General features: G+C 44.7%; 4 protein-coding genes across 10 annotated transcripts in view; 2 read left to right on the forward strand and 2 right to left on the reverse strand.

The window, feature by feature from the left end:
- Noxred1 (NADP dependent oxidoreductase domain containing 1) overlaps positions 1-11,813 on the forward strand; it is a 16,122-nt gene extending 4,309 nt beyond the window's left edge. Inside the window, exons 2-6 of the mRNA XM_050152474.1 lie at positions 2,732-2,931; positions 5,729-5,909; positions 6,413-6,564; positions 7,688-7,910; positions 11,624-11,813. Coding sequence (XP_050008431.1) covers positions 2,732-2,931; positions 5,729-5,909; positions 6,413-6,564; positions 7,688-7,910; positions 11,624-11,813 — 946 coding nt within the window. The remainder of the gene's footprint in view (positions 1-2,731; positions 2,932-5,728; positions 5,910-6,412; positions 6,565-7,687; positions 7,911-11,623) is intronic.
- A 7,355-nt stretch (positions 11,814-19,168) lies between these two features.
- Samd15 (sterile alpha motif domain containing 15) lies at positions 19,169-27,920 on the reverse strand. The gene is made up of 3 exons (XM_050152494.1): positions 26,055-27,920; positions 24,807-24,905; positions 19,169-19,829 (listed from the first exon to the last, which is right to left on the reverse strand). The coding sequence occupies exons 1-3, from the start codon at positions 27,915-27,917 to the stop codon at positions 19,494-19,496; spliced, it is 2,298 nt and encodes a 765-aa protein (XP_050008451.1). The 5' UTR covers positions 27,918-27,920; the 3' UTR covers positions 19,169-19,493.
- Positions 27,921-28,176: 256 nt separating this feature from the next.
- Tmed8 (transmembrane p24 trafficking protein family member 8) lies at positions 28,177-59,991 on the forward strand. 5 transcript variants are annotated; one of them, XR_007593632.1, is made up of 8 exons: positions 28,177-28,421; positions 38,057-38,188; positions 46,764-46,845; positions 50,601-50,730; positions 52,136-52,262; positions 52,417-52,722; positions 54,038-57,558; positions 59,703-59,991. XR_007593632.1 is itself a non-coding variant. In XM_050152495.1 (7 exons), the coding sequence occupies exons 1-7, from the start codon at positions 28,304-28,306 to the stop codon at positions 54,253-54,255; spliced, it is 1,113 nt and encodes a 370-aa protein (XP_050008452.1). In that variant the 5' UTR covers positions 28,177-28,303; the 3' UTR covers positions 54,256-59,991. The 5 variants fall into 5 exon arrangements, 4 of the variants coding, with proteins under 4 accessions (XP_050008452.1, XP_050008454.1, XP_050008455.1 ...); XM_050152495.1 differs by having other exon boundaries at positions 54,038-59,991; XM_050152497.1 differs by having other exon boundaries at positions 50,601-50,718; positions 54,038-59,991.
- A 3,688-nt stretch (positions 59,992-63,679) lies between these two features.
- Positions 63,680-69,876, reverse strand: part of Gstz1 (glutathione S-transferase zeta 1) — a 10,601-nt gene continuing 4,404 nt past the window's right edge. For all 3 annotated transcript variants that reach the window (XM_050152500.1, XM_050152501.1, XM_050152502.1), the window contains exons 3-9: positions 69,752-69,819; positions 69,063-69,143; positions 68,629-68,754; positions 66,521-66,599; positions 66,009-66,061; positions 65,061-65,110; positions 63,680-64,400 (exon numbers count right to left, since the gene is read on the reverse strand). In XM_050152500.1, the coding sequence (XP_050008457.1) occupies positions 64,274-64,400; positions 65,061-65,110; positions 66,009-66,061; positions 66,521-66,599; positions 68,629-68,754; positions 69,063-69,143; positions 69,752-69,819 (584 nt within the window). In that variant the 3' untranslated portion in view covers positions 63,680-64,273. The remainder of the gene's footprint in view (positions 64,401-65,060; positions 65,111-66,008; positions 66,062-66,520; positions 66,600-68,628; positions 68,755-69,062; positions 69,144-69,751; positions 69,820-69,876) is intronic.

The raw sequence follows: 69,876 nt of genomic DNA on the forward strand, positions 1-69,876 counted from the left end.
TACAGAGTGAGTTCCAGGACGGCCAAGGCTACACAGAGAAACCCTGTCTCGAAAAGATGAAAATAAATAAAAGTCCAGTATATATTGTGAGTGTTACAGCTCTGGAGGGAAAGGTATCCTGACTCATCGGGAGGTCAGACTATAGCTGAAGTTGGGGTACAGTGGGGGTCTGCAGAAATGTAGCAATCTCCTTCAGCTTCAGCAAACAGCTACTCTTTTCTGCTCGACCCCCAAGGAAGTTTCCTAGCAGATATAACTGTTTTATCTGTTCTTTTGTTTGTTTTTTTTCTGCTCAGCCCCCTTAAGAAAACATCTCAGCAAAGGTTCCACTCCGCACAGGTGAAAGAACTTCCCTCAAAACTTTTTTTTTTTTTTTTTTTTTTTTTTTTTTTTTTTTGAGACAGGGTTTCTCTGTGGCTTTGGAGCCTGTCTTGGCACTAGCTCTGTAGACCAGGCTGGTCTCGAACTCACAGACCGTCTGTCTCTGCCTCGAGTGCTGGGATTAAAGGCATGCGCCACCACCACCGGGCTCTTCCTTGTTTTTTTCAAGACAGGGTTTCTTTGTGTAGCTTTGGAGCCTGGCCTCCAACTCACAGAGATTCACCTGTCTCTGCCTCCCTCTTGAGTGTTAGGATTAAAGGTATGTGTTACCACCACCTGGCAAGGGAGAATATTTTTTGCTCAGGGATTGGTTGGTTTTGTGTTCAGTTGGTCAGGGGCTGGGCACTGGTTTCAGGACCAAACTTTCTTTCACTGACCCTTTTTTGTTTTTTGGCTCTAGTTTTAGAACCAGGGCGTATTTCTTTCACTGGCTCTGGTTCCAGGGTGAAAGTGTGTTTCTATGACTCTGCTTTCAGAGTCAGGGTCAGGGTATGTTTCTTTGATTCTGGGTTTAGGGCTAAAGTGTTTCTTTCACTAGCTCTGGTTCCAGGGCTAGAGTGGGTTTCTTTTACCACCTTTGGTTTCAGGACCAGGGTGGGTTTCTTTGGCTAGCCCTTTTACCCTACATTTATAAAGACCTCCTACAACTCAGCAATAAATTCAACAACCTGATTTTTAACCCAAGATTTCTTCAAAGAATGTATAGAAATAACCAACAGTTACAGGAAAGGTTGTTCAACATTGATAGTCATCAGGAAAATGCAAATCACAACTGCAATAAGATACTCTTTTTTTTTTTTTTTTTTTTTTTTTGTTTTTTGAGACAGGGTCTCTCTGTAGCTTTTGGAGCCTGTCCTGGAACTCCCTTTGTAGACCAGGCTGGCCTTGAACTCACAGAGATCTGCCTGCCTCTGCCTCCCGAGTGCTGGGATTACAGGTGTGCACCACCACCGCCCGGCTAAGATACTCCTTTATACCTGTTAGAACAACCACTATTGGAGCACCAGAAATGAACAAGTTTTGGTGTGAATGTAGAGAAATTGGAACATTTGTTTAATGTTGTTAAGAATGTAAGAATTAAGCAGGATTGCATAAGATCAAGCAACCCCATTTCTGGGTATTTATACCCTAAGAATTCCCAGAGATGTTTGTATGCCCATGTTCATTGCAGCCTCATTTAAGGTATCCAAGACATGCAAGCAATTTTAATGTCCATTGATGCTGAATGGGTGTAACAGTTAATGCTCCTCGCCATGATGGTCATGGATTCTAACTCTCTGGAACAGGGAGCCCCAAGTTATTGCCTTGGTCATGACATTTTACCTCGGCAATAGAAAAAGTAGCTAAAACAACCCTTAAGATACTTTTGTTAGGTATAACAGTAACAAGATGGATATATAATGGTTACTAAGATGGCTAAATGAGCTAGCTGTGTTACATATGTCGAGAGTGGTGGCTCACACCTGTAATCTCAACACTCAGCAAGCAGAGGCAGGGAAGTCGAAGTCGGGAAAACCGCCTGGACTACATGAGATTCTTTCCAAAACAAAACAAGAAACAGATCACATTATATACATATGATGAAATATTACTGTTTGACCTCAAGAAGGAAAATTTGTAAGCTGTGAATTGCATGAAGCTTGAGGATCTGATCCTAAGTTCAAAATGCTAATGCTGCACGATTCTGCCTACATGGTGTCCTTAAAGGTTTTTAAGTTTTAAAGTTTTTCTGATGGGAAAGCAAGCCGCAAGTAAAATGGTAATTTCCAGATGTGGGGATGGGAAGTGAGCCATACAGGAATATAAAGTTCCTGTTTTGCAGGGATGCAAAGAGTCTAGATATCAGTTGCATAGCAACGTGCATAGATGCAAACATATTGTGTACTTAAGATGGTGATGATACATTCTAATCGACAGCTGTGTGTGTGCCCAGCAAGTAGACCATAATGCTCAAAGAATTGGTCCATGTGTGCTATGCATCACCATATAACGTATAACAGTCATAGTGATGTTCCAAGCTAATAAAATACGAGATATACAAACTTGGTGTTTAAAGGTCCAGGAAAATTCAAGATAGAAAAACAAAAAAATATTTTCATCGATAAATTTTTCCACACAGTTTTGGGCCCTTAGAAAAGTGAGGTGCTTTTTCAGGATGAAGGTTTTATTCCCTACTAAGACTGTAGAAATGGCCTTCAGCTGAAATGCCTTGTTTCTGAAGTATTATTTTGTCATTAGACTTCCACATGGGAAAAAAGAAAAAACAAACAAACAAACAAACCAAGCTTAGGGACTCCTGGGGAAAACTACAGCACGTACATGCGTTTGTGTGTGTTTGTTCATTTTCTAGAGAACTATTACAGCAGGGCTGGCGCACAATACAGTCTCGGGCTGTGTCATTTGATGCTGCCTCCATGGAGGATGAGACGTTAAAAGTGGGCATCATCGGTTGTGGCCACCTCGGGAGGCAGCTGGCTACCGTCCTGCTGAGACTTGTCCCCATCCCTGCTGAGAACCTGCACATCTCCACTCGGAGGCCCGAGTCCCTGGGTGAGGAGCACTGTGTAGACAGTGGGGGTGGGGCTGGTAGCTAGCGTTAACAAAGCTGTTTGGAGAGGTCCCTTTAAAGCAAGGCTTCTCTGCTTGCTGGCCCTAAATTTTAAACTTGTCAAGATAACTTTTCTCCACTCATTTATATCTGTTTCTCCTTCCTGTGCCCTTGGTGCGAATTATCTTTCTGGGTATGAGATATGGGGGGATTTTGCATACAGTATTCAAATCTAAGTGGAATATTAGAGTCTGAAAAAAATGTCAACGAATATTTCTATTTGTCCTTATATTCAAAAAATGACATCTGGGTATAAAAATACAATGATTCCAGTTATGGATTAGCGTGATAGAAATAAGAACTCTGGCCGGGTGATGGTGGCCCACGCCTTTAATCCCAGCACTCGGGAGGCAGAGGCAGGCGGATCTCTGTGAGTTTGAGACCAGCCTGGTCTACAGAGCTAGTTCCAGGACAGGCTCCAAAGCCACAGAGAAACCCTGTCTCGAAAAACCAAAAAGAAAAAAAAAGAAATAAGAACTCTGATTGTTTCTGAGGAAACAGACTGAAAAAGGACCTGGACTAATTCCCGGGGAGAAGGAAATGCTTTCTGTCTAGAGCAACCGTTCTCAACCCTTAGGGGGTCAAATGGCCCATTCACAGCGGTCACCTAAGATCACTGGAAAATATGGATATTTACATTATGATTTATAACAGTAACAAAATTATAGATATGGAGTAGCAATGAAAATAATTTTATGGTTGGGGGTCACCACTGTAGCACAAGTAATAAAAACCCAGAGACAGATATTGGGGTTCAACCTGAAGATCAGCAAAGCAAAGCAACCAAATCACTAAAGAGCTCTTAACTCTGTGAAATCGTCAAACTGAAAAAGAGCGAGTTCTCGTCTCATCCCGCCTTATAGTCCTCTCTAGTGCTGGGATTAAAGGCATGCGCCACCACTGCCTGGCCTGTATGGCTGTCTAGTGTGGCTGTTTTGCATTCTGATTTTCAGGCAAGCTTTATTTATTAAAATACAAATGAAATAAGGGGGGGAGAGGCAGGGAGGGGAGCAGAGAAAAATGTAGAGCTTAATAAATGTCAAAAATGTATAAAAAATACAGATGAAATATCATGACACACCACAACACGAGGAACTGTATTAAATGGTTGCAGAATTAGGAAGGGTGAGAACCACTGTTTAGATGGAAATATGAGCTACATATGTGCTCTTACCAAAACTGCTCAAAATGTATGCCTCAGAACTCCGTGTGCTATCGCATGTAAAGTACATGGCAATGAAATACACATTGGCAGCAGAACGGTACGCATAGTGTAGAAATTTTTTTCTTTCTTTTTTCTATCTTTGTTGAGACAGGGTTTCTCTGTGTAACAGTCTTGGCTATCTTGGATCTCACTTTGACAACCAGGCTGGCCTCGAACTCACAGAGATTTGCCTGCCTCTGCCTCCCGAGTGCTGGCTGAGATTAAAGGTGTGTGTCACCTTGCTTGGCATCGCCTTCTCCTTTCTAAGTAGTATAGCATGGCGTGAGTGTTAAAGTTTTTTTCTTTCCTTTCCTTTCCTTTCCTTTCCTTTCCTTTCCTTTCCTTTCTTTTGTTTTTCCCCAAAACAGGGTTTCTCTGTATAGTTTTGGAGCCTGTCCTGGAACTCACTTTGTAACCAGGCTGGCCTTGAACTCACCGAGATCCACCTGCCTCTGGAGTGCTGGGATTAAAGACGTGTACCACTTCCACCTGGCTACAGTTTTTTTTTTTCTATTTGTTAATGAAATTTCCCCCTTATTTTTGGTCACTGCAAATACAGCCTCTATTAATGCTTGTATACCAGTGTGGACTTTTACTTTCATGTTTTTCTGACTTGTTAAAGAAACATCTGATGCTTTGTTAGCATCTAATGCTTTTCTTTCCAATTTAACCTAAGGAAAGATCACATGTGAATTTTTACCAACGCTGCATATGAACACATTTCATTATGCTATTTTCCTTTTTAAAATTTTTATTTACTGGGCTGGAGAGATGGCTCAGAGGTTAAGAGCACTGGCTGTTCTCCCAGAGGTCCTGAGTTCAATTCCCAGCAACCACATGGTGGCTCATAGCCATCTGTAATGAGATCTAGTGCCCTCTTCTGGCCTTCAGGCATAAATGCAGATAGGATGCTGTAAACTAAATAAATAAATCTTTAAAAAAAAAAAAAGATCCACTGCCTGGATCTTTAAAAAAAATTTTTTTTAATTTACTTGTATTTTATGTCTGTGTGTGCTGCATGTACATCTGCATGCCAGAAGAGGATGAGCATTAACCTCTCCCAACATCTTTTGCATTCTGTTTTTCGGTAACATTTAATATGGGAACCATCCTCTTGGTCTAGAGGGCCCGTGTGAGAGCTGCCTTAAAGAATACACAGAAAACACTTCATTCATTCATTCTCTGGCAAGTGCTATCTACAAGAAATAGAAGCAGAATGCTTCTTAGAGATTTCTTCTCCCTAACCTAAATTAAAATAATAATAATAAAAACACTTTACGTTTGTTCTAAAAGCAAGACAAAAAGAACCAGGCAAGAGCTGTAAGCTTTGCCACCCTGGCCGGCTTCGCCCAGGGGAGGGGCCTTTTTTGCGTAACTCACAGAAGCATCCAGGAACAGCTTCTGGTTTCTGTGGCAACGAGGCCCTGGCTGCTTACTGAGACATTTCCCTCCATCCTCTCCCCGCGGCTGGCGGCTGATGCTCAGGATGAATTTCTCTGTGTTGTGCGCTCTCTCCTGTCCTTTCTCCCTCCCAGTTGAGTTCCAGAAGTTAGGGGTCCGGTGCCTGTACGACAACGCTTCTGTGGCGAGCTGGGCCCAAGTCTTGTTCCTCTGCTGTCTGCCGTCTCAGCTGCCTAATATCTGCTTGGAAATCCAAAACAAACTCGAGAAGACCTGCTTCGTGTACAGCTTTGTGTCGGCGATCCCGCTACCCAGGTCAGCATGAGAACCGAACAGCCTAGTCACTGAAGTCGCCTGCCCGCCTCTTGGAGTTAGGTCATCCTCAGGAAAAAGGAGCCACGTGACCCGCAGAAAGACCCAGCCAGCCTTTCTATCTCCACCTGCCCCCGAACCCCGGTTTTTACATAAACAACACTTAGAATTGGGATATTTCCCCCTGTTTAAAATGTGAATGGCATATTGTTTCCCAGGTACTCACATCAATGAGAAAACAGCAGATAGCATGAAAAGCTATGAAAAATAGGTGTCAAGCGTCCTTTTTGTACTCCTGCCTCTAGTCGAAAGCTAGGCACACGATAGGAGGATGGCTGGGAGAATCCATCCATCAGGGCCCTTCGTGGACACCAGGCCCAGTCATGTCACTGAGCCGTGCTGTGCAGGGGAGGGGGGGCGGCTGTTCGGCTTAGCTCCCAGCGCAGTAGACTGGATAGCCATTCCTTCCCAACTGATGCTGTACTCCCCGACTCTGTGGCTTTCAGGCTGAAATTTCTACTGAACCATAACAATATCCTGCGGCCTCAGTATCACTTTACTGAGCATTTTGACAACATCTGGGGAGAGACTAAGGAAATCACAGCTGTTCTTCAAGATCCAGAGGTCATTCGGGGTACCTACCCCTACAGTGATGTTGGTAAATGCTCAACTGTGTAACTGCTTCTGACATTCTCTTGACAGTTACCTTCTATGGTGTGTGTGTGTGTGTGTTGGGAAAAGCACAAAGTAGATACATTTAGTTATTCGAGTTTGGTATGTGTCTTAGGGTTTTGATTACTGTGAAGAGACACCATGACCATGGCAGCAACTCTTATAAAAGAAAAACATTTAATTGAGGTAGCTTATATTTTCAGAGGCTCAATACATTGTCGTCATGGTGTGACATGGTGCTGGCAGACATGGTGCTGGAGAAGGAGCTGAGAGTTCTATACTTTGACCCACAGGCAACAGGAAGCCTAGGAGACTTCAAAGCCCGACCCCACAGTGACACAGTTTCTCCAACAAGGCCACACCTATTCTAAGAAGGCCACACCCCCTGATAGTGCCACTCCCTCTGAGCTTAGTGACCAGTTACATTCAAACTACCATAGTATGAAAAAAAGGGCTGGATAGGTAAGAGGAGCCTTTCTTAGGCAGAACTGAAAACCCTAACTTTTGGATCCTTAAGTCTGAACTGGAAACAACCAGGGAAAATAACTTATGTGAATAAGGGAATGAGCTGGGCTTGGTGGTACATGCTGATAACTCCAGTCTTAGAGAGGTGGAGATGAAAGAAGCTGGGTGTCAGGGCTCCTTAGCTATAACCAAATTTGCGGATAACTAAAGCTACATGTGAGTCCGTCTCAAAAAAACAAAAGACAAACAACAAACAATAACAACAACAAAAAAAAACCAAAAAGATCCCAGGAGAACAACAGCAATAACAACAAAAACCAGAACACAATGTCTGGGACAAGAAAAATGGGTTGGTTTCCCTCTCATCTTGCAGTATTTCCCAGTTCCTGCTGTGGGCAGGGACCGTTGTAGAGATCCTTCTGCCTTTAGCAGTGCCCAGCTCAGTCCTGTCTGCTCCCCTTCAGTGCGATCAGCTCATAATGTGATCTATGGGGCTCATAGCCAGGGAGGAAGAGCGTTCATCTCTTGGCACACCGCTAACCAGTTTAGGGGAGAAGGTGGCCTCGCTGTCCCTCTCTCGGTCTCTCCTGGGTACCCTACAACTTCTTTCTGCAGTGCTCACTGTCATTTTTCTTCATGTCAAGGGGGAGTGATCCTCAACATCAAATGGCTGGAGGGGGTGTTCTATGCGGCCATCAACGTCTGCACAGCGAGGAACGTGTTCCACTCCCACGTGCTCCAGATCCTCAACAAGCTCTTTCTCTCCGCGCACTGGGAAAGCTGCGAGACAGACAAGGCGTCCTGTCCCAAATTCCAGCTAACAGATTTTTTGAACAAAAACTACGTCAATACGTTGCTTCATAGAAGGTATGATGTCAGACATCTGGCCATTGGAATCTGTCCCCCAGTCCTGTCTTAATGGAGGATGCTTTCTGAAAACATTTTTTGGGGTGGGGCAGTAGTGGCACAAATCTTTAATCCTGGCACTCAGGAGGCAGAGGTGTAAGTTCGAGGCCAGCCTGCTTTACAGAGTGACTTCCAGGATGGCCAGGGCTACACAGAGAAACCCTGTCTCAAAAAACTAATAAAAAATGTCTTGGTGGGGGGCTTGGAGAGACCACAGGGAGACCTGTAGGAATTTGTTTTCTCCTTTCGCCACGTGCATGCTGGGGTTGAAGTCAGATCCCCAAGCTTGGCAGCAAGCATGGTTGTAGCAGCATCTTTACCCGCTAAACCATTTAGTCTGTCTCGTTCACTTCTTTTGTTTTATCCTTTCACGTTCCTCTCCTAGCTTCTGCGTGGTTTTGTTTGTTTGTTTGTTTTTCTTTGTTTGTGTTTGAGAGTCTCCTTACAGCCCAGGCTGGCCTTGAACCTGACGTCCTAGAATTTCAACTTTTCAAGTTCAAGGCTTTCAAACGAGCCCCGCCACATTGCGTGACCCTGATCTGCATTCCCCTTTAAAGCGGGTAGAAATAATACACTTTTCTAAAAACAAAACAAAAGAACAACAGCAACAACAAAAACCTTAACCAGTTTTAAAAGAACGTCTCCCTGCCTCTTAAATCTCATTTTGTAGATAGTCATCTTGAATAGAGTATGCTTTGTCCTTTCTTCTAGGCACTGACAGATATTAGTATTATATGGTAATATGTATGCTATTATGTATGTATGTAATATGTATGCTTATCTATTACTCCAGTGTTAGAAACACGGAGGCATAACACCACTTTTGCCTTCTGTATCCACCTAGAGCTCTGATGGTGGTGTTGTCTGCTTCACTTAGGAAAAGCAGCCACACAGGCAGCCTTTCAGACACATTGTGTAAGTTACAAGTTGCCCGGCCTTCCTGTGATAGAGTATAATTCTTTCTTTCACCTCAGATTTTGCACAGTGGGCTGCTAGAACATCCGTGTACTCCTTTGAATACTTGGACAGGTATTTCTGCTGGATAAACATACTGATGACTGTCTGGGTTAGAGGACACATATGTACATAATCGCTTAGCAAAACATCCATACCAATGCCATATGCGAGTGTTCTTTATTTCTCGATAGCGTGGTAACGATAAAGTCAACCTTTCTGGTCTTTGCTAATCCAATACGGGAAGCTTGCTGCTGCCATTACTAGTGATTTCCATGTCCCCTGACTCACTGGACTCTGAGCTCCTTTCCTTCGTGGACGGCTGGGTACGCCATTCTTCTTCAAGCAGTTGTTCCTCTTGGCTGGCACGCCTCTTCTCTGATAGTTCCCCTGCTGATTTCCTCTCAGATCTGAGAGTTCTGGAGATCAACCCTGGGTCCTCTTTTCTTTCATCATCTACACTTGTTCCTGGGCAGTCTTTTCCAGTTTGGGAATTCTTTTTTTTTTTTTTTTTTTAAGTTTTTCGAGACAGAGTTTCTCAGTTGTAGCCTTGGCTGTCCTGGGACTCACTCTGTAGACAAGGCTGGCCTTGAACTCACAGAGATCAGCCTCCCTCTACCCCCTGAATGCTAAGATTAAAGGTGTACACCCGGCTTCAAGTTGCCGTTTTTTTACTCTGGTCGGATAAAACTCTCCATTGGTGCTGTGTCTGGGTAATCATGAGGTTGCCATCTCCTGAAGCCCGATGTGCGGAAGCACCCCAGTTTCTGTGGGGATCTTATCTAACTACTGCTGCCTCACCAAGTGCCGCAGGCTGGAATCCCAGGACCCCAGACCTAATCATGGATTCCGGTTTCTCCTTCCCACTCCATATTCTGGTCACCTGCTGATGATGCTCTCAGCCTGGGATTTTCCTCACTTCTCTGTTGTTTCGTTTCCTGACGCTTTAGGTTTATTTTTTAATTTTAGTGGCCCATATCCTATAATAACTCCATGAGAAAAGGGTCTATTGGAAGTAATTTTGGAGATTTGTTAGTGTTTGAAAAGGTTTGTGCTCTTACCTACCATTTTTCTGAGAATATGGTTAAGTAGCAGATTGGAGATTGAAATCGTTTTCCTGTCGTGTTTTTAAGCTCTGTTCCATCATCTTCTGCTTTTGGACACTCTGTTGGGAGGGAGCTATAAGGCCTTTCTAGCTCATCTTGTTCTACTTGTGCTTTTTGGAGACAAGGTCTCATCTAGCCCAGGCTGCTCCTGGACTACCGATTCTTTGGCCAAATTCCAGGTGCTGAACCATGTTATACTTTTTTTAAAAATATTTATTTATTTATTTATTATGTATACAATATTCTGCCTGAAGGCTGTAAGAGGACACCAGACCCCATTACAGATGGTTGTGAGCCACCATATGGTTGCTGGGAATTGAACTCAGGACCTTTGGAAGAACAGGCAATGCTCTTAACCTCTGAGTCATCTCTCCAGCCCCCATGTTACACTTTTTAATTGGACATGTCTCACTATGTATCCTTGCCTGTCCTGAAACTTGTAGGCCTTGAACTCACAGAGTTCCACCTGCCTCTGCCTCCTGAGTGCTGGGATTAAAGTTGTGTGTCAGCATGCCTGCCTAAAAGTTGTCATTCTTTATTTTTAAATGATTTATTTGCTTTATGTTTATTGGTGTTTTGCCTGCATGTATGTCTGTGTGAGGATGTCAGGTTCCCTGAAACAGGAATTACAGACGACTGTGCGCTGCCATGCAGGTGCTGGGAATTGAACTCAGGTGCTCTGGAAGAGCAGCCAGTGCTCTTAACCACTAAGCCATCTCTTCAGCCCCAAGATTGTCATTCTTGAGAGGCAAGAACTTAAGTGATTAAACCCACCCCTACAATTAATTTTTTAAAAATATTGTAAAATATAACACATGTGCAGAAGAAGTTAATACTCTGTGTGGAGGCCTAAAAATGTGAGCTGGCTGCCTTCAGGACACTCGGTCTAGGGTGGGTTCATTGCCTAAACAACAGAATGCTAATGACTTGATGTCTCAAAGCATTGAAGCAAATAACTGTTCTAGCTGTCCTTTGTATCAGGTTAAAGCAGCCTTTTGTCTTCTTCCCCTTTCTGTGTTGGGGTTTAAAAGTGCACGGAAAATAAACGCAGGTGAGCTCAGCATTCAGTATTCGCTGAGCTCTCCTGTGTTTTAGTGATTCTTTCTTATTTCTGTTCTCCCTACTTGACATTTTTCAGATCCGCATACCCCTACCCTGGTAAGTGGTATACTTGTTGAAACACGGTCCCCGACACTTCTGTAAATATACAGCCTTATGAGTTATTGATGCAAATGTCCATATCGCCCTGCCCTGGGGAAGCCATGTGCTCAGCTGTGCTTCTCCAGACGTCCTCGATTATGCCTTTGTAAGTTCCTACTTTCCCCCTTTTCTCTGTTACATCCTTTACACTTCTGCTTTTCTCAAGGCGTTGTTTTTGCTAGCACACTTTAGTAGCACATTTTCTTTTGTGTTTATTCCATAGTCCTTGCATATGCTGGTCCATATAGCTCAGTTGTTTCTGTTTTCATTTTTTCACCATTTCTGTCTGGAAATTTCTACAGTGATGTGATATAGTCAAGTTCAGAGAGTCTTCCTTCCATCTGGTGTTTCATACCCAAGTGATTTGTATTAAACAGACTCAAAGAAAGTAACACTGTCTTTTCTCCACCCCAGGCCTTTCCCCTGGTTTGATCTGACTACCGTGCAGCTCAAGGATACGCCTTTTAGCCAGCATCTCTCAGCCACGCCTACTCTCCAGAACCACCTGACTCTTCTATACGCTCAATCATTTGGCATCACCCCAACCGAAGAAGAGCTGTCAAAGGTTCCCACGGGTTCTTCACCCCAAGGGGATGAGGGTTGACAGATACCCATGCAATGTGTTTGAGAATTATACTAATGACTTGAGTATAGCATAAAATAAGAGGTCCATATGCATCGATATACGTGGGTTATCTAGCTTTTAAACCAACCTAGTGCACTGCCTCCCCCATAAGGCCTTTTTTTAACACAAACTATTTCTCTTCTAAAGGCTAAATCCAAGTAATTATGTCATAATCAGATGATCAAACAGGAAACCTTTTCCCATGATAACATAGATAAGCTAGAAAATGATACCGCGTGATTCTTCTACTTTTTTGAGTAGAGAAATAAATGTTGGGTGAGCAATCTTAGTTGAATTATGATTAATTCGTGCTTGTTTTAGTTATATTGGACTATTCTAGGATGGCTATTTAAAGCTACTCCCATTTAAACCTTTTAAATCCATAAAGCCCTAAAAATATTACTGGTGAAGGTGTAGCTCAGCTGGTGGAGCGCTTGCTTGGGATGTGCAGAACTGTGCGCTCAGTCATAAGCACCCCCAAAATTCAATGAGGTGGCACCTGCTTGCCACTCCAACACTTAGGAAGTGGAGGCAGGAGGACTGCACACTGAAGGTTGTCCTTGGTTATATAGTGAATTTGAGGCCAGCCTGGGATAGAGGAGACCATGTCCTCAAAAAATTAAAAAAAAAAAAAAACACCAACAAAAATCTCCCAGTCAACCAACCAGCACCACCACCACTAACAATAAAGAAACAAAACAAGCCTTTAATCCCTGAATTCAGGAGGCAGTTCTGGTTCCAAAAAATTGAGTTCAACGACAGCTTGGGCTGTTGCACAGAGAAACCCTGTCTTAAAAAACCCCAAACAATAACAAAACGAAGGAAAACAAATGCAGATTGTTGCAGAGCGACGGCACCCATCTGTAACCCTCGTGCTAGGGGTCTGCAGCAGGAAGCTGGCCTCTCTGGAGCCACAGGTGAGACTGTACCTGAAAACAGGCAGATATAAGCAAAAAAGTGCATTCAAAGCTGGCACTTGCAGTAAATCCTTGAAAAAGGTTTGCAAAATATTGATCTTATTTCTATGGTGTGCATTTGCTTCATGTTTTACAAATTTTTTTTTTGTCAATTATAATAGAGCTGAAAACAAAAACAGTGACCCCACCATGCTAAGAAGTGAAGTTCCCAGCTTTGCGGCTGACAGAGCCGTGGGTTTTCGTTTTTTCAGATGCTCAGGGGCTTTTGAGTAAAACCATTCACACTACACGGAAATCATCATGGGCTTATAGTAGCCATTTACATTTTGTTGTTTTGCATAGTCGTGCGTTAAAGTAAATTCAAGGGTTCCAGAATGCTTTCTTTTTATTTATTTACTTAGGATGGTTTCTGATAAAACTTCCTAATCCAATTGCGGGGGGGGGGGGGCGTGGTTGATTTGTCATCTGATACAAATAGTAGCACAAATATTAGTTTGTTCTGCTCAGGTGTGCAGTTGACGAGGTCATTGCCCTCTGCGCTGTCAGCATCACAGTGGATTTTAGGATGAAGAAATGAGACCCAGGCACTGAGGAGATGAGATGGCTCAGCGGATAACGTGCTTGCTGCACAAAGAAGATGGCCAGAGTTTGGATCCCCAGAACCCAAGTAAAGCTGAGCTGGTGGGTGCGGTGGTTGTGGGTAAACCGAGAGAGGAGGTGGATTCAGGAAATCCATCAAGGGGCAAGCTGGCTACCCTGACTAGCCCAGTCAGTGAGCTCTGAGAGTACCTGCCTCTGTAAATCATGTGACAGTGATGATGGGGGAGACTCAGGACAACTTCTGATCTTCAAATGCACCCACACATGTGGTTCCCAATAACAGGCACACACACACACACACACATACACACAAAGAACACACATACACACAAAGAACACACACACAAGAACGCACACACATATACATAAAAGACACACATACATAAAGAACATACATGCAAAGAACACACATGAACATATACGTACACGTAAATAACACGTACATATGCATAAAAGACACACATACATAAACACACATACACACAAAGAACGCATACATACACATAAAGAACACATACATATACATAAAAGATACATGCATACATAAAGAACACACACACCACACACACTGGGGGTTGGAGAGGTAGCTCAGGGGTTAAGAGCACTGCCTGCTCTTCCAGAGGTCCTGACTGAGTTCAATTCCCAGCAATCACATGGTGGCTCACAACCATCTGTAGTGAGATCTGGTGCCCTCTTCTGGTAAGTAGGCATACACGCAACCAGAGTACTATATACACACAAAACATATATATATGTTTTGTATATATACACAAAACAAAACAAAACAAGAACACACACAAGAACACACACATGCAAAAAAAAAAAAAAGGCTCAGTAAGTAATGGTGATTGCTACCCCACCATACAAGCCAGATGACCCGGGTTTGTTCAACAGAGTCCAGGTAAAGGTGGAATGAGAGAACCAATTCCACAAAGTCATTCTTTCACCTCCACACATGTTGATGACGTGCAAACCCCACATACATTATATACACAAGTTTTTAAAAATTTAAAAGCAGTGAGTCCAAGAGAGAAAGCTGAGCTTTACTGCTATAAAGGAAGCAGCCAGGGGTGGGAGGTGGAGGCAGAGAACTCCTTGACTACAGCCAGTCTGTGCTACATAAGATCCTGTCACAAAACAAAGAAAAAGGGGAGCCCGAGTTATTTAAGCAACAAGAAGTATTCAATAATTTTTTTTTCCAGAGAAGTCCAGACAAGAGTTGACTTCAGTTTCAATTTTGTGGTCTCGGAGTTCCTACATCAGAGTCCTGCCCATCTCTGCCAGCCTCTCTTTCTCCTCTGATGCCTGAACTTGTTTCCCTCTTTTTCCTTAAAACAGTTCCTTGAAAACATAATTGTGAGGGCTGGGGACATAGCTCAGTCAGTAAGGTGATCTTGTCAGTTCCGTGGGATTAACAGTAACCATGGGAACAAGCCTCTAGACCAGGCTGTGAGGGGTTTCTAGATTGGGTTAATGGAAGGGAGACTTGGAGGTAACAGAGGACTCCTACATGTGAGCAGCCCCACGCTGTGGGCTGGGGTTCAGGAGGAAATATAAAAGAAGAGGAGTGAGCAGTAGCATCGTCATTGCAGATGCAATGTGACCAGCTGCCATGGCGCCTCTGACACAGCGGGCAGCACCTTGAATCTGTGAGCCAAACGAACCCTTCCTTACATTGCTTTTGTCGGGTATTTTGTCCCAGCAACCAAAAAAGTAACTTATGTTCCAGTCACAGGGACCTGAGTTCAATCCCCAGAGCCCACATAAAATCCCAACCATGGTGGGACACACTTGTAATCCCAATGTGGGAATTACAGAAACAGACCCATACTTGAGTCTCTCTGGCCAGCCAGCCTCGCCTGCTTGGTGAGCCCTAGTCCAGTGAGAGACCCTGTCCTCAAAAATGAGGCACACATGAGGCTGGAGAGATGGCTCAGCAGTTAAGAACACTTGTTGCTCTTGCAGAGGACCGGGGTTTGGTTCCCAGCACCCACGTGGTGGTTTGCAATCCTTTGTAATTCCAGTTCCAGAGAATCTGATGCCCTCTTCTGGAGTCACTGGGCACTGCACTCATGTAGAACATAACCACACACAGGCAAAACACCCAAACACATAAAATAACACCAAACACATAAAATAGCTCCTTAAAAATGAGAAGCATCACCAGAGGTTAACCCCTTGCCTACACACACACACACACACACACACACACACACACACACACACAGTGCAGATCTTTGAAGACATATCAATCATTCAAAAAGCTGAATAAGCCTCTTGACAACTTCATAACTCAAGACAGTCTCTTTGGGAGCCTTGGGGCCATTGTCTGAAGTGTGAGCAATGAGGTGGTGTGTCCCTATCTTAGGAAGTGTTTCTCCACCTGTGGGCCATGACCCCTTGGGGGTGAATGGGGATTGCCTATGGCCATCAGTAAACACATGTATCTACATTATGATTCATAACAGTAGCAAAATTAATAGTCCCGAAGTAGCAATGAAAATAATTAAGGTTGGGGGTTACCACATCATGAGGAATTGTATTGAGGGTCGAAGCATTAGGGAGATTGAAAGGATGTTTTCTCCATTTGGATATAGATAACTCACCTGTATTAAAAGACTGCACCTGCCTATTTAAGAGAGGGCTCTGGCCCTGCAAGTTCTTAGCAGCTGCCTGTCTCATGCCTGTTCAAGAAAGAAACAGCTTTTTATTATTTTAGTGAACTAATGAAGTTTAATTAGGATTACCTACAAAAGCATGAGTGAGGAAGAACTTTTGGAACAAGGGCCGTGGCTGTACCACTGAAGGAACTGTCCCTCCTTCCGCAGTAAATATCAGTGCCTGTGGACCCTCAGGGAGGGGTGGGATTGTCAGAGCAGCCCCCCACAGTCAGTAGAGTGATGGGGTCTTCTGCACATGCCCTCACTATGCGATGGGAAGCTGCTCGTTTTAAAGGTGAATTTTAGCTTCTCCATGGCCAGGCTCTTTGTAACACACTGCTCCATTGCTATAGCTTTGTCTTGCTGTTCTTAACCTGCCATCTAGATGTGTTTGTGATATTCTCTCACCACGTGGAGAATACCTGGCATTTTCTAATCCAGCCTTCCTGCGTTTATAGTTATAAGCACCGCAGATACCGTTCGATGGCTTCTGGTACAAGGCCTGCATTGGCTTTGTTTCTTGGTAAGTGCAGAAATGCGGTCTTTTTTCCTACAGTCACATGGTTTCCTTTCTTCCAAGACTTAGATATGTCTTATACAAATTTCCATGTGGTATAGCATTTGGATTCCTATTGTTTCTCTTTATATATATATATACACACACACACACATACATACACACATGAATATGTGTGTACATATATAGTATATGTATTAGTGTTTTTGTCATGGGTGTCCGGTTCCCTGGAACTGGAGTTACAGACAGTTGTGAGCTGTCATGTGGATGCTGGGAAGGGAACCTAGGTCCTCTGGAAGTACGGTCAGTGCTCTTAACTGCTGAGCCTTCTCTCCAGCCCCCTATTCTTTCTCAATTACTGATCAAATGCTTGCACATCTTTCAGTTGGATCTTCTTCTAAGGTCGTTACTTTTAGTATTTTTTTAACTTTATGTATTGTAGAAATTTCCTTCAAATGTGTTTAAAGCATTGCTCACATTCTGCTTTGTGATTTTTCTAAGCCTAAATTATTTTCTCTTATACAAACCTTAGAAGGTGAACAACACACATCTTTCAGGAAGCACAAGCTTTCCTGAAAGACACTTTCGAAGCTGGGCTCTTTTCCAGGAAAGGTCCGCAGTAGCCCAGACAGGCACTGCATGGGCATCTTTCTCCTTACAATTACTGCTTGTCAAATTAGGAGGCACTTAAAAAAAAAAAAAGGTGTGTGTGTGTGAATGCAAGCATAAGCCACGTGTGCAGGTGCCCGTGGAGGCCATAGGAGAGCATCAGATCCCTTGGAGATGGAGTTGTACTGAGTGAGCCCTCTCTCCAGCTCCAGAAGGTGATTTTTTTAAAATAATTTTTTTATAAGTATGAGTGGTTTGCCTGCCTGTATGTGCACGTGTGCCTGATGCCCAAGGCAGATAGGAGTCAGGTCCCCTGGAACTGGAGTTTGAAGGGGTTGTGGGTGCTGGGAACTGAACCCAGACCCTTTGTGGAGCAGCTCCTACTCGTGGAGCCATCTCTCCAGCCCAGGAAGGCAGTTGCTCTATGACTGCTCTGCCTTTGGAGTTACAGTGAGCCTTCCTTGGAAGAAATAATAGTTTTGGGTTTTTTTTTTTTTTTGGAGAATTTTTAGGAACACTGTAATTTCTGACAGGTTTGTCATATTTAACATTTCCTCATGCTTTTGCAAAAACAGAAGCCCTGATGAATGCATCTTTTCTCACAAATATCTTTTAGTGTGTGTGTGTGTGTGTGTGTGCATGTGCGTGTGCTACATGTGTGTAAGTCAGTATGCACGTAGACATCAGTGCTACCTTTGGGGACTTGGTTCTCCCCTCCTGCTATGTATGGGCTCTCGGGATCTGACTGGGGCTTCCAGGCTTACACAGCACGAGCTTTTACCCACTAGGCCTTCCTGACCTTCTCTATCACTCCTCTTGTCCATTTCGAACAGATGTGAAAATGGAAGATTATTTATCCTGGTCGAGTCTCGGCGGTCTTTCTGTCAGCCTTCTGTCTTTTACCCCGGCCTGTTCTAAACCTGGCTCTGCTGATTTGAATGTTTGCACATCCCTGATCCTTTCCACCTGGTTTGGAAAGGACTCAGTCTCCGAGTGAGCGAGGCTGCAGCGAAGATGTTTCTCAGGCTCTTCTGTCATTTGTCCGTTTACTTGCACTATTTAAATCAACCCCAGTGTAAACAAACGGAAGACTGCAGATACGCTCCGAGTGCCATGGTCCTTCTCATCTTCTCTTCCTGCTCTGAGCATGCAGGACTTTCCCAGGCCTGGCTTAGCTCTTCCTTCCTGAAGCTGCTTGTTCTCACTGTCACCGTCAAGCCCTCCGTTCTTCCACTGCTGTCACTAGTTACCTGGTTCTTGTTTCTGGCTCCATTGCTCCTTCCTTTGGATGGTAAACTGGGGAGACAAAAACACTCTGGAAGCTGACTGATATTTGGGGATTATTTTTTTTCTTTTTTCTTTTTTTTTTTTTTTATTTTCGAGACAGGGTTTCTCCGTAGCTTTTGGTTCCTGTCCTGGAACTAGCTCCTTTTTAAAATAAAAAATGTCTAGCTGGGCAGTGGTGGCGCAAGCCTTTAATCCTGGCACTCGGGAGGCAGAGGCAGGTAGATCTCTGAGTTCGAGGCCAGCCTGGTCTACATAGTGAGTGCCAGGACACCCAGGGCTACACAGAGAAACCGTGTCTCGAAAACCAAATAAAGAAATAAATAAAAGTCCTCTTTACTATAAGCATGCTTGCCTGCGTGAGTTTGTGAGACCACAGTTGTCAAATGCTCACTTGAATCCCCTGGCAGGGGAGTTCCGGGTACCCGGATGACAGCAGCTGCACCCGGGTCCTTCCACAGCACAGCCAGCACTCTGAACTGCTGAGCCGGCTCTCTAGCCCCTCTGTCTTCATTTTGATTCTCAGAATCACTCTAATCAGACTAAGACGTATCACAGTTTCTCTCTTAGTATAAAATTATAATCATTCTTATCTGACGTAGGCCAGGGATCATCAGGCCCAGGCTGTTGAGCACACAGGAGTGTGGATGACCCACCCTGAATCTGCAGCATCAGTGCAAAGCCCCACCCCATCTTATAAACAGCATCATAGAATCCCTGAAAGAGATTTTTTTAAAACCATTTTATTTATGTGGCTTCCTGAGACATGTTCCGTATCTCAGACTGGCCTCAGATTCACGATCCTCAAGCTTAGTTCTAGGATTCGAGGTATGTACTTGCAGAGACTTTTTTTTTTTTCAGTTGTCATTTCCCTATTAAATCTTAGTACTGGGTGTATTCAAATTCAACACAAATTCTGAAAATTACGTAGGAAGATAAATATTGTACACTTTAACAGAGAGAAGAGGCTGTGAGTCAGCCTGGAGCTAGCAGTCCTAAGTCTCATGGTTGATGAAGAGGAGAAACCCGAGGAAGACCACACCTTTTGCCCCAACCAATTTAGTTTGATATTTCAAGTTTGGTGAAAAGGTTTTTTCTGCTGCTCCTCGCCCAGCGGCGCCCACTCTTTTCCACAGCCGGTGTCTTGCAGTAATGCTTCTGTGTTTTCTTCCTGGCTGCTGTCTGGCAGTGAGGACTCATGCTTTTCCATGGCGTCCAACTCCGGCTCATACTCCTGCAACCCTGCCGCTTTAACAAACTCAGACAAGGTCAGGGAGTCGGAGTTGACTCCACTGTGACCTTTCTGCTCTAAGAACAAGCCGATGTTGTCCCTGTAGGGAAGGCTGATGCTGCGGCTGAACAGCGGCTCTTCAATTCCCAGAAGCTCTCGAGTATGACGAGATATTGTCTGAAACGAAAGGATAATATTTTAGAGGGACTAACTTGAAAAGACAAAGAAATCAGAGCTTTATTCAATGTTGTCATGTCTCTTCAATACTAAGAAACTATTTCAGTGAGAGAAGAGAGTGAGGAAAAACCAAATGGCTTACTAAACTGATCTAATAACTTTTTTTTTTTCTGAGACAAGGTTTCTTTGTGCAACCCTAGCTGTCTGGAACTTGATCTGTAGACCAAGATGGCCTCAAACTCAGAGAGATCCTCCTGCCTCTGCCTGCTGAGTGCTGGGATTAAAGTCATGTAACATTATGCCCAGCTAAAACTAAACTGTTAAGCACTGAAGGCTCTCTGCTGGGATTGCATGCGTGAGCCACACCCAGCATTTATGCAATGTTTTAGAAAAGACAAAATTAACAAGGACAGATAGATGATTGGTTCAAGGACATACTTTAGAATCATAAATAATTCATCCTAGATAAGCAATTCACTTATATTATTCTCCAAAGGTTTGTCACGGAGTTCTTATATGCTGAGACTCTTTTGTCTTGCTGTTCAATAATGTGAACCCAGGACTTCACAGATGTTCTACTACTGTACACCTCCCTTTTCATTTTGTTTTGAGACAGGGTCTCACTAAGTCAACCAGGCTGGCTTTGAGCATGTGATCCTCAGCTTTCTGAGTAGCTGGAAAGGTAGGTACCACCACATCTTCCTTGGGGAATCATTTTCCAAGAGAGAGGAAAGACGCAAGTGTGGTATTCTTCTGTCTAACCTCCCCTTAGAATAAACAAGACTGACTGATGTAAGCGCTGTTCTGAAGGAAATGTGAATGTATTGGTTGCTGTGATCACAACAGTGGAGTTAAAAGTGCTTCGTGTTGGGGCTGGAAGTGTAGCTTAGTGGTAGGGTGACTGCCTGGCATGCTCAAGGCCTCAAGTCCAGAATCCCAGCACTGCAAAACCAAACCAAGCAAGCAAGAAACAAACAGATCTGTCTGTAAGGAGGTTGGTAATAGCTGACCACTCATGCCAGCTGTGGTAGATAATGCTTATAATTCTAGCATTTAAAGTATGGCAGAAGGATTTCCATGAGTTACAGGCTAGACTGGGCTACACAGTGAGTTCCAGGATAGCCAAGACTTTGTCTCAGAAAAGAGAAGCCCTTCAAAACTTAAAAAAAAAGTATGGTTCCTAGGAAGCTAATGTGTGTCTTAGTCTAAGGTTAGCTCTTTGGTGCATTCCCGTGTGTCAAGTAACCTTATGCCACTACTGAATGACTTGAGTTTTGTGTTACTCTAGTGACATCAAGAAGAAGCCACAGGGTAGACGCAATGAAGCAAGCTGCCAGGTCAGACATGCTGAATCTTTCCCGGTAAGACTGGTGCTACACAGATTATTAGACATGGGTTGATTGGGATATGAGAATTAGCCAGTAAGGGCTAGAGCTAATGGGCCAAGCAGTGTTTAAAAGAAAAAGAAAAAAAAAAGAGGCCACATTTTCCTGATGACTTACACAAGTATGCCAAAGTTTGCATATTAAAACTTTTTGAGATAAAAGGATTACCAGTCGGCTCATCATTTGCTTGGAGGATTTCATTAGATTTTGAAGACCCCTTGTTACTTGCCCAGGATTAGGATTCTGACTACAGCCCATGGATATTATTCCTTTGGAATCAGAATGTCGAGTGAGCAACATGACTTTGGTAGACTCAATGTTTTCTCACGACGAAGAGCTAAAATTCTTGGTACTTAAATGTTGCAGGACTTTGGTTACCAGGAAAAACCAGGACTCAACTGCTACAGTGAAGCCAGCCAGCTCAGAGGGGCAGGAAAGCACCTGGCTGACCTCCCTCCTCCACCCATGTCCTTCCCTACAAATAACTATAAATCTCTCTCTCTCTCTCTCTCTCTCTCTCTCTCTCTCTCTCTCTCTCTCTCTCTCTCTCCATCCTCCCTACTGCCTCTTGCTCTCTATGTTTTTTTTTTTTCTGTCAACTGTTGCTTGCTCTGCCTTTTAACCTATGGTTGACTTTATTTAATCCTGCTTACAGTATTTAAGCAGAAAGTTCTTGTATTAAAGGTGTGCACTAGGGCTGAGCCACACCACAACTAGAAACAGGTTTTCCCAGTAAATAATGCAACCTTGGGGTTGACAACGTGATCATATATCCTGTACACTATAGGTAGATGTTGGAGTCACAGGGAAGAATGTATCACTCTTTTAACATAAAAAGAATAGGCGTTTGATCTTGAGATCTTGGCAGCCATGTGAAGGCAAGGTTGGAAATACCATATATGGTAAGTGGGCTTGTCTATGCTATGTACATGGAAGTTTGTGGCAATTAGAATATTCATTTAGAGAGGCAGAGCATGAATCCCAGAAAGCATTTAAGTTCTGATCTTATCTGAGTGATCTTTTACCACTGGGACTCAGTTTTCTCTCCTGAGGATTAGATGGATCCATGTTTAGCACTTACCACATGGTAAGTACTCAGCAGAGCACAGCGATTAGCTGAATAAATGAGCTGAATGTTCAGTTAGGACTCCATGTTTTAATTGTTCAGAGACTCTCTAATTGTCAGCAGAAAGACTTGAATATTAACAAGTGTATTTTTCTTTTCTGAGTCATATGATTTACAGAAGAATATGCTCCTAAAACTTGATAATTATAATTAAACACTCAGTCTTAGCTTGGCTTATTTCTAGTCAGCTTTTCATAAATTATCCTATCTTTTGCCTCTGCCTCTGAGTTTTTAACTTTTCAGTATTTCTGTATATCTTTCTTTTCTTCTTACTCTGTGGATGGCTGCGTGGCTGGGTGGCTGGCCCCCGGACCTCCTCCTCCTCCTCTCCAGATTTCCCCATTTATTTATTCTCTTTTCCTGCCAGCCCCACCTATCTTTTTTCTTGCCTTGCTACTGGCCATTCAGCTCTTTATTAGACCATCAGGTGTTTTAGCCCACTGAGGTGTTTTTTGTTTAGGTAAAGAATTCAGAGCTTCACAGAGTTAAACAAATGAGGCATCAACAAAAAGAACACATCTTTACATCGTTAAACAAATGTCCCAGAGCATAAACAAATGTAACACACCTTAAAATAATATTCTACATCAGAATTGTAGGAAACATGTCCCAGAATCTTTTATTTTAATTAAAAAATTTGGAGGGCTGTCTTAGTCGCTGTCCTGTTCCTGTGAAGAGACAGCATAGCACAGCAACTGTTATAAAGAAAACATTTAGCCGTGGTGCCTCACCTTTAGTCCCAGCACTTGTGAGGCAGAGGGAGGCAGAGCTCTGAGTTTGAGGCCAGCCTGGTCTACAGAATGAGTTCTGGTACGAGCTAGGGCTACACAGAGAAACCCAGTTTTAAAAAACAAAAACAAAGCAAAACAAAAAGCATTTAATTGGGGGCTTGCTTACAGTTTGGAGATTTAGTCAGTTATGGTCATGGTGGGAAGCACGGCAGCACGGAGGAAGAGATGGTGCTGGAGAAGGAGCTGAGAGCTCTACATCCAGATCCACAGGCATCAGGCAGAGAGAGAGGCACTGGGCCTGGCTTGAGCTTTTGAAACCTCAAAGCCCATCCCCAGTGACACACTTCCTTTTACTATGCCAACCCACTTAGTCCTTCTCAAATAGTGCCATTCCCTGACTAAACATTTAAATATATGAGTTTATGAAGGTCATTCTTATTCAAACCATTTAATGGTAGAGACTAGGAACATATCTTTAACAAAACTGAATCTAAGCTGGGTGGTGGTGGCGGCACACACCTTTAATCCCAGTACTTGGAAGGCAGAGGCAGGTGGACCTCTGAAGTTAAGAGGCAGGGGAACTCTGAAGTTTGAGGCCAGCTTGATTTACAAAGCAAGTTCCAGGACAGTCAGGGCTACACAAAGAAACCCTATTTCAGAAAACAAAAAGAAACGGATGAAACCCAATACATTATTCTATTCCAAATAGTCTTCATTTCAAAAGACCCTTTTAAAAAAACAAATCTAGCCGGGTGGTGGTGGCGCACGCCTTTAATCCCAGCACTCGGGAGGCAGAGGCAGGCGGATCTCTGTGAGTTCGAGGCCAGTCTGGTCTACAAGAGCTAGTTCCAGGACAGGCTCCAGAGCTACAGAGAAACCCTGTCTTGAAAAATAAAACAAACAAACAAACAAACAAAACCCAAATCTAATTCTGAAGACCATGTTTAGAAACTACTGCAGGGGCTGGAGAGATGGCTCAGTGGTTAAGAGCATTGCCTGCTCTTCCAAAGGTCCTGAGTTCAATTCCCAGCAACCACATGGTGGCTCACAACCATCTGTAATGGGGTCTGGTGCCCTCTTCTGGCCTTTGAGCATACACACAGACAGAATATTGTATACATAATAAATAAATAAATATTTTAAAAAAGAAACTACTGCAGAAGAACCTTTATAACCTTCCTATACTAAATAGACCCCATTGTGTGTGTGTGGGGGGGGTAAGTGCTATAGAAAAGGTTCCAAAGGAGTTATGTATGCTACATAGTGTAAGGCTGTTAAATACTACAAAAGGAAGGCATCCCGAGCACAGGAGACTGGCCAAGGACCAGTCAGTGCTCTATAGGTGAGGCCTATGTAACTTGTCTGAAAGCCAGGCAGCAAAGTAGGTAAGATACAGATAATGTTACATAAGCACCAAACAGGTATGGGAGACAGACGATGTTACTGGGCGCTCTGGAAGAGAGGTTACTACGGGACAGCAATGTGAAGAACAACTTCCTGTGGAGGTGAGGAGGAACTGGCCCTAGGTGATCACGTTCATATTCGCAGTACAAGGGCATGGGACCTGAGCGAAGACACACAGGGGGCAGGCACAAGCAGGCAGGAGGCTGTGAGTTAGACAGGGCAGTCTGGAGAAGTTCGGTGGCAACCGGGAGAGAGTGAATGTGGCTGGAGCCAACTTAACGGAGGACCTGGAATCCCAAGCCAGGAGTTGAGACCCTAATCCACATCTCACCTTCATGTCTTCGAAATCAGTTATCCCCATCTGAGGCAGGTTGCAGCAGTTCACGTAGATGAGTTTGGGACCATTGATGAAGTTTGCAGTGAAACACTCCTGTTGGTACGAGAAGAACAGCACTTACACAGGCACTACTATAACTGGAAGGAAAGAGGGACAAAATCACATTAAAAAAAATAATAGCTGGGCGATGGTGGCACACGCCTTTAATCCCAGCACTCGGGAGGCAGAGGCAGGAGGATCTCTGTGAGTTCGAGGCCAGCCTGGTCTACAAGAGCTAGTTCCAGGACAGGATCCAAAGCTACAGAGAAACCCTCTCTCAAAANAAAAAAAAAAAAAAAAAAAAAACCAATAAATAAATAAATAAAATAATAAAAGTGCTGAGTTAAATTTCATGCTGTGGCTTCAATCTGCTTTTGTATGTTGTCACTAATTTTTTTTTTTTTTTTTTTTTTGCGGGGTCCGAGCTAAGGAAAGGTGTCACTCTCGAGCCCAGGCTGACCTGGAACTCGGTTGATAGCCGAGGCTGGCCTCCATCCTGTGGTGATCTGCCTGTCTCTGGTCTCCTAAGGGCTCAGATTACAAAGTTGAGTCACCATGCTCAGTCTCAAGGACATTTTGGAGTAAAGGTTTCAGATCCTGTGCTTTGTCACAACCTGATGTCATAGTTGGCATCAGTAAATTAAGAAGCACATACTATTTTTGATAAAGCTAATTTGGGCTGATAGCTAACGGGCCTTAATACTCTGAAGTGATCATGCTACATATGACGTATTGGGCAGCCAGTTAAGAATGGCAGGCAGCACGAATTCAGGGCAAGGGAGTTGCCACTGAGACGTCTGGACAAAAGGGCAGAAAGGCCTGATTTAGCCTAGGTGTGTTAAAAATATAGATTTCTATGAAAAGAGGCCTTCACACATTTTTTTTATCTTTATACAGACAATGAACAGAATTATAATACTCTGGATGAATAGGAAAATCACATATAATCTTTTTTTTCTCTAAAATACAATATAGATACCAGTGATAGGGAAAACATGTATGTCTAATATGTGTTAATGCACTGGGTTCAATCTTCACCACCACACACACAAGACAGAAAGACACACACAATCCAAAATTCACTTTCCCCGCAGTCCACGACATACCTGCATTTCTAGTGAAAAAGAGGCAAGAGAACAAGTCAGTTGAGAGGAAGAAATGGGACCGGAGGATGTGCCTTCAAAAACCATTGTTTTTGTGTACCTTGTATTGAGGGAAGCCTAGCTCGCCAATCCACTCTGCAACATTCTCTGCGGTCCACTTAAGGTGTTCAAATGGTGGGCTCACACTTTTGTTGATCTTGGTTTTATTCTCTGACCCCTGGGGTAAAACTACAACTTTCTTTTCAGTAATTGAATCTCTCAATTCTATGCAAGACTCTGAAGCAGGATCAGTTGGCTGTACTTCATTGATTTCAGTCTGAAGCACTTTGAGGAGTTCGTGAGGTTCATAATCTGTACTGCCTGATTCAACACTTTCTCTGGGAGAGCTTACCATGAACTCATTTTCAGTTTTAGCCTTGTTAGTTTCTTTTTCTGCCATCTTTTTGTGATATTCGGGAAATACTAGCTCATCCTTGCCTACAGGATACTTAAGTTTGCTTGGTCCTGGCCTGTGGTCCTTGGGAAGTTCTGTAGCTGACTTTCCTGGTTTGGGTTCATTAGATAATTCTAGCTCCTTGGTTGGTGCTGGTTGTGACTTCTCTTGCACTTCTGGTTTGGTCATCTGTGGTGGCCCTTGACCTGTTTCCTCAGTTGAGTTTTGTAGTTTCTTCTTTGGCAAATCTGCATCCATCTGTTCTTGTAGCACTGGAGCCTTCTTCTTACTTGACTCTATTAATGTTCCCTTTGATTCTGACTTCTCATTTGATTTTCTCTGCTTTTCTTTTTGACCTGCTGGTTTCCTATCCTCTGATGTCTCTGGAACTTTCTCCTCAACTGACTTTTTCCGTGTCTCCCCCTGGACATCGGGTTCTATCTCTTCTGGGAGTCCCAGAGCAGCCACTTCCAGTGTCTCTGGAATCTTTTCCTCAATAGAACCTTGTGTTTCCTTTGGAACTTCTGATGTCGCCCTTTCTGAGAGCTCTAGCCTTGCTTCAACAATTGGTTTTCTCGATTCTTCCCCAGAAAACTCTCGCTTGAGTTTTTCCAGTAGCTCTGGAACTTTCTCTTCAATTGACTGTTTTGGCTTCTGGCCTGGGAATTTTGGCTTAATCTGCTCAGGCTGCTGCTCTGTGCCTATCTGCTCTATGGACTTTATTCGAATCTCTTCTGGAGGCTTAATATCTACTTCCTCGGCAGATTTTCTTAGCGTCTGGCCTGGAAACTCTGGCTTATTCACCTCAGATGGCTCTGTACTTTTCTCTTCAGCTGACTCTTCTTGTGTCTTTGTAATTTCGGAGTTGGTCATCTTTAATGGAGGTAGATCTTCCTCTTCAACCGATTTTCTTGGTTTTTCACTTGGAAAATCTACTGTGTTTTGCTCTGGACCTATTTCTTCATCTCCCTTACTACGAGACTGCTTTGGAACCTCCTGCCCAGTCTCTTCTGGTAACGTCAGTATTTTCTCACTGCTCGTAGCCACTGGAGTCTTGGTTTCTGTTGTGTGTAGTTGTGTGTCTGTTTCTGCAGGTGCTTCTGTGAATAGTAAATCTACTGAAACGTCTGGTGGTTGTAGGTTTGGCTCCTCATGTTTCTCATCCACTGGTGCCTCCAAGTCCTCTCTTTCTGCTTTCCATGATGTCTCTAACTTCAACACTTGCGTTATCTCTGCTTCAGTTTGGCTAGGTAGGTCCATGTTGGTCTCCTTGGGAATTTCTTCTTCGGGCGTCCTGGCTGACTCTTGCAGTACGTTTTCTGCATTCCCTGGCTTCCCCACTTCAAAGTCATCTTCCTCAGTTTTAAATTTCTCTGGCTCTCGGTCGATCTCCGGGAGCATCTCAGGGGTTACCTCTACCACGGTGTCTGATTTGTAAGCATGCAATTTACGAGATCTTGGAGATTTAGTTCTTTTAGGCTGTTGAGTTTCATCTTGGTCAGAATCATAATCTTCTGGGACTTCGGCCATTACGCAGTCAATTGACGCGCCCAAGGCCGCCTAGCAACTTCAACTTCCGACAGCGTCTCTATGGATACCACGATTTCCGGCGGTGTCTTCCTTCCTGACTCTTCCAGAGATTTTTGTCGAGCCTTACAAGAGTCGACCGTAAATACAAGCGATCAAAAGCACGTAGTAAACCACCCCTCCCCGTTCCTCCGGTCGTCCACGTCGCCAGCTTCCACTGGCCAGAGCTCCGGCAGCTCCCCCCCTCTCCACGCCGCCTCGCCCGCTCCTTCCGGCCCCGGGCTCCGCTCGGCTCCGCTCGGCTCTTGGCTGCCGCGCTCGCTTTGCCTTCGGCTGTTTCCGGAGCCGCAAGCGCCTAGCTGCGGTGACGCTCCCCGCGCGGGCTGCAGATGTCGGACCGGCAGGCGGCTGAGGGGCCGGCCTTCTGGAGCCCCGCTGCTCGTCGAGGGTCGGCTGGAGGCGTCGGGGACCGACAGGGAGTGGAGGGGAGCCAGGCGGCCGCTTCAGGTACGCAAAGGCCGGGGCTCTGGAAAGGTGGGTACGGCTGAGCTCGGGGCCGCGCACGTCGGGCGACCCATATCCCTGCCGCCCTGGGGACCACGGCTGCGCTCCAGGTCATTTTCTACTCCTTTTCGAAACGTCTTAGTTCCCGTCTCGCTTCCTTTTTCAGACCAGCCGGGTTGGCAGTCCGGCTCCTTCCGCCGCACCTCCTTGGCGTCCGTCTGCGTCTGTGTCCCACCTCGGTTCGCACCGCGCTCACCTCCCGCCCCTGCCTTTGGCTCCGCGCGCGACCCCACCTCTGTCCCCCCCAGGCTAGCCTCTCCGCCGGCTCCTGCCGGCGTCTTCCTGGTCGTCCGCCGTCCTCTGTCGGAGCCTCACTTTGCTGCGCCTAGGCCCCCGCGCCCAGCCGCGGTCCCCAGCATCCTTCAGACTAGGAGAGATGGAGTGCAGCCAGAATTGGGAGGTTTTGAAGGAGCATCGTAGTCGGAGCAAAGGCAGGAACTAGAGGCTGCAGTAGAAATTTTGGAGATCTCTCATTCTCCGAGACTCACCCTCCTGTTGTGCCAGTGTGTCCATTTCGGGCCACACAAGTTCCTTCGTGTGAATTTACTTAAGTGTCTAAAGACTAAAGGGACAGCATACCACGCTGTCACCTTTCAGCCTTGTGATCATCACAGGGGCGTGCCACTAAAAGGATACTCTAGAGGGGGAGCGATCTGGTCCCTTTAAGTAGCAAGTAACTGGTTTTTGAGCTCTGAAAGTGACTGAGGCACCGCCGTGGATCCTGGGTGCTTGGGTGGAGTGTGGTATCTCTGTTTTAATGACCTTGGACAAGTGGCTTAACTTCTAAACGCGCCTGAGTTTCCTCTTTCCTAAGATGTGGGTACTAAAAGTACCCGTGTCTCACAGCATTGGTGGGAGGGTTGTTGTATGAGCCCCTGTGACTGAAGTACTTGATCTGAAACCCAAGATGCCCGCTGTACAAGGCAGTTGTCTGGAATGAGGATAAAGTCTGTTTTTGCTCGGCAAAATGCCGCAGAGGTATTCCTGAATGTCCCTTTCAACATGTGTCCTTCATGCTTTTCTAAAATCTCCTGTGCCGTGGTGTTGCTACACACACACACATTGGGGTTTTTTTTTTGATATTATGGTACTGCATTTGATAATTTGGTAATAAAAAATTCTAATCAGGGTGGACTGTAGCTCAGTGATAGAGTTCATATGTGAGGTCCTGGGTTAGACCCTAGCCCCACAAAAAGAAAAAGAAAAAAATTCTAAGCATACTTTCTGAAAAATGATAAAGGCTACACAAATAAGCCCTTATATAGAGTTATGAGGTATATGTCTCATAAACCCCTGTCCCCCATATATGCCAGTATTCATAAATTCATAAATTACATATACTTTAACTTTTATTTCCTCATGAGTTTGTCGTGAACATACTCAAGTGTCTTTTTTTTTTTTTTATCAGACCTGTTTTCTAACATAATCCTGGAGTACTCTTAACACGTGGTATTTAAAATGTTTGTTGGGCTGGGAGTTCGGCAATTACTGGCTGAATCTGTAGGTGAAGGTCTGATTGCAAGGGTTTGACTGAACAATCAATAGTACCTGGGCTAGCCCAGGCTGCCCCTGGCTTAGTGGTGAAGCTCTGATACCGCGGGAAACATTCGGCAATATCTGGGACCAGTTTTGGCTGTTGGAGCGGGAGGCAGTGATCACTGACAATTACAACAAGCCTTCCGTGCTGCTAAAATGTCTGTGAAGGTCTGCTTAAGGTGTCAGAAATGCTGCTTTTGAGAGAAACTCTGACCTGGACTTCAGCTGTGTCTCCAGAGCTCAGTGGGGGTGCGGTTTGAACCAGAGTTTTTTAGGCTTGGGAGTAAAAAACCTTAAAACTGCTCAAAACTGGGAGTTTGCTCCCACATTCAGTAGAAAATGAGCCGAGTTAGTAGAGATCATAAGAAAGAATGAGGGGGAAGCTGCTTTTGTCACCTGCTCTTAGAAAACAGCAGGGAAAATGAACAGCTACTCATTTGAGTATTTCAATGTACCTTATTCCTTCAGGAGTTTGTCAGCATCCAGAATAACAAGTACTTGGTTTGTTTTTTCCCCCTTTTCTTTTCTTTTCTTTTCCTCTTTCTTTCTTTCTTTCTTTCTTTCTTTTTTTCCATGTAGTGTTTGTACTAGTTGTTGAGATTTTGGGAAAAAGAAGGGTTTGTATAAGTAAAAGTCTCTGGTGGTTGTGATGTTCTTAGTGTCTTAGGGACTGTGGTTGTTTTTAATACTTTTTTTTTTTTTTAATTCGGGGGACACCTGAGCTCTTCAGTTCCCCAGAGGAGAGAGAAATCATTCCTGTGTCTTGAAACTCTCCGAAGAATACGTATTACATCACTTAAAAGCAGGCCATTTTTTCAGTCTGCAGAGCTCTGGGGAAAATCAAGGGCAGTGTTTATTCTAGTCTCACCAGGAACTTTGTTTGATGTAGATGACCAAGCGTTTGTTGTTGAGCACTGGACATGGTCAGGTGAACTTGCCTGGTTCTAATGTAGGATGAAGAGCGGTACTGGGTATGTCGTCCGTCTGTTTTGCTGTCTTGTTTTCGGTTAAGTTCATGAGGATTTGAGATTCGGTAACTCCCTGCGGGATGCTTCAGAGTGGTGGAAGTTTATGCTCAAAAGACCTTTTTGTCTTTATTTTTTAATTTCCTATTCCAGTTTTTATATTAGCAGGCTAATATTTTGCTTACCTGTGGCTTTTAAAAGAACACTTGTGTTTTTACAATGTTGATAGTTGGCTATCATGTCATGCTTTAGTTTATGCGTATAATACATGCGTGTTATATGAAGGATCGCTTAAGTGCCGAAGAGAAATTGGGCTGTCTGGTCACTGGAACTGACTGAAACTGAGTTAATGTGCTTTTCTTTAAGCCTCTCAATCTAACCGCATCACCTGCTTTTGGGTCTTCTGCTCTGGGGGGAAAAAAAGCCGAGATAATTATTTCTGCAGCTGTGTAGTGAAGGGGATGTCTTATGAGTTCTAAAGAAACCTAGACTTATTATTCACCTGCTTTGGGGAAAACCTGCTTTTTGGCTTACTTGTAAAGAAAACACCAAAATGCACAGTAAGCTCAAATCTGCAGCTTGATCAGAACGTCTGAGCCACGCTCAGTAACCTGAAAAGAAAATCGTATTTTGAAAGTGGTCAGGAGCCATATGTGGTGGCGCACACCTTTAATCCTAAGTGCTCAGGAGGCAGAGGCGGCAGGTGGACCTCTGAGTTCGAGGCCAGCCTGACCTATAAAGCGAGTTCCAGGACAGCCAGGGCTCAAAAAAACCAAAAACCAAACCAAGAAAGAGAAGGAAAGGAAAGGAAAGGAAAGGGAAGGGAGAAGGGAGGGGAGGGAAAAGGGAGGGAAAAAGAAAAAGGAAAAGGAGAGGAAAGGAAGAAAGAAAAAGAAAGTGGTTAAATTATTTGAAGAAGGCTTCTGTTTTGTGCTTTACTTTGCAGTCAAGGTCATCAGTTATGAGTTGTTACTCTGCATCTTCCAGTTATCCTCCACACATTGTCTCCAAGATTTTGGCCAGTTAGGAACCGTGACAATAACCTTGTCACATTGGAGAATACCGTATTTCACTATTACTTGGTTGCTATTTAAAATTTTTATTTCAGTCTTAATGTTATACATGATTTTACTAGCTTGACAGGGTAAACTTTTATGATCATACTAAGATAAACAAATATATATTCATTAAAAGAAAAACTCCTTTCCCTGCTGTCATCTAATTTTAAAACCTGTCCTGTTTTCTTTAGAAATGCATGGAGAGGGGCTGGAGAGATGGCTCAGAGGTTAAGAGCACTGCCTGCTCTTCCAAAGGTCCTGAGTTCAATTCCCAGCAACCACATGGTGGTTCACAACCATCTGTAATGAGGTCTGGTGCCCTCTTCTCGCCTGCAGGCATACACACAGACAGAATACTGTATACGTAATAAATAAATAAATATTAAAAAAAAGAAATGCATGGAGAATTAGCCTATATTTGATTGGCCAATTAAAGTCTGAACTGCTTGAAAATTGGCTTTTCCTTTTTCATCGTCTAGATTTCAGAAACCTAAAAGGATATGTTTGGACTTGAGTTTTCCTGTCTCTCAAACAACATTCCATCTTCCCACACTCTATTCTTTTTGAAATAAACTTATGTTTTTCTTTCCTCTTTTTACTTCCTGCTCATCCAAATCCAGTTGGAAGCTGTTTTACCAGCAGCCCAGCAGCTCTTGCATAATTTAGGGCATTCCTTTTTTTTTTTTTTTTTTTTTTGAGACAGGGTTTCTCTGTAGTTTTGTGGTTTTGGAGCCTGTCCTGTAGCTAACGCTTGTAGACCAGGCTGGCCTCGAACTCACAGATATCCGCCTGCCTCTGCCTCCCGAGTGCTGGGATCAAAGGTGTGCGCCACCATCGCCCGGCTAGGGCATTCCTTTAAACTTAAAAAATACCTTTTCATTTTCTTTTCCTGCCATTCATCAAGCTGTTTGAAAAAAGATGCCATGAGAAGTGATTTTTTTAATAGTTATTTATTTATTATGTATACAATATTCTGTCTGTGTGTATGCCTGCAGGCCAGCAGAGGGCACCAGACCTCATTACAGATGGTTGTGAGCCATCATGTGGTTGCTGGGAATTGAACTCAGGACCTTTGGAAGAGCCGGCAATGCTCTTAACCACTGAGCCAACTCTCCAGCCCCGAGAAGTGATTTTTAATATATGAACCGTGCACAGGCTGACTGATCAAGAGAAATGGGAATGACTCACTGCGTTGGTGCAGGTGCACAGAAACATACTGATGCTTCCTCTGCAGGAGTGGTGCTCAGCCTTCCTAATGCTGCAACCCGTTAATACAGTTCCTCATGTTGTGGGGACCCCCCAGCCATAAATTATTGGTTGCTACTTCGTAATTATGATTTTGCTACTACTATGAATCATAATGTAAATATCCAATATGCATATAATGTAAATATATAATTTATTAATTATATTATATTTCTATATAGTATATAATGTAATGTGATATAATATAACATATTACATCGCATATCATTATATCATATTATATAAAATGATATAATATGATATGCAATTATATAATATATAATAATATAAACATCTGATATGCAGAATATCTGATATGCAATCCTTGTGAAAGGATCATTCAACCCCCAGAGGGGTCGCGACCCACAGGTTGAGAAGCACTACTTCACTCAGGTCCAACAGAATTGGAACATATTTTCCATTGACCCATTTCTTCGCGCAGACTATTCTACACGTTTATTCCTGTTTAAGAATGTAGACACAAGGTTATTACAGCATTTTTGGAGTGAGAAAAGACTTGGAAAAAAAGATGTTTATCCATAGAGAACTCGTAAATCAATGACTTGTTTTTTATCAAATGGAATATTTGCTATAGAGAAGAATGAGAAAAATGTTTGTATACAGCTGGGGAAAGTATCTGAGATGTATCTGGAAAGAATAAGATGCGCAGAATAGTGTGTCTGATGTCCTGGTGTGTGTAGAAAATGTGAGATTCATGTGCGTATGTATGCTGTATCCTTCACGGTACTCACACAAACATACACATAACCTTTACATGCACAAAACCTCTCTGGAAGACTACTGAAAACCCAGTAGCATCAAGTCCTCTGGAGATGGGGGCTAACATAGAAGGAAGCTTTCATGGTATACTTTTACCACTTTTTTTTTTAGTTTTTTTTTTTATTAAAGATTTCTGTCTCTTGCCCACCGCCGCCTTACTTTTACCACTTTTGAATTTTGAATAACAACAGTATATCACCTATTCAGAAAAAAATCATATACAAACATGTTAGAAGGTTCTTCACTGTGTTTCTTTTCTAAAATTGGAGTCTTTTTGAGTCTTTTTTTCCCCCCTCGAGACAGGGTTTCTCTATAGTTTTTGAGCCTGTGCTGGAACTAGTTCTTGTAGTCCAGACTGTCCTCAAACTCACAGAGATGCGCCTGCCTCTGCCTCTCAGGTACTGGGAATAAAGGCGTGTGCCACCCCTACCTGGCAAACCAAGTGCTTTTAGGTTTTTCAAGACAGGCTTTTTCTGTAGCTTTGGAGCCTGTCCTGGAACTCGCTCTTGTAGACCAGGCTGGCTTTGAACTCAGAGAGATCTGCCTGCCTCTGCCTCCCAGTGCTGGGATTAAAGGCATTTGCCACCACCATCTGGCCCTAAAATTGGAGTCTTTCTGCATATCAGGGACAGATATTTTTTTAAAACTCATTTTTTTATGAAGTAGAGGTCATCAATATCTTTCAGTATTAACTTTGTTATAGTTTACATTTTGTTTTAAACCAATTCATTGTTAATTTAAAAATATATTAGGATTTTTTTTTTGTTTGGTTGTTTTTTTTTCAAGACAGGATCTCACTATGTAGCTCTGACTGCCCTAGAACTCATTATGTAGACCAGGCTGGACTGGAGCGCCACCTGCTTCTGCCTCCTGATTGCTGGGATTAAAGACATGCGCCACCATGCCCAGCTAGGATTTCTTTTAAAAATAAAAAGACCAGTTATCTACTTTCATAATGTACCATTGCCAACAAAATCATCTCATTAGTAATTATTTTGGTAGTACACCTAATGATTTCATTAATTTAATTTTATTTTGAGATAATCTCACTCTGTAGCTTTGGCTGTTCTGGACAGGTCTCAGATTCACCGAGATCTGCTTGCCTCTGTCTCCCGAGTGCTGGGATTAAAGGTGTGCACCACCACTGCCTGATTTATTTTTGTTTTTAATTATGTGTGGGGGATGCCCTGGAACTGGAGTTACAGGCAGTTTCGAGCCCCTTACCCCAACATGGGAACCCAGACCTTCTGTAAGAGCAATCTGCTCTCTTAACTGCTGAACTCCTCTCTCTAGCTCCTTACTTTTTCGTAATTTTTATTTATTTATTATTGTTTTTAAATGTGTCATGTGAATGCCTGCATGCATGTCTGTGCACCACGTGTGTACCCACAGCCCCCGGAACTGGAGTCAGATGGTTGCGAGCCACTGTGTGGGTCCTAGGAAGAGCAACACGTGCTCCCAGCTGCCGAGCCACCTCTCCAGCTCCATGTGCTTTTACTAACGATTTTTATTAATTCTAGAATGCTTTACTTATATTTGCTCTGCACTCTTCCTCATTGCTCTTCTCCCTCTCTTGCTGCTCCCTCTCCATTCTTTTCACACGCACCTGCGTGAGTGCGTGCGTTTGTGTGTGTGTGTGTGTGTGTGCAGACACAGAGGCCATAGATGAGAGAAAGTGTGACATTTTGCCTTTCTTACCCCTCACTACACTCTTTACCCTCCCCCTTCCGTAGACTCTTTCCTCTTCCCACATAGTTCCTCTTTCACATCATGTGTATTTGTATACCCATGCGCATGTGAACACCGTGCACATACAAAACAGCCCAAGCCTGCCAGGTGCATTGCTGGGCTGTCGCCTGTCAGTTGTGTTTGTAGACTTTGGTCTTTCCTGCCGTGTTTGTGGTGTAGTGCCTGCTGTCTGTGATAGCTCACTTCACTTTGAACTGCACTTTCCTGGGGCATGGGGGCCTCTGCTGGTTACTTCAGCTCGTGGAACAGTTGGGTTCTGTCACCCTCCCAAGAATCCCCACTTGATGTCCCCTGGGGTGACTCATGTTCCAGGCGGGACTTCCTCCTGCGGAAGCACACACAGTATGGAGATCTTTGTAAGAGGACTGGTCTCCCTACTTTTCAGACCCACTAAGCTTTGATACCATGCTGGAGAGATGTGGTTGTCAGTTTCTCACAGTCCACCGGAGCCCCAGAATTCTTATCTGGGGCTCATAGCAAATGTTTGGCATCAGAGTCTGACACCCCCACCCCAAAATTCAGACGGAAGGTTATCCAACTCCAAAATCATTTTCAGATGATGAGGTTAGCCCATAGCCGTTGCCTTCATCCTCCGCCCCCAAATCTTAACTGTGTAGTTGGTTGGAGCCTCCTGCTGCTTGTTCTTTTTCATCCTGTGAGCATCTGGCCCTCCTCCCTGCTCTCCAGGACCCCCTCCCTCAGTAGTCACTTAGTCTAGAGCTGTGTCTTCCTGACTGGTTATTGTTCCCTGTATCCCCAGGGTAGCAAGGATTAAATAATAGGTTCCTCTCTGATCTGATCGTGCTCAGCAATAGCACAGAGGCACAGTAAGTGACAGAGGAAGTCCTTTCTCCTAGTGACCCATCTCACCAGAGCAGTCGCTGGGTCCCAACCGCAGTTGGGTTTGAGGCTTGTGAGAACTGTAGGCTGCTTCTGTGGGTGGGGTGCCTGCCTTCACCAGGACTTCATCTTTTGGATGAGGCTTTGCTTCCCTTCCCCCAAATTCTAGTTGTGAGACCTGAGCTGTGCGCACCTTACTAATTTTATTTATTTTTGCTGATTTTTTTTTTGCATTTTTTCAGTGGTCCTGCTATTTTCTTTGTGGACTAGAGTTGCCCCTATGAGGTTTCGAAAAGAAAAGAAAACAACAAAACCCAAAACACATACCTCCCCAAATCAAAGCCCTCCCTCTAGGCCTACCTCTTCAGAGTCCACTCATTTTTCAATGTCTTCACCCTGGGGCATAAGTTCCGTATGCTTGAACCTTTACACAGACCTAAACCATATTCAAACCGTAGCAGTTACCATAGAGTGACTAGCTCAGTCATCTATACAAAACCTTCTGTAGATGATATATGTTATTGAGAGAAAATAAAGGGTATCTAAATACCTAAAGGGCTTAGCTGTCTAGTGAGTCTGAGGCCGGCCTGGGTGGGTGAGTTAGTCTCTCCTGCTCGCTCATACATGAGTAAGTGAGCGGAAGCACGCTTTGTGGATGTAGTAAGATTATAGAGATAAAGTTTATTCCCAGGCTGACTCCGTATTAAATGCGATGTCAGGAGTAAACCCAGAGGAGTTTTGGCATTTTCTCTTTGGGGGGGTTCTAGAGTGTATATACAAATGAAAGGCTGAAAAGGCTCTAAAATACGTCAAGCATAGGAAGGCTTGCTTTGCAGAACGGCTGGGTCCTAAGCAGTATTAAAAAGCTTGTTTTATGGCGCTCCACTTTATTACACTTCACCGATAGCGGCATCTTGACCATCCTGTACTGCATAGATGTGTTCAGCAAGTATGTTTTTCTACTAGCGTGTTCTTACTTATTATTGTGGTTCTATTCTGGTAATTCTCACAATATTTCAAGCATTCATTGTTATGTATATTAGTGGTGATCTGTGTTGAGTGTTATGTGTTGAGTGATCTGTGTTGATGTTAATATGGAACTTGTTTTGGGGGCACCACAAATGGCTCTCATGTAATTTGGCAGCCTTATAAACAGAGGTCATAAATAAACCCAGGAGTGGTTGATACCTGCAAGTGGCTTAGAAAATAACAATTATCAATCTTTTCAAGAACAATAAAGATAATCAGATGAGAACAAGATGCCTTTAAATTTAAATTCCAAATGCAATTTTGTATGTAGGGGTTTTTGTTAGGTTTCTTGTTGCAAGCAACAGAGGTTAATTCTTTTTTTTTTTAATATTTATTTATTATGTATACAATATTCTGTCTGTGTGAATGTCTGCAGGCCAGAAGAGGGCACCAGACCTCCCTACAGGTGGCTGTGAGCCACCACGTGGTTGCCGGGAATTGAACTCAGGACCTTCCGAAGAGCAGGCAACGCTCCCAACCACAGAGCCATCTCTCCAGCCCAACAGAGGTTAATTCTAATTGCCCTAAGCAGCAAGAAGATTTATTAGAGGGGTAAGGAGGACTCACCAAGGCGAGAGTGAGACTCCAGACATCACACAGGAACAGTGTGCGTGCTCTAGCCCTGCGAGAACTCGGCTCGTATGCCAGTCCTGTTTCAGGTCCCAGGCAGGGACACTAGGTTATGTGCCTGTCCCCTGACTTTCTGGGGCTGGGAATTGAAGGTCTTTCATTTCATTCTTCACTGAGGATGAAACAGCGGGGAGATGGCTGGGTGTTTAGAAGCCAAAAGGTTGGCAAATGACGGCTGCACCTGCCATCCTGAGGGACCTGCAGATACAGCTCATGTCACCACTGAGGGTCGCTAAGGGTCAGAAGTAGATACCTACCAGCTATTCTACCAGAGAAGACGGTGGACTTCAGATCTATGCCATTAAACTAGATCTCAATTCCCAAGGCTCTAGGATATGTCTCAGGTAGTTTCTTAGCCCTTAGGAAAGAAAATGAAAGCCCTTAGAAGCCAGCATCAGTGCACCAAAATTTGGCTACCTAGTTATTGCACAATTGTATCCTCTCTAGTCTGTCTCAGCTTCTCTTACTCGTTGGATCCTCTGTCCTCTGTGGACTATTTCAGAAGTTTTCTGTCTGGTCAGATGGCTGCCACAAAACTGTACACAAACATACAAATTTGACCACTTTTTAGGAATTCAGGAAGAATTGATTTAAATTAATGAAATCTGTTTTCTCAAGGTTTTTTGAGGGATAGGTGGGTGGGGGTTGAATCTGGGGCCTGGTATATGCCAGGCAAATGCTCTGCTGCTGAGAGAGGGGGGGAGGGAAGGAGGGAAGGAGGGAGGGAGGGAGGGAGGGAGGGAGGGAGGGAGAGAGAGAGAGAGAGAGAGCGAGAGCGCTTGCAATGCTTTGTCTCCCTTAGTTTCCTTTGCCTGCAGCATCCTTTCCATCTGACTGGGCTGGGTCCTACTTACTCATTAAGACAGTGTAATTATCCTCTCTTTCAGGAAGCCTTTGATGCCTGTCCACTTGTTAAGCATTTCTGTGGTAGTTGAGTTAATAATTCTAACAGTATCGCGTATTTACAATGACCTGCTTTCCAGTTTACTTTCTCCTGTAGACCGAGTCTTTGAAGGTCCACATTTACCTCTGTGTTCACAGCATCTAAACACAGTACCTGGCATGTAGCATGCAGGGGTCTGTTTGTCGAGGTAGTCATTAACTCAGAGCCTTTTTTAATTTTTTGATGTGACTCCTGGGTATTACACAAACCGATTGGCAGCGTGATAACTGAAGGACAGACTCCATGCTCTGTTTTAAGTGGGTGAAAGCTCAGGTCTAGGGAGATCACTTGGGAAAGTCCTTGCTGAGTTCAGGTCTCTAATACCATGTAAAAAGCCGGGAATGCAACTGTAATCCTAGTGCTGAGGAAACAGAGGCAGGAGGATCCCCGGGGTTTGCCGCCCAGCCAGTCGAGCTGGTTGGTGAACTCCAGTAAGAGCCTATCTCGGTAGGAGCCAGAGAGTCGGCTCAGGGGTAAATCACTCGCTCCATAAGCTGATGACTGAACCCCAGAACTCACGTAAAGAGCTGCACATGACTACACTTCTGATATCCCAACACTTCTCTGGTGGCAGAGATGGGCGAATGCGCAGTACAGCAGCAAGAGAGAACCTACCTCAGAACAAGGTGAGGGCAAGAACTGACTTCTGGCAGATTTCCTCTGAACTCCACATTTACTCGATGGCGTGCATATGTGTACTCACATGTCTCTCTCACACACATATGTATACACAGACACGCACACATAAATTAAAAACTACATATATGGATAGAGAGCTGAGTGTGGGGGTGGACAGCTTTAATTCCAGCTCTCTGTGGAGGCAGAGGCAGGCAGACCTCTGTGAATTCAAGGTCAGCTTGGTTTACATAGCAAGCTCCAGGACAGCCAGTGACGCTTCCTGAGACCCTATCTCAAATCAAATCAAGTCAAAAGGCGGAGTGATTGGGGAAGAAATTTAAGGTTGACTTCTGTCCTCCACACACACATACACATGTCCCTGCACACATGTCAACACCTGCACACATAATGCACATATACACAAAAAGGTTAATACTGAGCGAAAAATCTAATGGTGTACTTGGTATGAGCCTGTTTTTTTAAAGAAAAAAGGGAAATTATTTTATATGCATTGGTTTTTGTTTTTGTCTTAGTTAGGGTTTCTGTTGCTGTGAAGAGACACCATGACCACAGGAATTCTTAAAAAGGAAAACATTTAATTGGGTGGCTTCCATTTTCAGAGGTTTAGTTCATTGTCACCATGGCGGGACATGGAGGCGTGCAGGCAGACATGGTGCTGGGGAAGGACTGAGAGTCCTCCATCTTGATATGCAGTCAGTAGGAAGTGAACTGAACTAGGTGTAGCTCACAGCCCTCTCATAGTGACACACTTCCTCCAACCAGGCCACACCTCCTAATAGTGCCACTCCCTATGAGGTTATGGGGGCCAGTCACATTTAAACTACCACAATTTTTTTTTGTTTGTTTGTTTTTCTGTGTAGCCCTGGCTGTCCTGGAACTCACTCTGTGGACCAATCTGGCTTCTATCTGGCTGCTTTTGCCTCCTGAGTGCTGGATGTAAAGGCATGCGCCACCGCCATCCAGTTAAGGATCTGTTTTGATGACATAAATTATTTAAAAAATTTAAGTAAAAATGATAGTGTGTCGTCATGCTCTGTCTAACAGATTGGTAAAGATTGTGTTCACATTGTGATATGGAAAACGGTCACATTTATGTAATGCTAGCAGAAGTGAAACTTGGAGAGAAGTTGGTAGTGGGTATGAGAGTCTTGACGGCAGACCCTGTAACAAGGAATTTCATTTCTGGGGGTTTCTTATAAGGAAGCAAAATCAAAGATATATAGATATGCATATATATGTGTGTTCTAACTTAATCAGAATAAACAAAAATTAAAAGTAATGTATTATTTTAGCTACTTGTCTTGATGCTATGATAAAATACCCTGACCCTGACAAAAGCAACTTAGAGAAAGGGTTTAGTTTTGCTCACAGTTCAAGGATATGCTCCATCATGGGGAGTTTCTTAGTTATTTTTCTATTGCTGTGAAGAGACACCATGATGAAGGCACCTTATAAAGGAAACATTTAGTCGGGGGCTTACATACAGTTTCTAAGGGTGAGTCCATGACTGTCATGCTGCAGGCGTGGCAGCAGGCATGACCCTGGAGTAGTGGCTGAGTGTAGCGGGAATTCTTTTCTCTGTCCTGTCTGGTCCACTGCATGGTCTCTCTGCCACCTGCTGGTTCCCGCAGCCGCTTAGTGTTAATTATAAGTTTGGTGGATGGCTCAGGCTTCTTCCTGACTAGCTCTACATATAAATTAGCCCATTTCTTATAATCTATTTATCTTCATGTGCCCTGTGTAATTACTGGTAATGTTATGGCATCTTACTCCCCTGGTGGCTGCTGGTGTCTCTTCGACTCTGCCTTCTTTCTCCCTGTCTCTCTGCTTGGATTTCCCACCTAGGTATATTCTGCCCAGCCATAGGCCAAAGCAGCTTCTTTATTATCCAATGGTAATAAAACATATTCACAGCATACAGAGGGGTATCCCACATTAGCTGAGAGTTTACATCTGACCCATAAGCCAGACACAGAGATAGAGAGGGAGGGGTATGTGTAGATAACTGGGAATGACACGTATTTTTTGAAACATAAAAGCCCACCCCCAGTGGCACACCTCCTCCAAAAAGGCCACACCTCCTAACCTTTCCCAAACAGTTCCACCAGCTAGGGACCAAACATTCAAACACACAGCTCCATGGGCCATTCTAATTCAGACCACCCTGGTGGCTGGAGCTCGAGGTGCCAGTCATGTGGTCCAGTTGCATCCACGTAGGAAATAGGATGGGGTGCTCCCTGGCTCCCTCCTTCTTATGCAGTCTGTGACTCAAGCCCAGGGGATGGTGCCGCCTATTTTTAGAGTGGGTCTTCTCACTCCAGTTAACACAGTCAAGATGGTTCTTCCCAGGCAAGCCCAGAGACCAACCTGACCTAGGTAATTCCTCATTGGCATGTACAGAGGCTTGTCTCTGGAGTGCTTCTAGCTTGCTTTTATCTGATACAAATGTATCAACTTACCAAGTTGACAATAGGCATTAACTCTCACGGATACCAAGTTGGGCGTGTAGTCCCAGCAATTCAGGAAGCCAGGGTCAAATGAATACTTGAGTCCAGAAGCTCAAACCTGGGCAACATAGTGAGACCTGTCTCAGAGAAAGAAAAATAGGGCAACATTTGTCACAAGTTGAATTTTGTCAATTTCATCAATGGCTTACATATTTCACTCTGATGTTGAATTGTAGGAAAACAGGCATTCACTTATTGCTGTTGTGAAAGCAGAATCATAGGCAGTCTCTGCCAAAGATGACAGCCTGGCAAAAAATGTGAAATGCACATAAGGCATTATAGCACAATTTGTAATATTTTAATGGAATAAAAACTGGAAATAACACTGATTCCCATCATTAGGGATGAGAGCATGGTGTGCATGCCCATAATCAGCTATTTTATTTTAAAACACACGAAGTAAACTCTTGAACTATTGTTATTTGTTTTGTTTTTGTGGCTTTTTGAGACAGGGTCACCCTATGAAGCTTAAACTAGTCTTAAACTCCTGATTCTTCTGCCTCAGCCTTCTGAGTTAGTATGTTCTTATGAATGGTTGGCCCCTTTGTCATTAAGTAATAGCTTTGGCTGTCTTATAGGGTCTTATGTTTTTTTTTTTTTTTTTTTTTTTTTGAGACAAGGTCTTATTGTTGTGACCCAGGCTGGTGTTGAATTTACAGAAGTTCTCAGCCTCCCAAATGTTGGAATTACAGGGATGCACCTCTGTGTCCAGCTTGAATCCGTTTTCTCTGATACAAGTGTAGCCGTCTGAGGGGCAGCTCTTGTAAGCAGCATGCTGTGTGTGGCTTCATTTTATCTTAATCCATTTTGTGCTGCTGTAACTAGACTGGATAATTTATACTCTTATTTTTGTCAACGTTCACATTTAATCTAGTTCAGGCTTATGAGGCAAGGACTCTATCGTTGAGTTGTAGCCTCGCACCCCTCCCTCCAATGCTAGGGATTGAGTCTAGGGCCTTATTCACACTAGGCAAACATTCAGCTTTCCTCAGCCTGAGATTAAATACTTTATAGTGAACAAAGCTTTGTTTCTTGTAGTTGTAGATAGAGCCTGGGAAATCTAGGGGCTGAAAGACAAAAGAACAGGTGATAACGAAGTTGGGAAAGCAGAACTAACTCATTCTCTGACCAGCAGTACACTCCTGTGCTCATGAAGACATCCCATCCCTGAGCATCCCAGGGTTGGGGAACAGGGCGGATATGACATGGATGGACAGACACAGATGGACTGACTGGTCAGTAGATCCTATCATGGAGAAGTAGAGACAGGGTGAAGGTTAATTTGTAAATATTGGCCCTTATCTTCACTTTTACATTGTTTGAGGCATACTTTATTACATTGTATCTTATTTTAGGAAGTAGACTTAGAGCTTCAGTTTCTTTGACTTTATGCAGAGGGTTAGAATAGGGAATGTGTAAATGCACTCAACTCTGTGTACAAGGAAAGTCTCAAGGAGTAAGCAAGAAGTAAGCGAGAAAGATGTTTAAGTCCTCAGTAAGCAGTAGATAGCAATTGAGGAAGACAACTAATGTTAATTTAAGTTGTCCACACACACAGCCAGGTGGTGGTGGCGCACGCCTTTAATCCCAGCATGTGGGGGGCAGAGGCAGGTGGATCTCTGTGAGTTCGAGGCCAGCCTGATCTACAAAGAGATTTCTAGGACAGGGTCCAAAGCTATAGAAAAACTTTTATCTTGCAAAAAAAAAAAAAAAAAAAAAAAAAAAAGAAAGAAAGAAAGGAAAAAAAAGATTGTCCAAACACATGCATGTGCTCGCACAAGTGAATACAGATACATCCATGTGTGAACACCATACATACATACACATGAAAAAAAGAAAAATCAACTGTATTAGCATTCAGGCATTTATTACACTGATCTGCACTCAGGGGGACCTAGCAGGACATGTCATCAGCAGCATTCAAGATGTGACATTGTAGCTACTACAGCCACTAAGTAGAGCACTTTCCCTATGCCCATGCGCTATATCCCCCAACCCCTTGCCTTCTCTCTCTCAGAGGCCGCCTCTGCATCCTCCCCCAATAAACCTCCCATGTGAGCCCAGTTGCATGGTGTGACTTTGTGGTACCTCCTGATTCCAACCCGCCAAGGTTGCCTTCTGCCATTAGACTATTACTATCTGATGGGTATCTCTATCTCTGTCTGTCTGTCTGTCTGTCTGTCTGTCTGTCTATCTATCTATAATTTATATATAAAATAAATGTGAATAAATGTGTGTGCAGGTATTCCTAGAATATGCTGACTTAGATTCTTGTGGGTCAGTTACCCAGTAGTGGTATATCTAGATCATATGGTAGTTCTGTTTTTAGTTTATGTATGTATGTATACATGCATGCGTATATTTATGTGTCTGTATATGTTTTTAATTAGTTTATGTATGCATGTATGTATTTATGTGTCTGTATATGCTCGCATGTACGTGAAGGGAGGCCAGAAGAGGGCAGTAGGTGTTCTCTGTTATGCTTTGCCTATTCTTTTGAGTTAGGATCTCTCCCTGAACCTGGGGCTTTCATTTTCATGGCTAGGCTGGAAGCCAGCAAGCCCCAGCAATGCTCCTGTTTCTATCTTCCTTGGTGCCAGGGTTACAGATGTACATAGCATGCCTGGCTTGTTATATGGGAATCAAGGCCTAAACTCGGTGCTCCCGAGTTTGCAGCAATTGTTCTTAACCACTCAGCCCTTCTGTTCAGTTGTTTGAAGAAAGGCTCAGGCGGAGGCTCCACAGTGGCTTCACCAGCAATATATAAGCTTTTACCCCTCCTTATGATAGCAGTCCATCCTGGAAGAAATGAAATCCCACTGAAGTTTTAATTTACATTTTTCTGATGGCTAGGGGTGTTGAGCATTTTTCCTTTTTTTTTTTGTCTACTTACTGGCCATGTGTATCTCATTTTTGAGAACTATCTGTTTATTTGCCCATGTACTATCTAGATTATTTGTGTGTATGGGTTTAATTTATATATTCTTGACATGACCCCCTCTTGGTAGACTGTCCCTTTACTCTGAGAATTGTTTCTTGGCTGTGTTGAAGCTTCTTAATTCCTTACAACTCCGTGAGTTAATTCTTGCTGTTATTTCCTGGACTGTTGGGGTTCTTTCAGAAAACTGTTGCTATGACTGTATCATGAACTGTTTTCCTGCGCGTTCTCCAGTAATTTGAAAACTTTTAGTCCTATACTAAGATCTTTGAACTATTTCTAATTTATTTCTTAAAGTTTTTATTCTATGTGTATTAATGCCCATGTGTACATAAGTACACCTTATGTGTCCTTGGAAGCCAGGAGAAGATGTTGAATGCCCTGGAACAGGAGTTAGAGGCATTTGTGACCTGCCATTTGGGGGTTGGGAGTCAAATCCAGCTGTTCTGGAAGAGCAGCCAGTGCTTTTAACCTCTGAACCATCTCTCCAGCCCTCTGAATTGATTTTTATATAGGATGAGATTTATGCAATGACTTTTTTTTTGGAAATAGAAAACACTATCCTGAGTGAGGTAAGCCAGACCCAAAAAGAGGAACATGGGATGTACTCACTCATATTTGGTTTCTAGCCATAAATAAAGGACATTGAGCCTATAATTCGGGTTCTTAGAGAAGCTAAATAAGAAGGAGAACCCAAAGAAAAACATATAGGCATCCTCCTGCATATTAACCTTCATCAGGCGATGAAAGGAGACAGAGACAGAGACCCACATTGGAGCACTGGACTGAAATCTCAAGGTCCAAATCAGGAGCAGAAGGAGAGCGAACATGAGCAAGGAACTCAGGACCGCGAGGGGTGCACCCACACACTGAGACAATGGAGATGCTCTATCGGGAACTCACCAAGGCCAGCTGACCTGGGTCTGAAAAAGCCTGGGTTCAAACCGGTCTCACTGAACAAAGCGGACAATGAGGACTACTGAGACATCAAGAACAATGGCAATGGGTTTTTGATCCTACTGCATGTAGTGGCTTTGTGGGAGCCTAGGATGTTTGGATGCTCACCTTACGAGACCTGGACGGAGGAGGGTTATCCTTGGACTTCCCACGGGACGGAGAGCCCTGATTGCTCTTTGGGCTGACGAGGGAGGGGGAATGGATTGGGGGAGGGGGAGGGAAAGGGGAGGCGGAGGTGGGGAAGAGACAGAAATATTTAATAAATAAATAAATAAAGAAAGAAAGAAAGAAAAACCCAAAAAAAAAAATTTTGACAAGGTTTCAGGTAGCCCTAGGCTGGCCATAAACTCTGTGTAGCTAAGGCTGGCCTTGAACTCCTGATCTTCCTGCCTCAACCTCCCAAGAACTGGACTACAGGTGTGTGTTAGTGTTTCCTCTCAAAGAATAAATTCTCTCCATGATTTTCTAGAGAAAGAAGATCTAGAAAACACCAAGGTCAGCTCTCCACTGGCTTCTGCCTCTGATCCAGAACCCTGGCCCTCACCCTACAGGTAGGGACATGCAGTTGCTTTGTCCTCTGAGAATAAAGTAGGCGGTGATTTTAAGGGGTGAGACAAGCTACAGTGTTTATGTGACTTGTCAGGTTAAGCCATTGTATAACCTTTAGACTGTCATTCTTTTTCTACATTATCTGTTTATTTTTATCTTATGTATATGTGTGAGTGCCTTCATGTATGTGTGTGTACCATGTATATGTTTAGTGCCTGTAGGGGCCAGAAGAGGGACTCACATCCTCCGGAGCTGGAGTTGTAAGTAGTTGTGAGCTGCTTGACCTGGGGGCTGGCAACCAAACTGAGTTCCTAGGAAAGAACAGAAAATGCTCTTGGCTGCTGAGCCATCTCTGCAGCTCCTAGGCGGTCACTCCTTTTTGGTTTTTCGAGACAAGTTTTCTCTGAGTTACCCTGGCTGTTCGGGAACTCCCTCTGTAGACCAGGCTGGCCTCAGACTCACAGAGCTCCGTCTGCCTCTGCCTCTCGAGTGCTGGGATTAAAGGGATGCATCACCACCCCCCTGTCAGAGTATGCACCTCATTTTTTTTTGTTTTTTGATTTTTTTGAGACAGAGTTTCTCTGTGTAGCCTTTAGGCTGTCATTCATAATTTTCTTCTCTAATTCATCACTTTCACTGATATGTATATGGTAGGAAGGAAGGTTATACTAAGTCTTAGCGTAATAGGAAGTGTCGGGGTTCGATGCTAGCCCGGACCCTCAATTATTTTTCTTGACCAGACCCTAACATAAACTATCTCTCTGGACCGGCGTAGAGGTGTGGGAATAAAGACACAACTCACATGGCTTTATCGGGAGGGAGATTCTCAGTGGTCTCTCATGAAGTCCTGAGTTCACATCCTGAAGAATTCCTCGGTTTTTATTCTCCAAACAGCTTTTATACCAAAACATAAACTGAGTGGGAAATACACCAGCATTCTGTCTCCTAGGTAACCAGGTGAATGGCTTTTTGTCACATCTGCATCTGCCTATCTGCTCTGTATGCTAGCTGTCTTGTAGGCTTGAATTAGCATCTCTGTCAGGCATCCTCCAAATTACAAAGAAAGGAGCAAAACGGTAGACTATGTGACCATCCTCAGATACTGACTATGACTTACACCCTGGTGAGGATGGCAGCCAGAAAACACGTGTATAGCATGTTTCATCAGTGGCCTTCACCTGTGTAAACTGTATTATTCATGCAGACAGAGGCTACAGTGAGTGCAAAGCTCCCAAGCAGGAGTGTGCTTGAGGTACTGAGGTGTAGCCAAGATCCAAGCAGTCACTGTGAGTGATCTGGGCAAAGTGGAAATTGAAGGCACAAGGTCACAGTTCATAGGGTGTGAGAGTTCCACATTCAGGGTTGGTTTGAGGGGCCAGGCACACAGCGAGTGAGGCCCAGGTCCCAGCATACAGCTTGCCTTCTAGTGAAGGACAAGGAAAAAGCATGGACTGAAGTTCCTAGGTTCTAAGAATGAATGTCATTCACCAATTTCCCACGTACGTGAGATGATTTAAGCAGGCCTGGTTTCGATTCATCACCTTTCTCAGGGGCTCTGAGGTAGTCTGGCATGACTTGGGTATTCTAAAAGATGGTTATCTTCATACTCCCGCTTTATCTGAAGAAGAGATAGTCTATGATTAAAAATGAATTTTCTTATTTATGCTCCCAAAGAAAACAATGGTACTGATAACCTTAAAAGCATGGGGCTTTCAGATATTTACAATTTGAATAATTAGTGAAGACCTCAAAAAATTTTTTATTGATTATATTAGAGCTAAGTGTGGTGGTGGCTCACACCTGGCACCAGCATCAGGAGGCTGAGGCAGTAGGATCACTACAAGTTTGAGGTCAGTGTGGACTACAGAGTAAAACATTGTCTTAAAAGACCTCCAAATTTTTAAAAATTGTATTAACAATTAAGACTGAAAATTATAATGTAGTTATTTTACTCATTTGAAAATAATAATTAACTCACTACATACTACTATAAATAATGTCTTTAATGAAAAGCAGATTCTTGTTTTCACTATCCATTTTTTTAATTGATTTTTATTGAGCTCTACATTTTTCTCTGCTCCCCTCCCTGCCTCTCCCCTCCCCTTCAACCCTCTCCCAGGGTCCCCATGCTCCCAATTTACCCAGGAGATCTAAACAATCATATTCTAAAGCAAAGATAGCCCAGAAGGAAGAACAAAGCCCTCTAATGTCTGGTTTAATAAACGACAATTGAATTCCCACTTCTGCCTCTTGATTCACTCTAGCATACTGCCACATGTCATGGAGTCTCTGGGAATTTCCATCGCCTACTTCAGAAAATGCAAGAAAGAGAACGGTATTTTAGTAGTCTGGAAAGGTTTTACAGTGTCAGGCACCCCGGAGGATCCTAAGTCTTACAGGGGTCCCCATACCATGCTTTTATACTCCTGCTTTAAAAATAAAACCCACGTCGTCACCTTTTACTGGCAGTAGATTCTGAGGAGGTCTGGGGAACTGAGCCTCTGCCCTGGCTCGTTACTCATTTTCTCGTCTCTCTGAAGCCAGGGGAAATGGAAGGCAGCATAACTCATCCCTGTCCGTGAGCTTTTCCTAGGGAGACATGAGCAAACCCAGCTGCTCACCCCAGGGAGGACACCAAGGACACAATCACTTCTACCCAAGTGTAGCTTGGTGAGCCACCGAGTTTAATTAGAGCATGGACCATGGGCAACTTATGGATGGCTGCATCACAGGAGAAAAAGTCTCACCCCTTCCAGCAGTTGTCAATTACTTTTATATCCCTGTGATTAATCAGCGGACACTTTCTGTTTGGTGGCTAGTCTCTGCGGTAGGCAGCCTCATCTCTGTGTGACTTGTATAGAAACCACCTGTGATCCAAACTGTTTATTGAAATTCTGGGTGGAACAAATAGTGAGAGAGAAATAAAACTAGACCCATAGAAGAGAGCAGCTGGGCTGCAGAGATGGCTCAGTGGCTAAGGCTGCTTGCTGCACAATCGTGGAGACTGGAGTTCGGTTCCCAGTACTGGTGTAACAAGCCAGGTATCCTGCAAATACTTTAATTTCTGCTCTCAGGGATCAGATGTCCTCTTTGGGGTCTTCATATGAGCACAGGTGTTGTTCTCTCTCTCTCTCTCTCTCTCTCTCTCTCTCTCTCTCTCTCACACACACACACACACACACACACACACACACACACGTTTTAGAAAGAGAGAGCAGAATGATCGTTACCAGGAGTTGGTACACAGTGGAGTGGGAGATGCTGGACTTAATAATAATAATAATAATAATAATAATAATAATAATAAAAAATACATTTACACTCAAAACTATAAGGAGTAAATTAAGAATGTGTTTATAATACATCAGTTAAGTATGTGAATTGATGAATATGTTAATTAGCCTCATTTGATCATAGCACAGTATCTACATATATTACAGCATCATACTTTATGCCACAGACATGCACATTTTAAATTTGTCAATTAAATAAATAAAACATGGCAACAAAGAAGACCAGACCTTGAGTCCATCTGATGACTGCACTGTGTTTACTGTGGCTCTAGAGCCTGAAGACTGGCTTTGTCTATTCCTGTGTCCTTACTGACTGGGCAGTGGTCAGCTGAAGTGACATGGACCTAAATATAAAATCAGGAGGGGTGGGGTGTCTTTTGAATGTTATTTTATTTCAGAGTTCCTCTGGAATGGTTATGCCTCTTGAAGACCCCTTGAACTGACATGTTTTCTTCTTCTGAGAGGCCACAGATGGTATCTCCAGCGAGTAAGGATACCACGGAGGGTCTACAGAAAGCGGCTGGTGCTTCCAAGGTTCAGGCTCCGGGGGAGCAGGAGTTGCTGCCAGCAGGCCAAGCTCAGGTACACACTGAGGTAGGGGAGAATCCAGGTTCTCTCTTAGAGAAAGGGGAGCTTCTGGTACCCAACTTAGGCACATGGTGGATTGGAAATGGCACTGCTGAGGTGGTGGCTCTCAGAATCCTGTCACTCCTAGCAGGTGTGTCCAACATGTGTCCTCATCTATCAAGTTCACACTTGCACATTCTTGAGCTTCAGATTTTTTTTTTTTGAAACTGCAGTGTTTTAAGTAACTTTGGGCTTCATGCATTCCAGGGGATACGGGATGGACACCCCTGTGAGACATCTCAGTTCTAATTATTTGGATAATTAATTATCTGTCTCTCTCACACAGCCTGTCATTGTGTTAGCATGCAAAAGAAGTGCTAGAACGGATGTTTCATGTTCTCTAAAACCTTGATGCGAGCAGCCCAAAGTCATTCTGTATTTATGTAGAGTTTATAGAAGTGGTGTCCATAACTTGTGATGCCTTTGACACAGGGGCAGGGCAGGTAGGGATGAGTTGTGTTATTATTTTCATTGTTAATGATGTAATAATTAGAATTTGTGTCAATAAAGACATTAAACATATACCTTTTGCATAATGCTTGGTAGTTTATATGAACTTTTGTTTACAAATTTCATTCCCTGTTGATCACAGTCTTGTGAGATGAATACCAGAGTCCCCATTTAGCAACTGTGGAGACCAAGGCCGAAAGGTCTACTAAGACTGTGCCGCTAATTAAGAGGCAAATTAAATCCACGGTGTAAGAGGAAGGGTTTCCTGTAAACTCGCTAGCCAAGATCTGGTTCAATTTACTTAGCTGCGTGGCTGAGAATGGAAGGGCTTGTTCCCTGAAACAGATCTTGTGAGAATACAGCTGGGGGAGGACCACAAACTTGATTTACTTGTACAAGTACAATCCCAGCCTCTTATCTGGCTTGCTGATTCAATGACTGCTCTCTCCTGTGGGCAGGCGGCATAGATTTCTTGTTGAGTTGTCTACCAGCTGGGGAAGGAGCAGGAAATAAAGACATAATAACACAAAACGAGGAACACAGTGTAGTGATGTGGAGGGAAATCCCTCTAGAGTGCTGGCACCTTCTGGGTGGGTTAGTGAGGGCTTTTTGTAAAAGAAGCCATTTTTATTCCTTTTTTGCAGAGGTTCTGAAGCGGCGCGGTGGCGGGGAGAGGGCAGGGATGGGGTTAGGACTTTTCTAAAGTTGCAAGAGACAGAAGAAAAGAATCTTTAGGGGACATTTTGTTGATGTTAAAAAGGAGAATTTGGGGGTAACTTGTACTTGGTAGAGAGAAGGAATGTTGATTAGCCCATTAACTTTTGGGTTGTGGTTATCAGGGGAGAGTGACGCCCCTGTATTTGGAAAGAGGCTGGTTGGAATCTGCCACCCTGAGCCCTCTAACCACAATTCTGTTGTGCAGATGGCCAAGTACCAAGCTCCACAGCGACCCGAAGACATGGTCATGATCCAGTCCGAGCACACTGGAGCTGTCGATGTCCTCTCAACAGATTTGGAGTCTGCAGATCTTCTGGGGGAGCACAGGAAAGGTGAGACCTTTGCAGTCATTTCGAGTAGATGCTTGAAGGACGGAAGACAGATGGAAGGCCAGACAAAGGTGTGAAGGAAGTGATGGCCGCCGTTAGAAAGAACATCCAGTTCCAGGAGCATTCCCCTTCTCAGCAGTACTGTCTGTTCTTTCAGTCTCTCCACCTCTGATGGCGCCTCCATGCATCTGGACCTTTGCCAAAGTGAAGGAGTTCAAAAGCAAGCTGGGCAAAGAGAAGAACAGCCGTCTGGTGGTGAAGCGGGGAGAAGTGGTCACCATCCGGGTCCCCACCCATCCCGAGGGAAAGCGCGTCTGCTGGGAATTCGCAACCGATGACTATGATATTGGTTTTGGAGTTTATTTTGACTGGACCCCGGTAACCAGCACCGACATAACTGTGCAGGTCAGCGATTCTAGCGAGGATGAGGACGAAGAAGAGGAAGAAGATGAGGAGATCGAAGGTAAATTTAATTTTAATTCAGTTTGTTCGACGTGATTGCTAGTGGCTGCTTTGTGGATTATAGCATGTCTCCTCCCCATCAGAAACCCAGCGCTGTAAGCTGATGGCTTTGGTGGAAAGTGTCCCCCATCACTCCCCTCCTCGCTCTTCCTTTCTCTCTCCCTTTTAACTAGTAATTTCCCCATTCTGTGTGTATGGGCAGCAGAGTTTTCCAGATCGCACTGAAACCTGAGATTATGGTTTTTTTCTTTCTGTTTTGCAATATGTATTCTTGACCTTGAGCCATACTCAATGGTTATAAACTAAAGGTACCCCTCCCCTCTTTCTTCTGTACTGCCATTGATGGCAGGATACAAATTCTTTACTTCATGTTAAAAGTAGTGGTCTCTGCTCCATTCTTTTTAAAACTTTTATTTTGTTTTTGTTTTTCAAGATAGATCTTCTCTGTGTAGCCCTGGCTGTCCTGGAAATCATTCTGTAGTCCAAGCTAGCCTTGAACTCAGAGATTCACTTCCCTCTGCCTCCTGAGAGCTGGGATGAAAGGTGTGTATCACCAGCACCCAGCTTTAAAATAATTTTGTGATTATTGTATTTTATGTGCATGTTTTGCCTGCTTGTATGTCTCTGTACCACATATGTGCCTGCTGCCTGTGGAGGCCAGAAGAGGGAGTGGTATCCCCTGGACCTGGAGTTACAGATAGTTGTGAACCAAGATTTGAGTGCTGGGAATCAAACCTGGATTTCTCCAGCCCCTGTCTGCTCCATTTTTATTATTTGTTGTGTCTACTCATGATGGGACATAGAGGGAGGAATCTAGAAGCAAATTCTAAGTGCTCATAGTATCCCATAGCTTTCATGTATGACTACAAAACATTTTCTTCACGTGCTTTTTCAAGTCTACCAGGAAATCTGTGTATATTTAGGGAAGGGGAGTGGACCTTTTATCTTGCTATTTTTCAGGATGTCAAGTGGAAGTTTTAGGGTCATTTTGTACACTGTGTTTAAAATCTCTATTTCCTATTTCTGTTAACTAATCCTTTTATGTACTCCAAGGATGTCCAGGTTTTGCTCTCTAAACATGTTTTCCTCACTGAGAGCCAGATACGTCTAAGGTTGTCAGGCTGGATCACGACTTCTCAGAGGAAGCATTCCTGTTTCCTGAGACTCTTGGTCTCGGGGCTGCTGAGTGCTGGTTTCTTTCTGCTGTCATGTCGATGAGCAAGAGGATCTGTGGACTCTTCTAGTTCTCTCACCTCCAGGCAGCATGTATGCAGGCTATAACCGCTCATCTAAACTCTGCCCTTATGCTCCTGCAGAACCCGTCCCTGTCGGAGATGTGGAGAGAGGCTCCAGGAGTTCTCTACGGGGTCGCTATGGGGAAGTCATGCCTGTGTACCGGAGGGACAGCCACAGAGATGTGCAAGCTGGCAGCCATGACTACCCTGGAGAGGGCATCTACTTGCTCAAGTTTGATAACTCGTACTCCCTGCTGCGCAACAAGACTCTGTACTTCCACATCTACTACACTAGCTGAAGGACGCTAGGCTAGGGCAGGCTGTGTGTGCTGGCTAAAGCAGGCTGCCAGCTGGTGCCTCTTGCCTATAAGCAAGGGCCTCAAGTTCTGTGTGAGGCTCCCAGGCCTCGTGCCCTGCCTGGCATGCCTGACTACTGACCCCATGTAGCTTCTCCCCTTTCTTGGCTTCTGCAGGTGGTGGTGTAGCGCTCCTGTTCTGTGGCCCCGGCTCACGCTCTTGTTTCAGACTCCAGCAAAACCCTCTCGGAAGGCCCCTATGAGGCAAAATGAGGTAGAAGGATGTCTTTGAAAAAAATTGATTCACGCTGGTACAGCTTGTCATTCAGGTGGACGCCCACTCTTCTCCAGAGCCTGTAATGCCGATGTACTTAGCAGCGCCTGCCCTCTTACATGTCGAGGTGCCAAAGAGGGAAAAGCACATTGTCTATGAAAGAGCCCAATACCCTGGATGGGGAGCGCTCCATCCAGCCTCTCAGCACTGCCATACTCCTGCCTGCTGGGCATTCTGAGTCTGTAGCTCAGCCTAGAAGCCCTCACTGCCTTGGATGGATATTATTACTCCTTCTGGGTAGACCTTCCTCCTTTCTCTGTACCAAGTCTCTGTTTATGCCATGTAGCAAGAACTGCCGAGCTGTGGTCAGTGTCCTAAGATCTGCTGGGAAGAAAAGCGGCCTCCATCACTTGGCGTCTCCAGAGCTCTCTCCCTTACTAAGGGCGCTGGTAGTTGGTACAGCAAGGGTGGAAGGCAGGCACTGGGTTATCTCAGAAGCAGCCCTTCTGGAAGTCAAGTACTAGTGGTTGTCCGGTGTGCTGCCCCCCCACCTCCACCCCCGTGTTTAGGCTAGGGGTGTTATCTAGAAAGTTTCATTTGGAGCCAAATACAGTGAAACCCAGTCAGGTTTGCAGTGATTCTGGGTTTGTGTTCTTTCCACTGAGGGTGTAAACTTTTGCCATTCACAGTCCTTAGGGAAAGTAATGATGGAATTTTGCTCTTGCTGCTGATTGTGTGTGCTCCTGACCTGACCAAAGCCTGTAGGGACAGCCTCCTGCACTCTGTTCATCCTGAGGTTCTGGAGCCACAGAATGGAGTCGTGTTGCAGTGGCCACAGCGCACCAGATGCTTGGGCTTCAGGTGGAGAGGGCAGACAGTGAGGCGTGGACCTCTGCAGTCCTCTGTACCTCTTTGTCTCCTACCCTGTGTCGTCTGCCATCCTTCTGAATTTTGAATAATTAGGTTTATTTATTACTCTGTGTTTTTTTAAAGCACATTTCAGTTTGCCTTTGAAACAGTTCCCATCTGTTTCCCATTGCTTTCCGTCTGCTCTGAGCCGTTGAGGGCACCTCTTCCATGGCGTTCACGACGGTTGTAGAGCTTGGAAATGATTGTGCGTGTCGTTCCTGCATGCCAGCTGCCCTGTGATGTTTTGGGAAGAGCCTGTCCTTTGTGAGAAGGCCGACTCTAACCTCGTCCGTGTGTGGGTCCGTCTCAGCACTCCCCATGAGGAATGGGTGATGGACGCCCTTGCACTGGAAATCGACTTAAGGAACTGATGATCCTGTCAGTGACCAGCCGAGCACCCCAGGTACCGGATGTCAGAGTCCTCCGATGCCCTCATGACGTTTCCTTTACCACATTTCGTTATTGTGTGCCGAGTCCCTCTGTCCTAGAGGAGTGATCATTCCCAGAGCAGCTGAGCTGAAGCTGAATGATGTTTTCCCTGGTCGAGTGTAATCTTTGTAGAAACAATCTTGGGAGCTATTTTCAAGTCAGCGCAGTCCCGCTTACTTTTCCTGTTCTCCTGCCCTCAACCCCTAGCCCACTCTCAGAAGGGCAGATCCGGCCCCAGGTAGCACGGCCCCAGGGCTTTTGCTCTGTCTTGTCTTTTGTTCTTATGTGAGGTCATGGTGTCTTACTTTCTTGGAGCCCCAGTTCTCTTGTTCCAGGGAAGTCTGTGGGCTTCTGATCCCTCTGATGTGCCTGTCACTGGCTGGTCATTCTGTCACAGTTAGTTCTTACTGGCTTCTCTTCAGCAGGGTTTTTGTCTCATGAACATAAAATGGCTAAAAGAAGACATGCCAACAGTATGATGAATTCACTATTCTCACACTAAATTTTTGCAGTAAGAGAACTTGAGAGATAAAGTATTATTTTCCGAAAACACAGGTAATTATGGAGAACACACATGTACCTTGGAGGTCCTAAGAAGTGTCACTTCCTTGATCCTTCCTTGTTCATGTTGCAACAACCAAATAATGAAATAGATTATCTGCTTTTACTCTTGCCCTGCTCACTAGGGCACAGGTCGATGCTGTGCAGTTGAGAGAAAGGCTTTTGTAAGAAGGCTGAGATTGAGGGTCTTCACACAAAGTGACTGACCGTTCACATTTCCTCAGTCTATCTAAGTTTGCTCTTTATGAAGAGACAGGACTTTAAAAAAAGACATATCTAAAGTGCTATTTTTTCCAACATCTTATGAAAAATTTCAGCAAACAAAAAAAAGCATAAACTTACATCCATGTCTATTTTTAAACAACAAACTGCCAGTTTTTAAACAAAGATTGTACCTTTTAGCTCCTTCTGGCAAGTGGATGGTCAGAGGATGTCCCCTTTCCAGTGAGGGTCTTCACAAAAGTGGCTGTCTGTCTCCATCTTTTAGAAAACTAGCTGGATGTCCCTTACTTCTGACTGGAGCCAAAGTGGCTTTCCCCTCTAGCTGAATGGCTGTGTGCAGGTGACTGCACAGCTGTACCCAAAGCCTGCCTTCTCCTCTCAGCTGACACACCCTCAGGATGCTCACATGCAAATGCGCTCTGCACAGAACACATGGAAGCAGGTAGCCACTTGAAAGCAGGCTGTTTTGAGTTATTGTTCTCATGGATGAATTCACGCACTTTAAAAATATTTTATTTGATATCTAGGAAGAATGGGCTTTTAAAGTCCCGTTATATGAATACAGACAAGTTAGTCTGTAACTGTTTTATATTCATGGGATTAGATATTATTGTGGAGTTTATAATATATGCCTTTTGATTTTGGTGAGTCTTAGTTCCTTCTGTGAGAGAACCCTAAAGTATGTGATTGTATATTTATGTTTAAGGAGCACTCTGCAAAACGTTGCCTTTAACATCAGAGTCTGTGGTTCTAAGGTGTGGAACTGAGTGATCCTATCATTTATGTAGGGTTTCTTTTTTTTTTTTTTTTAGTAGACAGGGGGGTGGAACACAAGCAATTTTGTGCTGCTTCAGCTGCCTTTAAGGGTGAAAACGGGATGGAACAGAGGAGCGGAGAGCGACCACACTATGGTATGTCCCAGAATTCACTGAGTGCTTCAGTGGCGCTTTGCTCGTCGGAACTGTTTTGTAAGCCAGAAGCCTTACTGGTTCTCCTCATGCTCAGTGGAGAATCCTCCAACCCAGTTTGCCATCTGTCAACAGGGTTGGCTGTATGCATTTTTTAGTAGTTTCCTCTGCTAAATGTAACCATGACCTGAGGATTGGTTTCCTGTCTCCATCCTTTGGGGCATAACAGAGGTAGCAGGATGAGAGAAGGACAAGAGTCAGTTCCACTCAGGGTGCTGAAGGCTTAGTTGTGAATGTGTCCCTGTAGGCATAATTCAGATGCCTTGTGTCCACCACCACAGAACCTACAGCCATGAGAGTGCTGGGTAGCAAGCAGGCCTCCTGCAGGCTGACAGCGTCACCACACAGAGCAAACCACACAGCTTTCTCTATTAGGGCTTCTGTTTGGAGTTTCTCTTCATGCTAAGCATCCACAATGACCTCTGTCCCGAGTTTCTTCCATATGACCAGAGGTGTAGAATGCCTGCACTTTGGGAGAAGGGCAGCGCGGGTGGGTGGGTCCCTTCGGAGCCCCTGTGGGAAAAGGTAAGCTTTCATCTGAAGAAGGGACTTGGTGTTACTGCTGCTGTGCGGGTGCTTGGATAAGGATGCATTCTGTACAAAGCAAGTCACTGTGTTCACGCGTGCATGTGCTCCAGGCGCTGTCACCTTCCTTCGTGGGGCAGAAGATGAGCATCCAAACAGCCAGTAAGCTGAATATCTGATCTCCAATGACCTAAGCGAGCATTCTTTGTTCCTGGTGGTATTTAGGGGGACCAAGAAATTCATGCAAGAATTTCTTGGATCTGTATGTATCTGATGCTGTTAAGTGGCAGCTTTTTGCTTTGTTTAACTTATGTAGCACCTCGGGGCATTCCCAAAGAACATTCAGTTGTCTAGGGTGAACTGTGATCCAAAATGTAGGAAAACATCCTAAGTGTTGTTTGGCCAGGTTGCAGTCACTGTTCCCTCTGCATGTAGCATTGCTTTCTTGGACCAAGAAGGCTAACCAGAGCCGCCTCTGTGTGAACCACTGTCTCCAAGCTAAGAAAATACAATCAACAATAGAGTTGTCAGTAGGGTATTGATAATTTGGCTCCCTTACAGATAGTCACTCCTCAGGAATAGAGTGTAGATAGGACACTGGGTGTGAAACTGTAGGGCTGGTCCCTGGTGTGAACTCATTATCTGATTTTTAACATGTGGAACACAGACGTGGCTCTTCAGTTTAAGATACAATAAAAACGGTGCCCCAGAGACCTAGAAATATATGCTGCTTTATGAAATTTCAGTTTCCTGTCATTTGAATCGGGGAGCTTTTTGACTTATCTGGGGGTAAAATTGTATGTGTGAAATGACCTATGGAAACAGAGTATCTCCTGCAGGGCTGTCAGGATTGGGAAGATTCTGGATTTGGAGCTGCAATGATGTGCAGTATTACTGAAGAACCCTTAGCTTCCTGCCGGCTTAAGAGGCCCCCTAAACTCTTCACTCAGGGTTGGAATGTCTCATCTGATGTCCATTCTTAGCTTCAGGCCAGGACACAGCTAGAAAACATTGTCTTAATTCCTCCTCTCATATCCTAAGCAGTACATTTTATTAAGACATTTTATGCTAAAAATACATATTGTGTCCGGTTCTGAGATTATTGTCCCATAAGTGAATTAGCTTTCATTTAATCAGTCTGAGTTATTTCCATTTAGTCCTGCCGGTCTGGAAAAAGCAATCCCATGATGCATGACTTTGGTGTATCCACGTTCTCTTAATAATTGGAAGCATTTCGAAGCTTACAGAAGAAATGCTTGATGCTTTGTAATAAAAAAGCATTTGCAAACGCGTCGTAACAAAGGGACAGAGTCTAGAGAGCAGAGTGGAAAAGCAGAATGGGAAGGCAGGGAGGTGCCTGGCGCTCTCCTAACTGCAGTGCCATTCGCTTACTCATCCCAAGGGCTACTCCGGAGCCATCGTCCAGATCCACGAGTGGTTTGAAGGGGATTGGGTTTTCTTTCCGTACTGCTGTGTATCATATGCTGCTGCCATGGTTACCAAAGGCCTGGAAGGGAAACTATATCACAGTCTTGTCTTTTTTTTCTTCAAAATTCAAACAGATCCAAACTAATGAGCTATTACAGCTGTTTTTCGTGTCGCCTGTCATTAGAAGTGCTGCCAGAGTGTATGACCTCCACGTAAGAACGCTGCGCCAGTGCTTACTCAGTGCGTTTCCTCCCGTCACACTGCGTATTTTCACCTCACGGCACTGAATGTGTCCTGAGCAATGGTTAGACAGCTGAGTTCTGTTGTTTTATAGTATGTGACAGTTTTGTGAAATGCTTTTGTGCATTTTTTGTCTTCTTTTCCAAGTTTTGAAATCTGTCATAAATAAACTTTTTCACTGTGCACCTAAATCTTTGAGTTCTATCTTAACAAGCCCTACTGCTACCCACTTGAGACTTTGTTTTTTCTCTTCAGCTTAAGAAGGAAAGTAGTCAGTGAACCCTGGTGGGTTCTTCCATAATCTATTAAGATTATGAAAATTAAGCAAAACTGAGACTAAATGAATGCCTGTATGTAAATTCCTGTCAGAGGGGATGATGGAAAAATGACTCAGACATCAACACTACTTGCTGCTCTTGTAGAGGACCCAGGTTCAGTTCCCAGGACCCCATGGTGACTCATAACCATCTGTAACTCCAGTTCCAGAGGATATATTCTTTTCTGGCCTCCAGTGGCATTGTACACACATGGTATATGCCTACATGCAACCAAAACACCCATGCACATAAAATAAAAATAAATTTAAAAACCTTTGGGGCTGGAGAGATGTCCAGGTGGTTGGGAGCATCCATCGTTGTTCTTGCACTGTGCCTGGATTTGGTTTCCAGCACAGCATGCTATTTCTGCTCTAAGGGACCCCCCCCCCCCCGTCTTCCCCTGACCTCTTCAGGCAACAGCATGCACATGGTGCGCATACATATATGCAGATAAAACACTTGTGTATATACAGTTTTTAAAATGTAAAAATAAATTCATGGCAGAACATTCTGAAGTGGGAGCTTGGCTTGGGGGAACGAGGTTTACAGCAGTGATTGGTAAACAGAACACTGCTTCAAGTTTAAAATTTTAACGTTTAAAATCATTCACACCTGTCACATGGCAGCTCACAAGTTGCAGCTCTTGGCGTTCAACAGTAATCTTAAAAGTATTCACAAATTAGAATGGTGCCCGATCTTGGAACCAAGAGCTAGGTGAGTGTTGTGTTGGAATAGAATGAGTATCTTTTTTTTTTTTTTTTTTTTTGATTTTCGAGACAGGGTTTCTCTGTTGCTTTTTGGTTCCTGTCCTGGAACTAGTTCTTCTAGACCAGGCTGGCCTCGAACTCAGAGAGATCCGCCTGCCTCTGCCTCCCGAGTGCTGGGATTAAAGGCGTGCGCCACCACCGCCAGGTTTAGAATGAGTATCTTAATGAACACATGTATCCACCTGCTCACTCAATACATTTACCACTTCTTATAATGGATACATAAACTTTTTCGGGAAGAAATCTGCTTTTTTGTTTTACACTCCACACCCAGTGCTAGGGATTGAATTATTCGGTTTATTCTAAAACTTCTTCCTGCTTGCTTTACTCCTCCTGAACCATTTGCTGAGACACACTGCTTCAGTGTTGGAGCCACTCAGATGTATTCCTCCTCCACTGTAGCCACTCTGGCCCCAGGAACTGTATCGGGTCCTTCCTGGCCCCAGGCACACCAGAGCCTAGGGCCTGCTATTTTCACAAACCTGACAAATGAGATGGAAAGGAAGGACTTGACCACTCAGCATTTTGAGCGAAGTCCCTCTTGAGAAGCAAAGTCCCCTTACCAATGTGATAGTCCCTGATGCAGTTTGAATGTTTGTGACAACTCCAAAATTCACAGAGATGTAATCCCCAATGCAGTGTTAAGAGGTGAGGCTTTTAGGAGTGATTAAGTGTTAAAGGCTCTGCCTTGGTAAGTAGGGTTTAGTGTTTTATAAAGTAAACAGGAAGGAACTACTTTGGGTCTTTTTTGTTCTCTTCCTTTTACTACTGGGAGACTGTGTTGATGGCACTATCCTGGAATCAGTAACCTTCCCCTGACAGAATCACCTTCATCTTGGACTTCCTGTCCTCCAGAATTGAGAGAAAATGAATGTCTATATAAATTATTCAGTCTCAGGAATGTTGTCATAGAGGGAAAAACACACAAAGACAGTCTTGGGTTGGGTGATACAACTTGCCCCTGAATATAAGAATTTATTTGATGACTTGAGTTTGAAGAGTAGATGTTTTTAAAAACTGTTTAGGAACAATTAATACTAAGCGTTGTAGCCATCTGGCCCGACTGCTGGAGGAAGTGTACATCTAGGGCAAGTACTTGTAGACACAAGTGATGATCTTCTGGAACCCCAGAGATGAATAAAAGGGCAAGGGAAAGGACATCTTCCAATTTAACATATATGTAAGGGGGCAAGGCCAGGCTCAGGGCTTGATCAAGAACGAGTAATCCATGGTTTCTGGTTCAGATTAGTGTTTGTTTCTTTTCTCTCCCCTCCCTCTCTCTCTTTGGTTTTTCTTTCTTTCTTTCTTTCTTTCTTTCTTTCTTTTTTTTTTTTTTTTTGGTTTTTCGAGACAGGGTTTCTCTGTGGTTTTGGAGCCTGTGCTGGAACTAGCTCTTGTAGACCAGGCTGGTTTCGAACTCACAGAGATCCGCCTGCCTCTGCCTCCCAAGTGCTGGGATTAAAGGCGTGCGCCACCACCGCCCGGCTCTCTTTGGTTTTTCAAGACAGGGTTTCTTTGTGTAGCTTTGGAGCCTGTCCTGGAACTCGCCCTGTAGACCAGGCTGACCTCGAACTCACAGAGACCTGACTGCCTCTGCCTCCCAAGTGCTTGGATTAAAGGCCTGCACTACCATCACCTGGCTCCATGTGAGTTTCTTAGGGAGATACCAAGTAGGTCTTATCCATCTAGATCTAGACTGATTTAGGAAAAGTTCCACATGGCAGAAGGGCAGGCCAGGTATTCACTCATCTCCCTCATTGCAATATCTACCTTCCTTTACTTCCCTCTGGCTTTGTTGGGACAAAAGCAGCCTTGGGAGAAAGAGTGGTCATCCCAGAGCTTGGAGCCCAGAGCATCTAAGAGGAGAGGCTACAACATGGGGCAGAATCCAGGCAGTGCCCTGGGACTGAGCTGGAGAAAAGCTGAGAGCATTGTTTCCAGTCAAACAAGACATACAGACCTCAGTTCCCTGGTTATCCTCGGCAGTGCAGGAGAAATGAAGGATCAGGGTTGGATCACAGAAGGTCATTTTGTTTTCCATCGCAGACACTACCTATCTTCCACAATGCCAAGTACTGGGACTTGCCCCTCCAGGGGAGCAAGTGATACATGGTCACCCAAGTAATCTGATCTGGAATCGGTCGAGCTGTCTACACAGCACAGGAAGGAGCCCATTTCCCGTTTCCAGCGTCATTCGTGGTGTTTTCTCAGAGGGCCTCATCCTGGGACTAGCTCAGAGACGGTTCTCCTTAGGACGAGTAATTGTGTGGAGAGAGCCGTGGACCTCTCGGTGCTGGTGTGGACGTGCCACGGCAGTGCGGCACTCTGCTCTGGGACCCAGCTGGTCACTAGACACGTTTCCTGCTTATTAAATCCTCCCTTCCTGGATCTGGTTAGTTTTCTCAGGCAGGATGTGCTTAGTCTCTTCCTTGCCTTTGGGTGTCAGGAGCTAAGCTTGCCTTAGGAAGGGCAAAAGGCTAACAAGACTTGCTAATTACCAGTATAAGCCCTCGCAGATGTTACATTCCTAAAAGCCCTTTCCAGCTAGCAGGACAGTTCCTCTTCTGGCATCCAGCTCGTTCCTAGTGGAGCAAGCGGGAGGCCTGCCTTCAGCCAATGACCAAACTCAGTGTAAATGTTTTCTGCAGTCAGGTTCAATAAGGAGACGAAGAGGAGTTCAGGCTCCCCTATGGCACTTTGGTAAATCTGCCATCCTCACGGCTGCCCATGAGAGACAGCAGGGGTCTGGGCTTCTCTGTTGCTGTGACAAAAATACCCAGACGAAAGTGATGTAAAGGAAGAAGGTTTATTCTCGCCCATAGTTCTGGCCTCCAGTCTACAGTGGCAGGGGGTCAAGGCATTAGTGGGAGTATTGATCACAGCTGCTTCCATAGTCAGGTGGAGACAACATACGACAACAAATGCATACACGCTAGTGCTCAGCTCTTCTCTGCTCATCGAGGCTCCGGGATCCTCTGCCACCCATGACGAGTCTTCCCACCTCAGCATCACTGGTATCACCCCACAGACATTCCTAAAGGCCCTTCCCTCAGGTGACTAGGTCTTTTTCTCAGGTTGACAGCATTAGCCATTACAGCTGCTCATGTCTGCCACGCCCACTCCTAACACATGGCAGAGAAGAGGGTTAAGGCAGGATGAAGTTGAAGGAGAGATATTTTCTACTAACTTAATTTCCCTAGAGAAGACTCTGATACTGGCAGCCTTAAAGAAATGTCATGGACTCCAAGGGTTTCCACTGCTTCCTCAGGGAAGAGGTCAACTTCAAGCCCTCCGTTTCAACTCGCTCATTCTTGAGCCTGTCCAGCTCATCCAGCATCTGAGCCTTACTCCCTTCCCTGTGCAGGAGGCATGGTCTGGGAACTATGCTCGCAGCTCAGCAGGTGTATCTGGCTGTCGACTGGGGTGAGACACTTGGAAAGCCTCTAAGGCTAGTAGGGCCTTGTTGATTTGACAGATGGTAGGGTAGTGGCTGAGGTCCACCTTGAACCTGTGGCAGAGAAACACTTGTAAGCCAGGGTTTTCAGGGACACTGCTGTGGGCAGAGGCAGGGCTGGACGAGGTCCAGGGTTGCAGTGCAAGGCCAGAAAGCAGCCCTGCCGCCTGGGGCGCCTCATTCTCTGGGATGCTCTGAACGGGTCTGGAGTGGCATCGTCTGGCATCATCCCCTTCTGTTCTCTAAGTAATGACTGCTGTGAATTCCAGAGTCAGGCATCTGTGTAGACTGTCCCGTCACCCACGATAACAGGCTCTTAGGGGAGGGAGTGCGCTCTACATGTCCCTGTCCCAAATAGCAAGCACGATGCCTTCCAGACGGCCGTGGAGGGAGCTCGCAGAGCTCACTTCTAAGTAGACACTCCACATCTGGGTACAGCAAGTGGGTATTCCTGGGGGCGATTCCCTTAGATAAGCCACCTCCTCTTAGGAGCGAGGGCTGCCTGTACAAGACCACCCAGACTACAGTGGGCATGGTAGAGACATTTCAATGATTTCTTCTGCCATGTCTGCGCTCAGCCAGGGCAGCTGGTGTGGCCTGGGGCAACGGCTCCTTGGCATTAAAGAAGGGTTCACAGGAGATGCTATCTCAGTGTTGATGTGGAGTCCCTGGTGGTAGGGGACCGTGAAGGAAGGTGGCAAAGCTTTCTCTTACCTTTCAGCGTTTGCCACTTGGGGCACTAAGCACAAATCAGCCATGGACACCTGGAAGAAGACCAGGGGAGTTTGCACAGGGATGATCACCCCAGACTCACTGGCAAGGCTAGCTGCTACTGCTGACTGTACTGGAGCTGTACTGGGATTGCCAGCCCAACTTCCTGTCTGTTCCGTTTTTTTTTTTTTTTTCTGCCATCCCTATCACCCCCTCAGTTCCTCTGGAACTGCCTGTCCTTGTCCCCTGGCGTTTCTCCCATGCCATACTCTAGTTTCCCTGACAACCAACCTTGTGGTAGCCAGAGAAGGCCTGACTGCGTTGGTGGTGGTCAGTGTGCTTGTTGAAGCCACCACTGCTAGGGACTTAGTGAGGATTCCTAGCAGAGAAGGAACCATGGAACCAGACTAGCATAGGCTCACTGCCTTAGTCTGCATGTATCTGGGGCTCCTCAGTCCTACAGTCTGCAGGGTGCAAACCCTTCAGCTGATGCCTGGACCACCTCACTGTCTCAGAAGTGTGCCCCTCTGGTCTAAGCACATCCCACTATGGCTAGTGCAGTGGTTCTCAACCTTCCTAACGCTCATGTCGTGGAACCCCCCAGCCATAAAATTATTTCATTACTACTTCATAACTGTAACTTTGCTACTGTTCTGAATCATAATGTAAATATCTGATATGAAGGATATGTGATATGGAACCACTGTGAAAAGATTGTTTGACCCCCAACGGGGTCACTACCCACAGGTTGAGAGCCACTGCTCTGGAGGAGGTGCAGGAGTGAGCTGAGGTGTCTGCACTAACTGACTTCCCAGGGCAAAGGTGTGCACCAAGAGGCTGGTCCCAGGGCATTTCCAGATATCTCCTTAGGACAAGGAGATGCTGGGTCTAAGTGGGAGGCAGCCTGAGGTCGGTATGGAGGCCACAGTGGGCAGCTCTGGGGACACTTACCTCATCTCCTACACAGTACTTTCCTGCTGTGCTCTGCAGAATCTGTTCCAGAGCTGTGGAGAGACCATATGGATGATGTTTACATCAGCCTCTCCAGGGCTTGCCTCCACAGCTATGAAATAGGTGAACATTTCAGTGAAAGGCCAGGGCGTGGGCAGAGTCTGGTGTAGGGAATATGATAGCCAGGACTAAGAATAATGTTTCCCGTGGCTTCTCTGTCTGTTCTCAGAATAGACGAGACTTGCAGCTGGTCAAGGCAACAGCTCTCACAAACGGCCTAGCATCCTGAGGACAGGCACTCTCAACTGCGGCGCTCAGTGAAATAGAGGCGGGGCCGGGTCTGGGGTTCACAGGAGTTCTGGAGCATAAAGCCATCCTTGAGCACTGGCCCAGCCCACCACCTTCCTGCCCACAGTCCTCTCATCCACCCCACTGTCAGGATCAGAGCAGCCCGCGAAGCAGAGCCATGTGTGTGCGGGTCACTTCTCTGAGAAGCCACTTGGACAGCTCACCATTGAAGCCAGAAGTAATAGCCTCCTGGGCCCAAGGCAGCTGCTTCTCCTCTCCCACTTGCTTCAGGACGGACAGGTTCTGCACGGTTCAAGAGAAGAAGAAAAAAAGAATGAAAAATAGAAATCTGAAATCTGATTGTTCTGGGAGTCAGCTCGAGTTTGTCCCTTTGTCAGACCTCTGTATGGAAGGAAGCTCAGTATCCATCTGCTCTAGCTGTTCACCTGTCCTGCTCGCCTCTGGGCTATACAGGACTGACCTTCCTCCCATCAGGTGTCTAAAGTTGGAAGGAGCCGCCTTCTTGGGCTGCCCCAGTTACCCCAAGAAGTATTCTGAAATCTGTGTGATTTTTTGTTTGGTTTTGTGAGACAGGGTTTCTCTGTAGTTTTGGAGCCTGTCGTGGAACTAGCTCTCGTAGACCAGGCTGGTCTCGAACTCAAAGCAATCCACCTGCCTCTTTGCCTCCCGAGTGCTAGGATTAAAGGCGTGCACCACCACTGCCCGGATGAAAGCCATGTGATTTTTGGTAGCAGTTAGGAAACCTAGGGACATAGGATGATGGCATGATTGACAGATGCAGCTACAACCCAAGGCCTATTCTCTCACACCCAACTCTACCCTACTTGGTCTCCTGAAAAGAGGCTGTGTGATACCTGGGTGGGGGTGGGGAACATGGGACTCTGGACTGAGACAGGTGTGTAGGTGTGTTGGACTGGCTTCTAGCGATTATGACTAAGGAACAATGCCCACTGTTAAAAACAGCGAGATGTTTCAGGAGTCACGGTATCACAGGTGCACAAGGATCCTCACTCTGCTACTACTCAGCTGGCACCCTGCAAAGCCACTGCTCCCTTTAGAGCCATTACCTTACAAAGTAGAAGCTGGCACAGATAAATGGTTCTAATACTTGCCTTTCTATTTTACAGGTGAGAACTTACTTTAAAAACAAAACAGAGCCAGCCTGGTCTACAAGAGCTAGTTCCAGGACAGGAACCAAAAAGCTATGGAGAAACCCTGTCTTGAAAAATCAAAAACAAACAAACAAACAAACAAAAAAACCCAAAACAGAAACCTTATAAGAATCCCAATATTGGCATATTGTGTAGTTCAGTACTCAGGTCCAGACTAGGGAAAACAGCATATGACAATAAAACAATTTAAGTGAGCCGGGCGGTGGTGGCGCACGCCTTTAATCCCAGCACTCGGGAGGCAGAGGCAGGCGGATCTCTGTGAGTTCGAGACCAGCCTGGTCTACAGAGCTAGTGCCAGGACAGGCTCCAAAGCCACAGAGAAACCCTGTCTCGAAAAACAAAAAAAAAAAAAAAAAAAAAAAAACAATTTAAGTGGACTTTCTCGGTTTCTCAGTGAAGTTCTGTTTACACCATGCTGATCTACTGAGTGTATAGAGTCACTATGTCTGAAAATGTATCTTAATTTTAAAATAATTTATTATTAAAATATACTAATGATGAAAAATCATTAGAAAAATGACACTGACAGACCTGCTCAATGAAGGGCTGCCATAACCTTTCAACTTATTACAAACCAAACAAAAACCTAAAACGCAGGGCTGGAGAGATGGCTCAGAGGCTAAGGGTACCAGCTGCTCTTCCAGAGGTCCTGAGTTCAATTCCCAGCAACCACATGGTGGCTCACAACCATCTATAATGCTATCTGGTGCCCTCTTTTGGCAGAAGTCTGTATACTTAATAAATAAATAAAATCTTAAAAACAAACAAACCTAAAACGCAATTATCCTCGAAGCAAAGCAAAGCGCTGTAAAGCAAGGCCTATCTGCATATATGACACAGAGAATGAGCAAGAGTTGCCCAGGATGGAAGTGGAGACTGTACCCAGGCCTGCTACTCTCCCTGGTTCCCTGCCTCAAACGTGCCTATGCTCCTAGGCCTCGGAGCAGAGTGGGAGACCCATACTGACGAAGGACGTCTGGGATTCCAGCCACCTTCTGCATGTGGGCTAGGTCAAGGCCCCTGAGAGTTTTTCTTTGTTCCCCTGCTCCCCTCACCCACCGGCTTCACTCTGGCTCATTACGGTGAACGTGAAGGGATGCGTGAGAGTCGTACAAGAGTGCGGATCTAACAGTGCTAACCTGAAGGGGCTGGATGCCGCTAGCGATGAGGTCGGAGATCATGCGCACAATGGCTTTCTTCTGCGGGTCCTGAGGCAGGAGACGTGGGGTGGGCCGAGTCTCTTCCAGGTACTCTATGATGGCCAGCTGTCCAGAGGGAACATTGAGGCAGGGAGAGGGCTTGGGGCTCCTGGGTCAGAGGGCAGAGGCCAGCAAACTACCTTTTCCCGATGGTGCTACCACTACCTCTGCGCCCTTCTCAACTGAAGCACTGTACAGGTCTTTCAGAGACCTTGTTCAACTTGGTTCTTCACACGCTCAACCATGCTCTCTCCTTCCCTCTACCATATACTCAGTGAGCCCCCATTATGTTTGGTGTCCAGCCACTTGTGGGTTAGGAAGAGATGTCACGTCTTCTCATTCAGAACTCTGCCACTCTGAAACCCTCTACTCACTGACTGGCCAATGGTGATTCCATCAATCTTCAGGGCTGGCACTTGCTTCATGGGATTCAGGGTCTGAAATTCCTTTGAGAACTGTGGAGACAAGGCCATGGTGGACTAGGTGTCCTAGCTTAAATTGCCTAAAGCAGAATCAAGTAAGTAGGAAGACTGTAGGCCTAGCACCAATCCATATTTCTCATCCTTAGAGAAGGACTTGGTTCCTAAGATCATGCTAATCTCTGGGGATCCATGTAGTATCCTAGTACCCCAATGGTTTGGATTTATGGTTTTACCTGTCCTCCCCCACTTTTTTTGAGACAGGGTTTCCTCTGTGTAACCCTGGCTGTCCTAGAACTCAGAGATCCAACTGCCTTGGCCTCCCAAGTGCTGGAATTAAGGCATGTGCCATCACAGCCCACCTTCTTCCTGTACCCTTTAAATGTTGCTACCAAGTCAGCTCCTGCCTCAGTCATCCATTGAGAGGGTCTAGTATAAGGAAAGGTCCCATTATCACCTATTCTCATAAAATCAGGCACTGACCCTAATACCCTGACCCCTTCCCATGGCTCCCATTGCTGCCCAGGAGAGCCAGCAGCAACCTCTGGTTACAGGAACCATGAAATATAGGTTTCCTCCAGTCCACAGCCAGTGCTCCATCTGGTACCAATTCTTCTATTGTGGGCCCGGGACAGCTTCCTTACCTGTTGCCCCCCATCCTTTATGAGGTTGACGGGCACCGTCTCATAGTCAATGCCTTTTAATGCCAGAGCTAGAAGAGACCAGAGCGGAGTTAGGGCTAGACTGGCTAGACTCTCAAAGGTAGCCC

This window comes from Alexandromys fortis, unplaced genomic scaffold, assembly GCF_014885135.2.
Source record: "Alexandromys fortis isolate MF-2015 unplaced genomic scaffold, M_Fortis_MF-2015_v1.1 scaffold_47, whole genome shotgun sequence".
In the NCBI taxonomy this organism is placed as follows: domain Eukaryota; kingdom Metazoa; phylum Chordata; class Mammalia; order Rodentia; family Cricetidae; genus Alexandromys; species Alexandromys fortis.

Bases quoted from the DNA above. Each gene is read 5' to 3' on its own strand.
- Samd15 (XM_050152494.1), bottom strand. From the start codon at position 27,917: ATGGCCGAAGTCCCAGAAGATTATGATTCTGACCAAGATGAAACTCAA. The intron at 24,906-26,054 runs GTACACAAAAAC...TCGTACCAACAG, and splicing joins TAGGCTTCCCTCAATACAAG to GAGTGTTTCACTGCAAACTT. The intron at 19,830-24,806 runs GTGAGATGTGGA...CTTTCGTTTCAG, and splicing joins CTGATTTCGAAGACATGAAG to ACAATATCTCGTCATACTCG.
- Tmed8 (XM_050152495.1), top strand. From the start codon at position 28,304: ATGTCGGACCGGCAGGCGGCTGAGGGGCCGGCCTTCTGGAGCCCCGCT. The intron at 46,846-50,600 runs GTAGGGACATGC...TTCTTCTGAGAG, and splicing joins CCCTGGCCCTCACCCTACAG to GCCACAGATGGTATCTCCAG. The intron at 50,731-52,135 runs GTAGGGGAGAAT...TCTGTTGTGCAG, and splicing joins AAGCTCAGGTACACACTGAG to ATGGCCAAGTACCAAGCTCC.